The 72,089-nt window shown below is 40.3% G+C and overlaps 1 protein-coding gene and 1 non-coding gene across 3 annotated transcripts; both read right to left on the bottom strand.

Moving 5' to 3' along the window:
- Positions 1–2,700: 2,700 nt before the first annotated feature.
- LOC119926419 lies at positions 2,701–2,811 on the bottom strand. Its single transcript, XR_005450296.1, has one exon. It is a non-coding gene; the product is annotated as a U6 spliceosomal RNA (small nuclear RNA).
- Positions 2,812–13,902: 11,091 nt separating this feature from the next.
- SYT4 (synaptotagmin 4) lies at positions 13,903–25,431 on the bottom strand. 2 transcript variants are annotated; one of them, XM_038744158.1, is made up of 4 exons: positions 25,171–25,431; positions 21,490–22,304; positions 19,351–19,468; positions 13,903–16,639 (listed from the first exon to the last, which is right to left on the bottom strand). In XM_038744158.1, exons 1-4 carry the CDS (start codon positions 25,202–25,204, stop codon positions 16,332–16,334), a joined length of 1,275 nt encoding a protein of 424 aa, XP_038600086.1. In that variant the 5' UTR covers positions 25,205–25,431; the 3' UTR covers positions 13,903–16,331. The 2 variants fall into 2 exon arrangements, with proteins under 2 accessions (XP_038600086.1, XP_038600085.1); XM_038744157.1 differs by having other exon boundaries at positions 19,351–19,471.
- Between the last annotated feature and the right edge of the window lie 46,658 nt (positions 25,432–72,089).

Consider the following 72,089-nt stretch of genomic DNA (forward strand, 5'->3'; position numbering starts at 1 on the left):
GGGTCAGATGAATGCTCCATCCTTTCTGGAATTCTGTCTTCAACAGGGGCAACAAAGGCTGTTAAGAGAATCAAACAATTAATGAATCAAAGGGAACAGTGGGATGGTTACCTCTCTTTTATCCATCTACATGTTCTTATTTTCTTTTATGGTATTTGTTAAGCACTTACTATGTGTCAGGTACTGTACTAAGTGCTGGGGTAGATAGAAGATCATCAGGCTGGACACAGTCCATGTCCCTGATGGAGCTCAAAGCTTTAATCCCCACTTTGCAGATGAGGTTACTGAGGTACGGAGAAGTGATTTGTCCAAAGGAAATACAGCAGACAAATCTTATGACTCCCAGATCCATAGTTTATCCACTAGGCCACACTGCTTCTCCAGGGTAGTTCTGGGTTATTCCTCTTGCTTAACTTTCCCTTTAGTAAACTCCTTGTAGTCAGGTATCATATCTACGGACTCTTCCAACTGTTTAGTGCTGTGCTTTGCATACAGTAAACACTCAGTGAATACCAATTAATCAGTCAATTAATGGTATTTATTGAGCACTTACTATGTGCAGAGAACAAAGCACTAAGCATTTGGGAGAGTACAAAAGAGGATTAGCAGCACATTTCCTGCCTGTAATTAATTGGTTGATCAATAATCTAGCATATATCCAAAATCCACATATCACCTTTGATCATCCTTAACCTTCCCTTGAATAAAATCCATAAAGTTATACCTACTACTTGAGATTCCTTTGTATTTTCTGCTTGCCTCACTGCCTCTAGTCACAAAATCTATTTATTTATGATAGGTCATGTGAACAAAGTTTTCGTATCTGTTTCTTTTGAATCTAGCTACTTTCAAGCTTCAATCAACTCTACTTAATCCTAGTGTTGTGTTGGTTACAAGAATTTGGTTTTTCCTGACAGCTTCTTCATGATTCTGTATATTATGATCATCTCCTTCCTCAACTCTTCTCTGTACAGATTATCTCACCCATAGTGGTTTACATCTATCCTCATATGGAAGTTACTCCAGCCCTCTGATCACTGGATAAACTAAACAATTTTGTAAGTAAGTCCTCCAAATTCATGTGAAATTAGTGAAAGACTCATAATAATGAGGCTCAGTTTTATTAATGCTGCGCCTAAAAATGTAAAGTGTTGAGTAACTATCAAAATGGTCCATCACTTTTTATAGTTAATCTGGATTTTTCTATTATAAAAAATCATTGCTGTTTCTTTTCATCAGTACAAATGTTTTATCCGGAATATCATGAGGAGCAGCATGGCCTAATGAAAGAGCCCAAGCCTGGGAGTCAGAGGACCTGGGTTCTAATCCTTGCTCAGCTACTTTATTATGGTATTTGTCAAGTGCTTTCTTTGTGCCACTGTATTAAGTACTAGAGTAGATATGTGATAATCGGGTTCAACACCCGATAGTTGCACACATAGTTCCTGTCCTACATAGGGCTCATAGCCTAAATTGGAGGAAGGAGGATTTAATCCCCATTTTACTATTAAGAAACCTGAGGGACAGAGAAGTTAGTGACTTATCCAAAGACACAGAGCAGAAAGTGGCAGAGCCAGGATTAGAACCTAGGTCTTTTGACTCCCAGGCCAGTGCTCCTGTTGTTTGACCTTGAACAGTTCATTTAGCTTCTCTGTGCTTCAATTTCTTCAATTGTTAAATGGAGAGTCAATGCTTAATAATGATAATAATAATTGTGGTATTTGTTAAGTGCTTACTATAATAATAATAATCATGGTATTTTTTTCAGTGCTTACTCTGTGCCAAGCACTGTTCTAAGCGCTGGGGTAGAAACAAGATTTTCAGGTTGTCCCACTTGGGGCTCACAGTCTTAATCCCCATTTTACAGACGAGGTAACTGAGGCACAAAGAAGTTAAATGGCTTGCCCAAGGTCACACAGCAGACAAGTAGTGGAGCTGGGATTTGAACCCACATCTTCTGACTCCCAAGCCCGTAATCTCTCCACTAAGCCATGCTGCTATGTTCCAGGCACTGTACTAAGTCACGGGTTGGATACAGCAAAGCGGGTTTAACACAATCCCTGTCCCCATTTTACAGATGTGGTAACTGAGGCCCAGAGAAGTGACCTGCCCAAGGTCACACAGCAGATAAATGGTGAAAGCTGGCACTAGAACTCAGGTCCTTCTGACCCCTAGGAGTGTGTTCTATCCACTAGGCCAAGCCGCTTCTGTCCTCCCTCTCCTTACACCGTGAGCCTCTTGAGGTTTAGGGACTGTATCCAACTTGTATCTACCCCAGTCTCTAGTACAGAGCTTGTCACATAGTAAGCACTTACCTAATACTCTAATGGCTTTCACTTCATTTCACTTGGCAAGCCTAATGATTATCTTCTAAACAACAAGGAGCCTTGAGATTAGGTTAGAATTAGAGAAAAATTCCTAATTTAAACCAAAATGCTGTGCTGCAACTTATTGCTTTCCCCATATAATATACTGGGCTCTACCAGCTGACTTTAATCACTGCCTAAATTCATATTGGCTAGCCAAAGCTGAGAAATGCAGGTTCATTTATTTGTTCATTTAATCGTATTTATTGAGTGCTTTACAGAGCACTGCACTAAGTGCTTGGAAAGCACAGTTCAGCAACAGAGACAATACCTGCTCACAATGGGTTCACAGTCTAGAAGTGGGGGAGACAAGACATCCAAAGAAGGAAACAGGAAAAATATGAAATGCTTCAAGAATTTGCATGTCATCCTTGCACGGACAGGGGCCATGCTAATCTTCTCTGTATTGTTCTGATTTTGCTATACGTGCTGCCGAAGTGAGCATGTTGATACCTGACTCGGTAGAGGGTACAGTCAGCCTCTATCTCTGACTATATTCAGGATGGCCAATGAGAATCATTTGGATTACCATCATTCCTACTCGTTTATGTAGAATTTCCAGTTTAGTATACCGCATATTTAGCAGTCAAGCTCCTAGAGGACCTGGTAGCATCTCTGTGGTTCAATATGTGATCACTGATAGTTCAGTGGTAGAATTTCTGCCTCCTACATGAGAAATCTGGGTTTGGTTTCTGGCTAATGACTGATTAGAGAAACAGCATGGCCTACTGGAAAGACCATGGGCCTGAGAGTCAGAGGACCTAGGCTCTAATCCAGCTCCATCACTTCCCTGCTTTTTGCTCTTGAGAAAGTCACTTAACATTTCTGTGCCTTAGTTTCCTCATCTGTAAAATGAGGACTCAATATCTGTTCTTCCTCCCCCTTAGATTGTGAGCCCCATCTCTCCTGACTATAGCTACCCCAGAACTTAGTACAGTGCTTAGTGTAGTAAGCACTTAATATGTGAATTATTACTATTAGTCTGAGGGCAGGGAGAGTAGTATCTAATACTGTTGTACATCTCCAAGCTCTTAGGACAGTGCTCTGCACAATGTAGGTACTTATTAAATGCTATTGATTAACTAATAATAATAATAATTGTGGTATTTGTTAAGCACTTACTATGTCCCAGTCACTATACTAAGTACTGGGGTAGGTACAAGATAATCGGGTTGGACACAGGCCCTGTCCCACATGAGACTCACAGTCTTATCCCCATTTTAGAGATGGGGGAACTGAGGCACAGAGAAGTGAAATGACTTGTCCAAGGTCACACAGCAGACTAGTGGTGGAGCAGGGATTGGAACCCAGGTCCTCTGACTCCGAGGCCGAGGCTCTTTCCACTAGGCCATGATGCTTCTCCTAGCTGGCATTCTCTTATACACCACAAGAACACAATTATTGCCAATTTGGGGGCTAGCATACTTGCAATTTGTAGTTCCAGGTGCTTTTTTCACTTCTGCCTCCTGCTATCACAATTTTCTCAAATCATCTGTCCTGAAATAGCTACCTTACAATGGACTTCAAAATGCTACACAGTTCTTTTCAGTCTGGGAGACGTTGATCTTAAGGAAGTCTAGCTTTACTCAGTACCCCTCTAAACCATAAGCTCCCTTGAGACTGTAAAGTCATTGTAGGATGTTGTACTGTACTCTCCCAAGAGCCTAGTACAGTGTTCTGAATGCAGTAAATGCTCAATAAGCACCATTGATGGATTAATTGATTGACTGATCGCTGAATGTAGGGAAAACGTTATTAGATATTCACTTCTGCTTCTGGGCAAATGTAAAATATCAAAATCAGACCTTGAACAAGGTTCTATACATGATGACACTCAAAAATGGCAGTCTCTCATAATGCAGAGTTGTGTTCTAACCTCATCTCACATTAAGAAAACCGCATGTTGTAGAACTCCCAGTGTCTAATGCCATATAAAAGTGCATTAAGCTTCTTCTGACACTGTGGCACCCTGAATGCAAAACAGGCTCACATTGTCAGAAGAATGTTCCCTGATTCTGTCATATTCTAGCTAAAATATATAGTGAAAGCTCATGTTTCTGAAGAATTGAGGGTGTAATTGGATTCATTTGGTCTTTTCCATACAGAGCTATTGATTCATATGTATATAAACAAAGTAAGACCAGGTGGCTGAGTGATATAAATAATAACAGTTAAGTAATAACAGTTAATTAAATATTAGCAGTTCAAAATCATTGCATTTAGCACTAGGGAAAAATACAAGGATCCGGATCAAGACAAGGTCTTTGAGCCACAGATCGCTTACTAATGAAAGCTGGTGGAGAGAAAGTTGTGAGAGGGAAGTACAGACACAGGGGAAGAAAAAGACTGAATTCAGCCAAAAACATAATTTAACAAAATAAGAATAGGAGAACATTACCACTGGGAAGAAATAGTGCTTAGGCTCTTCCCCTCTCTAGGCAAGGTTATCCTTGGCCACAATTTCACAACTTCCTGGCATTTTACTGTGGGCACTACATGACTGGATTATGGTTTGATAAGGCCATTTAACTTGAATTCTCCTTCTGCCCTTTTCAGACATGCTGCATGAGTTCCCACAGTCATTTTACCTCTTCATCTCTCCACTGTTCCAGTATCAATGTGTAATTCACAGTCCTGGTCAACCACTTGGAGTGCCAAAAAGCTACATAATGGAAGAAGATCACTAGGCTGAACCGAAGAGTGCTACAGATTCTGATAAAATAATGTAATCCAAAAGAAGCTTGTTAGCTCTCATAGCTTTGAAGCCCTGGAGTCTAGTAAGTAAGATTTTATCCAAGTTCTATGGAGACCTCCTAGCTCCAGAGGAGGAGCAGAAAAGTATTCAAGATCACACTCAATATTACTACTTTGAAACACTCATACGGGTATTATACTGAATAAGGAGAATGTTACCAATTTTTAGGGTTCCATTTCTTAAGACAGGGCTCTGCAAACAGTAAAAGTTCAATAAACATCCTTGATTAATCTCAGATTGCATTATTGAAATATAATTACTCAATGGAATTTACTGAGTGCTTACTGTGTTCAAACCACTGTTACTAAGCACCTAGAAGAGCTCAATACAATAGAGTTGGCAGACATGATCCTAGCCCATAAGAAGCATAATAATAATAATGGCATTATTAAGTGCTTACTATGTGCAAAGCACTGTTCTAAGCACTGGGGAGGTTACAAGGTGATCAGGTTGTCCCACGTGGAGCTCACAGTCAATCTCCATTTTACAGATGAGGTAACTGAGGCACAGAGAAGTTAAGTGACTTGCCCAAAGTCATACAGCTGACAATTGGCAGAGCTGGGATTTGAACCCATGACCTCTGACTCCAAAGCCCGTGCTCTTTCCACTGAGCCATGCTGGGGGCAATCAATACTTATTGGTATAGTACTTTCCCAGGTGGTTAGTACAGTGTTCTACATATAGTTAGTGCTCAACAAATACCATTGATTCTATCAATATTAGTGAAACCCTTCTTTTTAGTTTCCTTACAACAAAACTCTGTTATGAAAAATATTCAAATATTAATGGTGCTTGTCTCAGAGAGCTCATGATTATGTCGATTATTGTGTCTGAGGAAAATAGTATCTGGATGTCCATTTCAAAAATTCTGTGATGATGAGCATGAAGGAGTACTACAAAAGCTTTGCTGTTAATGTGGTTTTACAGAGGTTTCTTCTCTGTAGTGAATACACAACAGTAGTTTCAGTAGGCATTTCTTGAAATAAATTATTGTTTTTGGCTATCTTTTCTCCCTTCTTCTTGAAGGATATGTGTATATTTATCTTCAGTACTATCACTGGTTAATTGCTTATGCTGTATACTAAGTGTCTTGATGGTAATTTTTTGAATAAAATTATTTTATTATGCTCTAATAACTTCATGCTGCTGCCCAGATTATCTTTGTCCAGAAACGCTCTGGACATATTACTCCCCTCCTCAAAAACCTCCAATGGCTACCGATCAATCTGCGCATCAGGCAGAAACTCCTCACCCTGGGCTTCAAGGCTGTCCATCACCTCGCCCCCTCCTACCTCACCTCCCTTCTCTCCTTCTACTGCCCAGCCCGCACCCTCCGCTCCTCCACCGCTGATCTCCTCACTGTACCTCGCTCTCGCCTGTCCCGCCATCGACCCCCGGCCCACGTCATCCCCCGGGCCTGGAATGCCCTCCCTCTGCCCATCCGCCAAGCTAGCTCTCTTCCTCCCTTCAAGGCCCTGCTGAGAGCTCACCTCCTCCAGGAGGCCTTCCCAGACTGAGCCCCTTCTTTCCTCTCCCCCTCGTCCCCCTCTCCATCCCCCCGTCTTACCTCCTTCCCTTCCCCACAGCACCTGTATATATGTATATATGGTTGTACATATTTATTACTCTATTTATTTATTTTACTTGTACATTTCTATCCTACTTATTTTATTTTGTTGGTATGTTTGGTTCTGTTCTCTGTCTCCCCCTTTTAGACTGTGAGCCCACTGTTGGGTAGGGACTGTCTCTATGTGATGCCAATTTGTACTTCCCAAGCGCTTAGTACAGTGCTCTGCACATAGTAAGCGCTCAATAAATACGATTGATTGATTGATTGATTGATTGATTGATCCTAAATGATTTTCAATTCTAATACACTTTGCAGATTAGATAATTTTTCTCTGCAACATTCTGCCCAAGTGAGATCATTATTTCCAGTTTACAAATAGCAAAAATGAGGAAGAGAGCTCAGAATAATGTCCATGTCTGTTATTGTCATTCATTATAGTAGAACTGGACATTTTGGTATATCGCTGGGGCAGATCAAGATTTTGAAGAAGGATGCTGGCAATTTCAGAAAAAAAACTACAAATATCCCCAAACTGAGATGGTGCTGCTAAAGTGTTCTGTTAAGTGTATCACACCCAACCCCCAGCAGCTTGTTCCATGAAATGCTTGGACATCCATATCTGGGTTAGCTCAAACACAGATGCCTTATTGAAGGCACACCTCCTCCAAGAGACCTTCCCTAACTAATCTCTCATTTTATTTTCTTCCATTCCCATCTGAATTGCCCTTGTCATTGGATTTCCTTTCTTCACCCCTCCCTCGGCCCCACAGCTCCTAGGTACATATCTGTAATTTATTTACCTAAATGTCTGTCTCCTCCTCTAGACTGTAAGCTCGCTGTGTGCAACCAACTCTGTTGAAGAAAAAAACAGCATTGCCTAGTGGATATAGCACAGACTTCGTTGTCAAAAAGACCTGGCTTTGAGTCCCTGTTCTGTCACTTGTCTGCTGTGTGACCTTGGGAAAGTCATTTAACTTCTCTGTGCCTCAGTTACCTTATCTGTAAAATGGGGATTGAAACTGACCCTCATCTGGGAAATGGACTATGTCCAACCATATTAGTTTGTACCCACCCCAGAGTTTAATACGGTGTCTGGCACATAGTTAGCACTTAAATACCACTATTATCATTTTTATTATATTGTACTCTCCCAAGTGCTTAGTATAGTGCTCTACACACAGTAAGCATTCAACAAATACCACTGAGTGATTGATTGGGGTACATGATTGTTTTATGGCCCTTAGTATTCTGGAAATTGTAGTATATATATCCAGGGCATTCTGCAGGGGGACTTTAATACTTATGGCCTAGTGTATAAAACATGGGAGTTAGAGGACCTGGGTTCTAATCCTGCCTTCTCCACTTGTCTTCTGTGCAACCTTGGGCAAGTCAGTTAAATTCTCTGGGCCTCAGTTACCTCATCCGTAAAATGGAGATTAAGACTGCCCCATGTGGGACAGAGACAGTGTCCAACCTGATGAGCTTGTATCTCCCTCCATGCCTAGTACAGTGCTTGGCACATAGTAAGGCCATAACATGTACCATAATTATAATTAGTATTCCCCTCCCTCTACTCTCAGTTACATAGAGAGAAATGGAAGAGAAGCAATCTCTTTAAGTTGTCCAGATGTTCCAATTTCCAGCAAAAACTGGATGGGTTCTTTAAATAACAAGGTCCAGAAAAAAATACTCCAAGTAAACTGTGCATTTACTATTATCAAACAATAAATCAACTCTCAAGCAACAATATTTATGGAGCTCTTACTGTGGACAGAACACTGTACTAAGTGCTTGGGAGAATGCAAAGGAATAAAGCCAATAGACACGATTCCTTCCCTCAGAGAGTTTACAAGGATTATTAATACAGAAATTAAAAATTTATCTTTATTGAAAACATCCACCAAATGGAAATAAACATCTGCACTTATGCCTCAAACTAAATTGCCCCTAGTGCTTGATTACCCCGGAAGGCTGTTAAACAATTTCAAAGTATTAACCACACCCACTTGCCCCTATCAGTTTTCCAGCCCAATTAGCAGGAACCATTGACAAGAAATCTAAAGAAGATCTAGGTAGTGTATCATCCTGACCAAAGAATCCATAGACCCAACCAGAAGTCTATACTGGGCTAGACACTGCTGCATGCTGACAAATGATGCAAAAATAGATAAGGAAGTAGAATCACATTTAGCAATCCAACACATCCTTTGGGACAGAGTAGTGGCTGAGGGCCATTTAGCTCAAGACAAAATTAAAGGCTTACAGAACTACAATGCTGTGCAAGTGGCTGTGAAAGTCATACTCCCCACAGATACCACAAAGGACCTCCTTCAATTATTCCCTCAGTACCCCAGATGAGTTATCTTCTAGATGAAGGTAATGAAGCCTAGAATTACTTCCAAATGTCAGTTTCCTAGCACTGAAACAATGCTCACCTGAACCAATCGCTCTGAGTGCCTCTTGTGAGAACAATGGATGACAGATGGTTTCTCAAACAGCTGCTGGGTTTGAGAAACTAAAAGCAAGGAGAATCAGTGAAACACTTCAAGGATACAGTTGAATAAACTTAGTGCTGCAACTCATCTGGAAACGGGGAGTGAAATGTGTGGGTGGTGCATTGAAATCAAGATAGGAGAGGCTCATTTTGAACAGAAGCTTTTTGAGGATAGTGGGACAAGGAAGCATTACAGTCCTCACTGTAAGCTGGTTGTGGGCAGGGAATGTGTCTGTTTATTGTGTACTGTACTCTCCCAAGTACTTAGCACAGGACTCTGTACACAGTAAGTTCCCAATAAATATGATTGAATGAATTACATTGCCTTTCTTTCAGTCATATCAATATGACACATTAGCATAATTTCTCATACAAACCTGTATCCCACAAACACAAATTCAAACATACCTATTATCGTATGCATATGCCACACTTTCACAGAGTTTCAAACAACAATGCATGTAAAATCTCTCACACCACACAATTAGTCTCTCAAGTCACAAAGGCATATAGTAGAATATAAATATACAGCATCCCACCCCCGTATTGTTCATTCATAGAGTAGTATAAGCAATGCCATGACTGGATTGGTCTAAATGACCCATCTAGCCCATCGTTTTGGCTCCAACAGTGACCACAGGGTGCTTGGAGGAATAATTTGATGGCACCCTCCTAGACATCAATCCTCACAGCTGTGAAAATGCCATCATCTATCATTCCTATCATCTCCCCGTACATCCTAACTTGCCCTTCAATAACACCCATTTGTAGCTTTTCTTCCATGAGTATATCCAAACTTGTTGTAGACCTTTTGGCATTTTTGGTCTACCCAATTTTCTGGAGTACTTAGACATTCACAAACAATCACTCATAAAGTGACGGGCAATCCTATGACATCCTGGTAAGCAGCATGACCTAGTGAAAGAGCTCGGTCCTGGGAGTTAGAGGATTCTGGGTTCTAATCTAGGTCTGCCGTATATCTGATATGTGACCTTGGGCAAGTCACTTAACTTCTCTGTGCCTCAGTTACCCCATTTGCTAAAATGGGGATTAAATCATCCTCTCTCCTACATAGACTGTGATTCCCATGTAGGACAGGGACTGTGTCCAATCTAATTAACTTGTATCTACTCCAGCACTTAGAACAGTGCTTGGCATGTACTAAGTGCTTAACAAATACCATTATAATTGCTAGTACATCCTCACCCAAATTGAGTCGAGTTGGGAGAATTATCTAGAAAATTCAACCCCTAAAATATTACACAGTGATTGACATTCTATCTTTGGTCGTGATGGAAAATGATGCCCTATTTGTTCCTCAAAACCCAAATTTATTATGATGCCATATGCTCCTGATACAAAAGCTTTAGGCATATTTGCAACCAGATTAAACCTGCCCTTCCACAAGGAGACAAATATATATCCTGTTTTAAAAGACTTCTAGAAAAGAATAATAATAATTGTGGTACTTGTTAAGTACTCACTATATTCCAAGCACTCTTTTAAACACTGGGGTTGATACAAGATAATCAGGTCCCACATGGGGCTCACAGAATAAAGTAAGAACAAGAACAGGAATTAAATCCCATTTTACAGATGAGGGAACTGAAGCACAGAAAAGTTAAGTGACTTCTCTGAGGTCACACAGCAGGTAAATGGCAGATCTGGGATTAGGAACCAGGGCCTCAGACTCCAAGGCTGGTGCTCATTCAATCAATCAATCGTATTTATTGAGCGCTTACTATGTGCAGAGCACTGTACTAAGCGCTTTGGAAGTACAAATTGGCAACACATAGAGACAGTCCCTACCCAACAGTGGGCTCACAGTCTAAAAGGGGGAGACAGAGAACAGAACCAAACATACCAACAAAATAAAATAAATAGGATAGAAATGTGCAAGTAAGATAAATAAATAAATAAATAGAGTAATAAATATGTACAACCATATATACATATATACAGGTGCTGTGGGGAAGGGAAGGAGGTAAGATGGGGGGATGGAGAGGGGGACGAGGGGGAGAGGAAGGAAGGGGCTCAGTCTGGGAAGGCCTCCTGGAGGAGGTGAGCTCTCAGCAGGGCCTTGAAGGGAGGGAGAGAGCTAGCTTGGCGGAGGGGCAGAGGGAGGGCATTCCAGGCCCGGGGGATGACGTGGGCCGGGGGTCGACGGCGGGACAGGCGAGAACGAGGTACAGTGAGGAGATTAGCGGTGGAGGAGCGGAGGTTGCGGGCTGGGCAGTAGAAGGAGAGAAGGGAGGTGAGGTAGGAGGGGGCGAGGTGATGGAGAGCCTTGAAGCCCAGGGTGAGGAGTTTCTGCCTGATGCGCAGATTGATTGGTAGCCACTGGAGATTTTTGAGGAGGGGAGTGATATGCCCAGAGCGTTTCTGGACAAAGATAATCCGGGCAGCAGCATTCCACTAGGCTGTGCTGCTTCTTTTTGAAAGAAAATTTCACAAACATTTCTGGCAATCCATATGAATGTTTACCAACTACCATAGGGGAAAAATGTTTAACAAAGCCCACTTACTGCAGGCTAAATATGCCTAGATGCATATTCTAATAGAACTAGATTGAGACAAGATACTTCAATAACTCTCTTTTTTAAGATGATTGTTAATTTGCCTCCTTAGCCTTCTTTTCATCATCAAGCTATCGAAATCCCTTAATTTTTAATCAGAGGTTTTATCTCCCAACCATTTAATCATTTTTTGGTCTCTTTTCAACCCCCTAAGTCCTCTTCCTTCTTGTTTCAAACTATGGAAACAGAGACACCTTCTTAAAAAAGAGATGATGAGAAAGTTGAAAATTAGGGAGGCTCCCATCATCATCACCACTACTAATGGTGCATAATAAGCACTTACTGCATGTGGAGCACTATACTAAGTACCTGGGAGAGTACAAGAGTTGGTAGATGCTTTTCCTGTCCACAATGAGTTTACTGTTTAGAGGGGTAGAGGGATAACAATATAAACATTAACATAAACATAACAGCACAGTCTGTCTTTAAGTCTTGCTTTGCCTAACCAAAGCAGTGTCTTCTCATTTTGAAAGGAAGTCATGGCATTCAGATCAGTGGCATCATTAAGTGGAAGTTCATCACTGAACAATCACAGCACTCATTCATTCATTCAATCGTATTTATTGAGCACTTACTGTGTGCAGAGCACTGTACTAAGCGCTTGGGAAGTACAAGCAGCAGAGACATTGTATCTTTTAATATTTCTGAGATTGGCATTGGAACTAAGAGGATTGTGCTTTAGAGTGCCAACAAAAATAAAAATTAAGAACATATTTAAAACACTGCTACCCTGTGATTGATCAGATAGAGTGTGGGACTTCCCACATGGCTACTGTTAGCAGATGCAGGGAGGAGAGCCCCAGAAAGGCTTGGGCAAATCTGTGGCAATGTATATCATTGCTGAAGTGTGAGAGGAAAGAAAAAGCTGAAGGGAGAGGGCTTGGAGTAGCTTGGAGAAGAGGATCTAGGAGGGCCGGAAATCTAGTTCCATCAACATTCTACACCCTTGTATCTGCAGGACCCTGGTTTCCATGATCTCACTGATCCCCTTAACCCTTCCTTCTAGCAAACCCAGTTGGATTCCCTATCTTCTCACCTCCACTCCCCCTATCTAACCTTCTACAGGCCAGTCTCCACCTCGCTTCTTAGGCAGAATGGATGTTGATCGCAAAACCTGCCCAGGAATTTCTGCTAACTAGATACTACTTCCTTTGCTGTATTAACATAGTTGTTCCCTGCATAGTTATTCTATATATCAACTTCTTATCTCTCTACATGGAATGGAAAGTGAATATGTGGAGAATGATGATTAGCAATTACGATTACTATTTTCTGCAGTGCCACATAAAGATAAGGGACAGGGGTGTCAATGCTGCACAAGAGAGTTCACTTTCTTCAGATAATAACCAAAGGCCTTTTTAGACAGGGAAATCCTCCAGTGGCTTTTGGTTCTAACAGTCATACTGGGGATCTGAGACAATATCTTTGTGTCCAAGTAGAAGCACTGTGTTTGAGCATATTTTCACACATTATAAAACACCACACTTCACTTTGCCTTGGCGAGGCAGCTTATGTGTATCCACTGTTATGATCTTTTAAAGAAGCCACATCAAAGGTGAAAGCCAATTAACTACTTGTCTGCTGTGTGACCTTGGGCAAGTCTCAACTTCTTTCTCTGTGCCTCAGTTACCTCTTCTCTAAAATGGGGATTGAGTGAGTGGGACAGGAACTGTGTCCAACACAATTATCTTGTATCTACCCCCAGTGCTTAGCAAATGCCTGGCTCATAGTGAGCACTTTACAAATACCATTAAAAAAAAGCCCAGAAGTTCACATTACTCTTTGTCCTCCAACCCACCAAAGGGGTGTGGTTCTTGAATGTCTTGTGGAAACAAAGACTTTCATTTCCAGAGCTGCTGGTATATTCCCAACTGAGTTTCATGATACTAAATAAAATTAATAAAAGAGGAAAAGAAGTGAAATAAGAAGAAATATGAGAACAACGAAAGAAAAACTATTCATTATTGGCTTACTAGACAAATCAAAATTTTATCCAATAAAATATATCATAGTTGTTTAGAAGGGTTGACCTTGGGAAATAAATCAAGAGATTCATTTCAAAGGATTTCTCAGAGCACATCATAGCCCCAAAATGAAGACTCAGTATTCAAACACCCTTTACAAGGAAGTTTGCATTGGAATGAGATGAATGAAAGCAGCAGTTTATTCTTGTCTTACATACATGGCACAACATACAGAGCTGGTACAGAAAACTTACAAAAACCTCATACACCGTGTTTCCTTCCAGTTAACTTCTATGTAGTTACAACATCATAACAAATCAGTTATTTAGTTACAACAGTTCTTCAAACATGGATACCTCCCAAATAGGGTGTTCTGGTAAGCTACTGAGACAAACAATTATTTTACAGTGCAGTTTCCTCAACAGAATTCAAGATATACACATTGATTTGAACACTTTATAAAACAGTAAAAGTTATCCTAGGAAGACAGGATCTCATGTATCCCTACCTAGTTGGATTTCTTTTTTTATTCCTTTTCTTTTTTTAGAATGGGCTGTAAGTTATTTTTCACTCAACTTTTCACACTTGACAAAGTCTTAAATTAAAAAAAATCCTCCTATTTACAAATTCCCAGTATAATAAAAAGTAATTATTTTCACCTTTTTTTTAAATTCCAACAACCGTCCATTAGCTAGAGTAATATCAACCTTGAGGTTGGCTGGGATACTTAAAACCATCTTCAATCTTCTTAACACATTATTAAAGACTGACCGAAAAAAAGTAGTCACAGCCCCAAATCCTAAAAAAATAAATGAAAATAAAGAAAAAGCCATTTGACTTTCCAAAAGAAGAAATCATGAATCACATCTCATTTGATGCTGTTTTCAGGGATGCTGTACTGAACATGACACTCTGATATACATTTGTTGTGGAGAGGAGACATTGGAAGGGAAATACAATCAAACAAAATCAGTCTAAAACAAACAAAAAAGTAGATTTCAGTCCTTTTATACATAGAGAAGGGACCACATTTCTTTACACTGAGCACTCATAAAAAGCATGTAGAAGTTGTTTTGAAAATGCATTTTCATAGAATTTTATAAACACCGTGATATCAAACACATTCTCAAAAACTGGTAAAGTACGGACACAAAATCTGAAAGACTCAAAATGCAATTCTTTCAGTGGCATTTATTTCTTACTTGCATATTTCATATTCCAAACGCACAGGAGTTTCACACTTTACTTCTCCCTTTATCAAACCCTAAATACAGTTACTGCAGAGCAAAATTGTGTCCAAGTCCTAAAACATTTTTACAATATCCTGCGCAACCCCTGCCATTTAAAATTGATATAGGCCAGAGCCTTATAACAGTTTTCCAGACAGCTCTGCATCACAGATTGAAGTTGGAAGGCTAGGAAGCTCTCTACGTAGATATGTGTTAGTTTGACAGCCTAAAAAAGTATATTGTATAAGCATTAATACACTTTGTTAGACCTGTTCATTTCTCTTTATGTCACTCCGTTTAACATTTATTAATTGGCTTTAGGTAACACTTTCACTTCTGTCTGGCACTGTAATGGCAATCCCTTTGTCTAGTCATGTTATTCCGCAAACAGAAACTGACATCTGTTTTACCCTCCTTCCATTAGATATCACTGACACTTGTGAAGATGCCATGAATGAAGAACTAGTTAAGTGTGTCATCTATGCATTTAATGTACATTTATGAATATTTCTAAACAGTGTTGCTAACCGAATGTGGGTCTGCGCAATGCTGCATTCTAATCCACTAACTTAGTCAACAATGTAAACAAAAGACTCTCTTAAGCAATACCAAGGGTTAGAAATGGTGCAGTGTCAATAATTCTGTTTGAGAATTCTTTGTGATATCAAATAAACATCTTTGTGATGCTGTAATTTTGGAGGGGGAATAGCATTGGCTTCTTGGTAAAATTGAATTTTTAGTTGTTCATTTGTTTTATGAAATTATTTTTTACTCAGCTGAATTCAATTATCTAGAGTTCATCCCCCCCCACACACACAAAAATAAAAAAATGACTAATGTAACGTTTCACAAAGAGAATGATCCTCTGAGCATGATGCAATGGATAGATCAAGCTGGTAAAACACTTTTTCAAAGTCTTTGGGTTCATCAAAATCTATTTACCCTATCTTGAGAAAAATGATTGAATTTTCATAAGAGAACATTTCTGAAATAACAGTAACCAGTAGCAATATTAACCTCCAGTGTGATCTACCTTGCCACACAGAACATCTCTTAAGGTCATTAGAACCACAGTGAAGCAATGATGAATTTATAAAAAAACCCAGACCATTCTGATTTTAATTTATAGCTCTCTACTGTCTTATGGTTATTCATATTTCAGTAGAATTGATATTTATTATGAAATTGCACCAGAATTCTCTATTTTAAGAGGGAAAATGTTGATTCAAATTTAGAGTTACTTCTGGTCTGATAATTCCATCCAGTCTTAACAAAAGGATGACTTGCTGTTACAAGCCTGTAATTACAAATTGCAAAAAAAGAAAATTGCTCATTGCCTATGGACAAAGCATTAAGTTCCGACTCTCTTCTAGGCCACTAACCATCACAAAGCATATGCCACTTGGCGATTTGTCTCCTAGGATATTCACAAATTTCCTTCCAGTGCTCTCCACCTGTTCCTTCAGCTGAAGCTCCCAAGATTAACCGACCGATGACCTCATTCCTCGACCCCCTATCAGAATCCAAGACCAGAAACTCAACACTGATATCTTCAAGACCCTCACATGGGATATCAAAGACAAACAATTCATTGAACACTGCATTAGGGGTGCATTTCTTCACATGTGTCTTCTTCTTGGAGATTCTCTTTTTGGCATGGTACAGGTTCACTTTGACATAAGGATCTGAAATAACAAGTAAAAATACTTTAAAACTAAGTTCCAATGCCCTCCCATTGGCCAGCTACTAAAGGAGTGTGTTTCAAAGTCAGTGATCTGAAGCATATCGCAAGACCACAGGAATTCAACAATATCCCACTGACGGGACCTTTGTCTGGAAGAGAGTTAGCACCAATTTAGGACTTTGATGGGCTGATTGTCCAGGACATGGTGTACCTAGACATCTTTGGGATCACTTTATTCTGGGTGGATACCCTGATTTAAGTAAGACCAGGGAGAAAATGATACTCAAGGGGTCTTCCTGAGAGCATGGGAGTACCTGTTATTGCTAGGCCCTGGGGAAATGTACCACTGACCCATTTTGCTGTATTGTACTCTCCCAAGAACTTAGTACAGTCCTCTACACACAGTAATCACTCAATAAATAAAATTGACTCACTGTCTACTTAAGGGTATAACAAGTATTCTAGATTCTAAGTCATCAGTGCATTCCAAAGAACCAACAATTATAAAAAAGTACAGCCTATGTCACAAGGAGAGTGAATCAGAAAACAACTATCCATAAACTCATCAGTTCCTTCCCAGTGATTTGAGATCTGGGGTGGCTCTGCCTGAGCATCTTGGGAAGTAGAATGGCTGAGTGTAAAGAGCACAGACCCGGGAATCAGAGGACCTGTCTTCTAAGCCTGGCTCCACCACTTGTCTGCTGAATAACCTTGGGCAAGTCACTTAACTTCTCTGGACCTCAGTTACCTCATTTGTAAAATGGGGGTTCAATACTCATCCTCCCTCCTACTTAGACTATGTGCCTCATGTGGGACAAGGTCTATGTTCAACCTGATTAAGGATTAAAGATGTATTTGGGACGAGGGCAACTCCCTGGTTATATTTAGCACAAATAAACGAGACAAGAAAACACCCTTCCCAAACATTAGTAATTAGTCATAACAAAGGCCCTTACTCTACTGTTGAAAATTGACAATCTCCATTGATTAGTGGATGTTTAAAGTAGCAGGAATATGCTACAAGCATTACCTGTAACATAAGGCTGAATAAAAACTGACAGTGACTTACCTTGAAATTGCATGATTACCTTAATGCAGTGTTCAAGTTGTAGCAATAGACCTTACCCCCGATTGCTCGATTTGAAGCAATGGGCAGCAAGTTCTAGGCCAGTGTATTTGAAACAGGAGCAGATTTGAAAGATCCAGGGAACAGTTTATTGCTGTGGGTGTGGAGTCTTTCTATTTGAGAGTGTTCCATCAGCTCACTTCCTCCACCTTGTAAGGTTCTTTGCCTTTCCTCAATCCCAGGGATGCTTCCTCATTTGAGCTCTCTTGGGGACCTTAGAATTCTAAATACCTACCCCTCAGCCTGGATCATTTATCCACAAAAATGTTTAGTCCATGCCTCCCTACTCTTCAAGAACCTCCAGTAGCTGCCCACCCCCCTGCAACAAAAAAAAAAAAAACCTCTTTACCAATGGCTTTGAAGTATTCAATTACCTTCTGCCATCCTATCTCACTTCACTAATCTCCAACTACAGTCCAGCCTGCACACTCCAATCCTCTAGTAGCAGCTTACTCACTGTGCCCCATCTTATCTATCTTGCCACTGAACCCTTTCCCACATCGTCCCTTAGCCTGGACTCCTTTTCCTTCCATGTATGCCAAAGCATGATTTTCTCCACTTTAAAAACATTACCAAGGTCACATCTTCTCCAAGAGGCCTTCCCCAGTAAAGCCTTCTTTTCCCCAGCTCACTCTCGCATCTGCATCATCTATGCACTTCGATCTGTGACCTTCAGACATTTGATATTCACTCCACTCCTAGCCCCACAGCATTTATGTACACAACTGTACATATCTTTGAATTATATATTATAAATTACTTATTCATATTGATGTCTGCTGTCTCATCCTCTAGACAGTAAGCTCAGTATGGGCAGAGAACATGTCTGCTAATTCTATTGTATTGTACTCTACCAAGCACTTAATGCAATGCTCTGCACATAGTAAGTACTCAGTAAATACCTTTCATTGATCAGGCCCTGTTCCCCTGGGAATTACTCCATTTGATAGCAGTGGGGCTAGGAGACTCCAAATGGGGCAGCTATTTGGAGCAGAACCACAAAGAGGATGAAAAGAGAAGTTCTACCATTTGGTCACTGAGAAAATTGAGGAGCAAGAATCCATGGGCCATTTAGTTAGAAATGACCAAGGATGGAGAATGGTTCCTATGTGGATGGAGTCAATGGGGTCTGGGATTCTGGAGAAGAAAAGGATAAGACTTCATTAGGTAAGTGTTGAAATAAATGTAGGGCTTTTAAGGGAAAGGTCCTGATTGGATAGCCAATATGTTAACAATGTTTAAATGAGAGGAAGAGATATTAAATGAAAGCAGATTAGACATAGGGAATAAATTATTGACTGTAAAGTTGTTAAAAACACTGGAACGAACTACAGAGGGCACTGGAGTCTCCACTCCTGTAGATCTGAAAGCGTAGACTAGATTACCATCAGTACAGGGATGGATTAATTATTCACCTGCCTGGACCTTTGAACACCAAGGAGCCTCTTTCAGTTGCTTTCAACTCTTCTGATTCAATCATTTTATTAGATTTGTGTGTACGTGTTTGTGTGTGTGTGTGTCTGTGTGTGTGTATGTTTTCACCATTTGAATAATAACAACAAACCAGAGTTCAGAAACAAGTTTACCTGATAATCCTGAAACATCAGCTTTAGGCAGGTGACGCGCTTTTAAAACAACCACAGTGAGTGTGTTGGTTGTGGACTGGTAGCAAAGAGAGATGAGCAGTTCTCCACGTCCTGAGGACTTCTAAAAACAATGAAGAGGTGTTACTTATAAAAACGCTATGGGGATTAATTTTTCAATTGTGCAGCTTAAACTTATATCGATCTCAATTTAGTTCATTTATTTTATTTAGCTTTGTGTTGGGTTGTTGATGGTAACTATGCTCATATTCTAATTAGATATTATCAATGACCTAACTTAATATCTTAATTGGAACATCATCTAACAACGATGGTGGTTATCTTCAGGTATTGTGTCGCACTCGCATAAAAAGCATTTCCCAAAATTGATGCCTGCCATCTAGTGGCCACATCTGTTATTGCTGTACTGTCCAAACCCTTAACTGACCACACCCAATACTAGCAGGCAAAAAATGGACATATATGAAACCTAGTGTGCGATTCATTTAAAGCCACTGCGTTAAAAGTCAACTACTCCAACCTCACCATGTATCCCTGAAAGACAATTGAAAATATTATCCTTCCCCAATTTTCAGTGGAACTTTGACCAAGCATGGCGAAGTAACTTTCTCCGTACCCCCTGGGAGTGCATGGATGGAGTCAGAATGAAAGCATAATTTGTCCTGTTCTCCTTCCCAAAGAATACCCTAGGCGGTCGGCATAAGAAGTTTATGGATTCTGTATGGCAGCTAGAAGACAATATGCCTAATAGGCTTGTCAATAGCCTGGAAGAGTTAAAGCACTTCCCTAAAAACCAAATTGTGCTATAGAGAAAGAGATTCAGGCATAGGGGAAAAGCTGGATCACTGTTTCTAGTCCTGCTATACACATTTCAGGAATAAAGGCACATTAAATGATTAACCAAATAAAACTTACATAAACAAATAGAATGAGAAGGCTTGCCCTTTATTACCCACTGTTGGGTAGGGACTGTCTCTATGTGTTGCCAACTTGTACTTCCCAAGCGCTTAGTACAGTGCTCTGCACACAGTAAGTGCTCAATAAATACGATTGATTGATTGATTACACAATGAAAAAGATTGACATACAAACCTCAAATGAAGAGACTATAAAATATTACATTTTGCAGGCCATTCTATTTGACTTATTCATCCTTTCTTAGCCGGGTTCCCTCATCTATGAAATTGTTATAACAACAAATTGGGAGCCCAGGATTCTGCCCGACACTTCTAACAGCAGTCAGAGTATCAAGAACAGAGGCAATACTTTATGGGTGTGGCCTATTAAATCCTAGTCCTTGCACTCACTGTCGTGTACCCTTTCTGTGAAAACAAAGGTACACAATAAGCTATCCTATAAACTCGATTTATTATGGAGCTGCTGCAGCAGCCTGTACTCTCTCAATGGTTATTTGATTGCTGAACTATGGAAGTAAAGTTCATCTTGGCTCAAGGTATACCACTTACACTTTAAATAATGACATAGTAGCCCCAAAATAAAGACTCTGAAGGCAAAGCAACTAACTTCCAGTTCATCCATTATAGATGATAGGTACTTTTGTTGGTTGTGATCCAGCCTGGAACAATAATCGCTAAATAATGACACTGTTGATATGCATATTTGGAAAAGATATTAGTTCAGTAGAATGTGCAGCTTGCTCTTTCAAATGTAATTCTCTTAAAAGTCAATACAAACATCAATGCCTCAGGAGGAAGTGATTGCTGAAATTCAATTAGTTTGTATCAGAACATCTTTTATAAATTTGAATTGTCATAAGTGCCCTTCCTTCATTATTGTTCATTTGCAGTGTTTATCCTAATACTAGAGCTGAACAAAGGAGTCTTTAGACAACTTTGTAAAATATTTCAGACTGTAACTATGTGTAACATTATGCTAAAAAAAGCATCGTGGTAGACTAATATTCATCTAAATATATTTCTACAGTGCTTTAACAAAAAGAAAAGTTACTGGTGCTAATTAAAAAAAATTAAGTACTTTATTACCATACAATCTTAGACAATTTGGAAGTGAAACCTTCAGTTATAGTGAATTAGCTCCTAATAACATAATAATAAATCAAGCCTGATTGCTAGTACTTTCAAAATACTTAAAATCAATTACCCTAACGTTTCTTTTGATGATTTCCCTGTTCATTAGCATTTTTCCATCAGACAATTCAATTCCTGAGAGGGGAATAAGGACTTCTCCAATGACATCATCTCTCGAAAACCTGTCAAAACTCAAGATCATGAAGTGAAGTACTAAGTCTTGGATCTGGCTATAGGGGATTCCATAGAAAGTGAAGGTCTCATCAAAAGCTGGATCCAAGGTTTTTCTCAGAACTCTGGTTTTCACTTTATGTTTCTTCTCAGGCAGGATAGTCATTTTGATATAAGGGTCAGAGGTCATTGATTGTTCATCCATAGCCGGCAGGCCCCGGGCCTCTTTGATGTTCACCACAAATGCCTTCTTCTCAAAGTTGTATTCTAATGATAGGAAGAGAGTCCCTAGTTTCTCTTGTTTCTCCTCCAAAGACAACGAGGTGTTGGATTTTAAGCTATCAAGGGAAATGGAATCTTTCTCTGATTCAGAAAAGTGCTTTGGAGTCAAGTTCTCAAGATCTGAGGGGCTCACAACTTTGGCATTTGTTTTAGGGAAATTACCATTCAGGTCTCTCTTCTCCAAGTCAAGATGCAGTGAGTTCTTTGGCAGTGCTGATTTACTGTTTGCTTCATTTTTGTCATCTGCGCCAAACTTCTTCTTGCTGTTTAGATTTTCTGGATAAATGTCAACTCCCTTTAGTACATGTACAAATTTATAAGGGGGAGTCTTGTTGGATTTGGAAGATTTTCTCTGACAGCAGATCCAAGCAAACAGGGACACTGTGAAGACCAAACCAAATGCACTGAAGATCCCAACCACTGTCGGAATTTCATCTGAAAAATCAAATGATCAATAACGTCCATTAAAACAGTAAAGCTCGCGATGCAAAGTGATTTAAACTGCAGAAGAGAGATAGCAATAGCTGTAGGTTGGGTGATTGAATTACTCTCAGGCTGCTCAGGAGAAGAGTTATGTATTTATTTCATGCCACCTCTCAGTATAAACCGATCTCCTCTGTGACACCCCATAAGAAATACAGAATGATACAAACTCCCTCATTTTAGTAAGTTCCCATAAAAAAAATGACTCAGGGAAACTGGATGGGGAACTAAAAAGCAGACACTTTTAAACATCAAACCAGTCTGTCTTTATTTTCCCAGGTCATATACTGCAAAACCAGCAGCAAAAGATTCCCTCTGCTGCTCTCCTTGTTTTTACATAGAAATAAATGAGTTATTCCTTACAGAGGACTCATAGCCTATTGGAATTCAATATCTATGTTCTGTTCATATTGGGATTCTCCTTGTGATATCATTTCCAAGCGCTTAGTACAGTGCTCTGCACACAGTAAGCACTCAAGAAATACAATTAAATGAATGAATGAATTTTTCTACAAGTCATAAACTATAGGAGCCAAGCAGCGAAACCAAGCAGCGAACATGTAAAGCTCAAACTTGGGCAGCATATGGAATTATTTACAAAATGTAGAACACTACTGACAATTGCTCTACAAATGATGCAAACCTTCTATACAGATTTCTGGATCAAGTCTCAGGGCAATTTATTTAAAAAAAAAAACCCAAAATAGGCAATAATGAATTAATTGGTATCATACAAAAATCGAGATGAATTGGGATCCCACACTAAAATGATCAAATTTAAAGTCAGATTTAAAGTACAAATTGGGAAAATGTGTGACTTGTTACTAATGACAAAGAGCAGAGTGGAGGTAGAGTAAATAACTTTTCTTCAGCCTATGAGAAAAGAGTACTAATTGAGAAGTCAATTTACCATTAGTGATTTCCCCCCTTGTAAACCTCAACACAGCAATATAGTAATCAGGATTAAATTCACATTCTTATAAAGCATACGAAGAGGTTCCTACATTACTGATTTTAGATGACATTGCTTATGCATAAGGGTATTCATGTTCCATATGTAAGCATATTTCTCCAACAATCATTAGCAACAGTCTCCATGAGTGAAGAATCAGCATTAGTTCAACTGCATCCACTGGATAAGTGAATCTATTGCGGTGAGGAACAGCACAGCACAGAAGTACAGCTATTTCTGAATGTGATTTGCAGTTGGTATTTCACCTTTTTTAACATCTATAATAAAGTAGAAAGCTCAGATGGTGAAAGTGTTGATGCCTGTTTACAAATTTCTTGTATGGAGAATCTTTTGTCACTCCTCTATTCTTAACTTCTCCTCATCCATAAGTATTTTCTGGAATTCATCATAATTACCAATCCAAACTCAATGAAAATGAATTGATTTAGAAATGACACGTGTAAATCAAAGTGTCCAACAAGGGAAAACTGTGATGTAAGGGAACACAAAAAAAGCTGAATCATGAAGGGATGGGAAATAGATCTGTGAATTCCCAACCACGAAAATCTATCAGACTCCATGAAAGAGGATGAGGAGCAGGAGCTGAGGATATCCCCCCAAAACTTTGTGTTAGTCTTCAATTGCTCCTTTCTATTCAAATCCCTGTCACATCTCAGCAAGAGACAAACACGTCTGGGTTGACTCTGAGCCAGGTCGATTCTTATAAATTAAAAGGAAAAAATAGGCAATTTTCCAGATAAATCAAGGGAGAAAAACCTATTTCCACCCATTACCTGGTTATTTCAGGGGTAAAAAAGAATTTCTATATTTGACTTGTCACAGAGAAAACCAAATGTGTGTGGTGCCATCATTGATGATCACAGAAATAACATTGACATTGAATGAAGCCTATGAATTATTCAGCATTCTTAAATTAGGAATCAGAGATGAACATGTTACCAGTCAAAGTAGAAGTGTTGAAAAGAGGAAATGAAAAAGAACCTGGTTACAATCAATTTTCAGTTGATACTGTACAAATGACCCAGTGTTAAGATTTCAACACCAAAGGGCATGGCAATTGAAAATCTAGAAAAAGAAAACAGATCTGAGCAACTGAGTGCAAAGACAATTCTTCCAGTGAATAAATCCTACAATCCTGTTTCACTCTTTTTGCCCCACCCTCCCACCCTCACGATCATGTGAACGTCTGAATCTTAGGGTTGCAATACTGTAAAAAAAAAAACATTAAGCGTATTCAGTCATTATCTATATTTCTGATAAAAGAGGAAACTTTTCCTCTTCTTTTTTTTTTTTTTTAACTGCATTTCAATAGCGAATACTGCACATCGACTGCAACAGAGAAGCGTACGCAATAAGGAAAGACTCCGGAGTGTACGTCTTCTGCTTGCCCCTGGAATATCTTTCCGAGCAACGAAAACAAAACCAGCAGGTAGAAATCGAGGTGAAATTTTGCTCTTTTTCTTTTCATTTCTGGAATGAAATACCTTTCCGAAAATCCCCCCGGACTTCAGCAATCTAATCTTTTATGCTGCCCTGCTTGGCACTAGACGTCTCCCAGGGGAAGCAAAAGGCTACCGACTTAGAAACGTCCAGCCCCTCTTTATCCACTCTGCCATTTACATGCTGGGAAACTTCTGGGGGTAAAATCATCCTAGTAAAATGTGGTTCTCCAGGATCACCAGGGGTTAGACCGGATTCTTAGCATCCCCCCCTCCTCTCCTCTCCTAGAGATGCCCCCAGATCACTACTTATCCGTCGGTGGGGGAGGGATCCAATGGCCAAGGACATATTTTAATTGAGTAGGAGAGAGGATAAGTTGCATCCTGACATCCCGAAGTTCCTTACCTAATTCCTCCCGGCTCGCTGTGATCGGAGCCATGTTGGCTTGTGTGCGCTGTCCGAGGTGTTGAAAGGAGAATCTCCCGGCTGCGTGGAGAGGGGCAGGTTGGATCCCTGGCCCCCAAGGAAAGGAGGTTGGCTAGACACCGCGCGATGGGGAATTCCAAAAGTGGGAAGCGATGGGTGGTGGGGAAGGGAGGGACGGGAGAGTTGAGCCCTTCCTGGAACCGTGATGTACCACCCCCTTTCCTGTTTTGGCTCATCTGAGTAGCTCGGCTCTGAGACTGGAGACGTGGTTGAAACCCAAATTGACGCAATCCTGACGCTACAGGGCTGAACTCAGCACTCCCCCCATTCCCCCTCCTCCCCCTCTCCCGGGATCCACTCTCCTCCTCCCTCTCTCCCCCAGCCTCCCACTCCTCTCCTTCCCGAGGATTCAGCGGGCTGTCCTCAGTTATTTGGTGACCCCCTTTCTCCTCTTGTGGGCCCCGCAGGCGGCCACGGGAGACCCTAAACTCAAAGGGGGTACGTCTGTCCTGTGACATCTGACTGTCAGGAGGACAGGCGGGGGCAGACGTCAAAGGGCGAGGTGATGCGACGACTGGAGTGAGGGGAAGAGGGAGAGACGGAAAAACTTAAGGAACACCATGACCCATTTCAAAATGCAGGCACACGTTTCCTGTCTTGAGCTATTCTGGGAGGGCGGAGGACGGGAAAATGTGATACATTATAGTGTCTGGAAATCTCCAGTGCTGACTGACCCACTTAAAATGGAAAGAAAGGAGTGGTGGTGGTGTGCGTTGTTTCTCCTCTGAATCTGACCTTCTCTTTGCCGTTGTGATCGCTCCTGTCTTGTCTCGGATTTCATTCCCTCATGCCTGAAATTCGACCTATTAAAGAGTTTAGAAACAGATGGAATATATTCCCTTTTGTATCTGGACTTCCACCCATTTGGACTCCCATCTGTTGTTGAAACTTCTTTGTATGCCTGCATAAGAACCTCAGCCACTAGTGGATGTAAACAGAATAATGATAAACAAAAAAAAAATCCTAAAATATTGTCATCCATTTGAAAATGAAAACAAATGGAATCAACACAAAAAACCCTAATTTTCTTGTTTGACTGAGATATGGAGGTAAATATGTGGCAACCATTTCTGATGGGAGGCTCATTTGAATAAGTATTTAGAAGAGGTGATGCCTCTCATCATGCAAGGGGACAACAACCAGCTCAAACAATATGCTCAAACAATCAGCATAGCTTTCAGTGCAAGGCCTTCCCTGCTAAGCTTATTGAGGATACTGTCTGGGGACTTTCTTCTCGGAGACCTACTGTACAACGTACGTGAATCTCATTGGCTTGTGGCCCAGTAAAAGAGTAGGCTGTGCCTAGGGAGAACTTGGATTCATTACTTTCCATCATGGATTTTTTTTTTTGTAGATACAAGTAAAGTGCTTGGGTGGATGGGTCTTTAGTGATCTCTTTAACATGATCTATTAGGAAAGACTGTAAAAAAATAGCGAGTGTGTGTGTGTGCGCGCATGCATGCATGCTTTGTTTGCTAATGGAAACAGGAGACCTATCAATGACTAGATCATTCCTAGGAATCTCCTAATAGAATTAATGAAAATGTATCATCTCATATCTAACCCAGCGCTTGTCAAAGGGCTTGGCTCATAGCAAGTGCTTAATAAATACCACAATTAAATTCAGTTAAATTGTCAGTCTTGAAACATAGAACATGTACAATAGCTGCATGAATACAGGTTGTAGGGCTAGCCAGTAGATCGTATCACATCTCTGTTATATGTAGTATATACTTAAAAATGCAAGTTGCATGAATAGGATACATGTTGATGTGAACAGAGACATCCTTGAAGGGTTCTTGCATTAAAGTAATAAAAACAATTGTGTTTTCTAAATAATCCACCAAGGGATAAATGACATTGCCTCTGACTCTTCTAGATTTCTCAGACTCTCTTTCCACAAAGCTACTCACATACACTGAGCTGCCTGACTCCCTAGGGATACAAGATGATATAATTACCTCCCTGTCTGAGCTCATGCTTCTGTCAATGCCATAACAGTTTAACTGCTTGTCTTATAATTAAAATGAGAAAAAACACATTCATAAACATATTCTATTGGTGACTTTTTTTATAAAGACTATCCACCATCCAGTTAGTAACCTGGTGTTTAATCCTCAGACTTTTTTTAAAAAATTGAGACCCAACCTGCACTAGATTTAGCACTAAATAGACTGTTGGAATGGACACAGACAGAAAACAGCAGCTTTCCTAAGAAAACCACCCTCCCACGTCACTGTAATCCACTTTTGCAGTCTGGTAAACAAATGATCAATGAATCCACATGCGCACTGCTCCCTCCCACAGCAGGGGCTGGAAGAGGAAGGTTGCTAGGCGACCAGTTCCTCAACACCCAAAACAAACAGGCCTCAAATTAGTACAGCACACTATACAGGCAGGGAGGATGGGCTGTTTGCAGTATGCCCATCGAAAGTACTTGGTTCACTGTTTTCTTTGTTCTGTTGTTGCTTTGCTTCTGCCAGAACATCCTTTAACCATTGAAACTTCCTCCCTTCAGGCACCTGAATTATCCTAAAAAGAATGATGTATAAGTGACTCAAGTAAGGGTGGTCCTCTACGAAATTGGATTGGTTTTTAGATCTTCCCCTCCATCCAATGTACGTTTTGACTTCAAACATCCTGCAAGACAAGCAGAGCTTAGGACATGTTTCACTTGTTTGCTTGTAGGCTAGGTTTTGCATTACCATGGCCAAAATATGAACTCTGATGCAAATCAATTCTTCTTATTACTGACTCAGTTATTATCATTCATATTACTCACTCAATTATATGTTCTTTGCTCAAGCTTCCTATTTCCATACATACTCTCATTTTCCCACTTTCAGAACTCTTTTTCAGGAGACTCAGATGGGCATATCATGATAAATCAGACATGCTATGGGAGAAAGGTTAGTATTCAACCCATTCGAGGGGTAAATGATAATCAAATCATTATTATTGGAGGGAAAATTGTTCCCTAAGATGCAAGTTACATATCATGATCATTTCTCATTAATTATCTCATTTTAGCTTCAAAGAAAGTTTAAACAGGAAAAGAAACTGCAGCACAGAGATATTACGTGACTTACCCAGTGTCACACAGTATAGGCTAACGCCAACACTGAGGCTAGGAAATGGCTCTCCTATCATCTGGGAGTCAGGGGATGTGGTTTCTAATACCAGCTCCACCACATGTCTACTGTGTGACCTTGGGAAAGTCACTTAACCTCTCTGTGCCTCGATAACCTCCCCTGGGAGCAGGCAAGTAGCAGAGCTGTGGTAGAACTCATGTCCTCTGTCTCCCAGTGCTTAGAACAGTGCTTTGCACATAGTAAGTGCTTAATAAATGCCATTATTATTATTATTATCACATCTGTAAAATGGGGATTGACTGTGAGCCCCACGTGGGACATGAACTGTGTATGACCTGACTAGCCTTATCTACCCCAGTACTAGAGCAGTGCCTGGCACATAGTAAGGGCTTAACAAATGCCACCACAAAAAAAATCTAGATCTGCTTTCTATGAACTAGGGAGGAGTAGTGGATTTAAATGAACTAAGGCGGGATACAGAAATATAGTACCTTCCAAATGTTAAAAAGAGAAGTTGATTTGAGAAAAATAAAAGGTCAGGTCTTTCCCAGGGTATGTTACCTTTCTTTTTTAAAAAATATTATGTTTCTCAACTTTATGTTCTTTGCTAAGTGCTTACTATGTGTCAAGCTCTGCTGTAAGCACTGGGGTAGATACAAGTTAATCAGGCCAAATACAGTCCCTGTGCCCCATGGGGCTCGCAGTATAAGTAGGAGGGAGAACAGGTATGGAATTTCTATTTTGCAGTTGAGGAAACTGAGGCACAGAGAAGCCAAGGGACTTGATGAATGTGACACAGCAGGCAAGTAGCAGAGCTGTGGTAGAACTCACGTCCTCTGTCTCCCAGGCCCATGCTTTTTCCACTAGGCCCTACTGCTTTCTAATGAATAGATGGAAAGAAGTTGATGGGTGCTTGTTTCTTATAATGGGAAAATTACTGCTTCTGTTTCTTCTTTCCATGAGGCTCTTTGTATATCTATCTATCTATCTATATAAAGATATATATACAATACATGTATGATTTGATTTGATTATCATTATATGTATCTATCTATATAGATAGATAGATACAAAGCCTCGTGGAAAGAAGTAGTAGAAGCAGTAATATATATATATATATATATACTGTAATATATATACATATAAAACAGTATTTAGTCCACTGTCTTTCATTGTCTTCCATTGTCTTTCCTACCTAGTTTCAACAGGAAACAATAGTTACAAATCTAAGAAAAATAATCTGGAAAGAAAATTTAAGTGGCTTGGGAAATAGAAAAAATTAATTTTAGCGATGATATGGAAGCAGGCAGAGAGAAGTCGTAAGGCATGAAGATTCACAAAAGATACCCAGAGCTGTTACTCTCAAAGGAGAAGCCACTTGTCTGCTATGTGACTTTGGGCAAGTCACTTAATTTATCTGTGCCTCAGTTACTTCATCTTTAAAGTGGGGATTTAAGACTGTGATCCCTATGTCAGACATGAACTGTGTCCAACCTGATTGGCTTGCATCTACCGCAGGACTTACTGGGATGCCGGGAACATAGTAGACACTTCTGTTCTACGGTGCTCTCCCAAGTACTTTGTACTGTCCTCTGCATATAGTGAATGCTCAAGAAATGCCATTGATCAATTGTCAAATATCATAAAAAGGCTTTTACAAGACTGAATGTCCCTTTCTAGCTGTTCCTTCACCTGGTATTCCACATTGCCTAATGAAATTATATAAAATGTCAAAGAATTCCATTACCAACTTTAACCTGGTAGAACATGAATTAACTCGGGAACAGGTATGATGTCTAAATTTTAAAATGCACTGGAAAAAACATCAATAAAATAAGATTGTTCTATGTTTAGAGAACACTACCAAATTTATAGTAGAAAGGAAAAGCAGGTAGGAGATGAAACACCTGGGTTCTAATCCCAGCTCCACCACTTGCCTGCTGTGTGACCTTAGGCAAATCATTTAGTTTCTCTGTGCCTCAGTTTCCTCAACTGCAAATGGGGATTCAATACCTGATCTCCCTTCTTCTTAGACTGTGAGCCCCATGTGGGACAGGGATTCTGTCTGATCTGATTAACTTATATCTACTACAACCCTTAGAACAGTGCTTGACACAGTAAGTGCTTAACAAATACCATATAAAAGGGAAAATGTTTGAATAAACAATTAGAAAGGAGAAAATAATAAATTTTAGGAATTGTTGGAAAAAAGAAAATGTTCCATGTAGAGAATCAACAGAACTCAATAACGACTCAAATCATTCAGAGGACCATAAATTAATTTTTGGATTCGTTTAGGAGTGCTATGGAAAATACGTAATAAATATGAAGGCTATAAACTGCTGGCTGGAATTCAGTGGTGCTTTGAATGAAATAACTGCATTCTGGTGCTCTGAAGTTGTTCAATATTTTTGCTATTTTCAGCACCTATTTCATCACATTATAATTCAAATTAATTTAACTTCTGGCCATCTCATCACATTCTGCCTGGCCTTCATGTGATCAGGGCTTTCTGGAAACAGTGATTTGTATGCCACCATTTCCATACCATAGTTTGGAAAGGTATATCTGCATTTTGGAAAAATACTAGAGCATCTACATTTTTAGCAGGGAAGTTAGGAGATGGGAAGGGAGAATAAAGCCAAAAAAGGGAGAAAGAGAGAAGGAGAAAAGAGAGAGGTGCTCACTATGTAACTCAGCAAGAAAATAAATTATTTAAAGTGGAATAGCATGCCAACAGTGTCTGACAAGTAAACGTAGAAATCAACCACTTTGTCTTTGCTCTTTTACTTCTTCCTAGGATTACATGCTTCTAAGTAAGGGTTTTTGTTGAAGATTGCCTTTCATCCCCTTAAGAACTATTCCAGGGCACCCACTCTTTGTATTTGGAGGGGCTTATTCCAATTATAGAAAAAGCTTGCAGCCTAAAAGGTCAGGCTGTTCCATTAAATATTGGACAGTGTGTAGATAAAAAGGTTGCACTACTCCCTGGTGGGTTTCAGATGAGGTTAGTAAGGTAGATATTTTGGATTCACAAGCTGGCCCAATCTAAAGACTCTCAACTTCATATGCCCTGTGTATACCATCTACCTATTGTCTAGGTCATTGCCTGAAAGTGGTCTGATTGTTTCATAGGTGGAATCAGATGAATTCAGAGCTGGGTCACATGTGCATAATGAGTGTGGCTCATGTTTTTGATTCTACCTGCTGCAGCTTTGCCTCCTCAAAATAGTCATTCATTCATTCATATTCACTGAGTGCTTACTGTGTACAGAGCACTGTACTAAGCACTTTAGGAGAGTACAATATAACAATAAACATACACATTTCCTGCCCACAGAGAGTTTAAAGTCTAGAGGGAGAGGCAGTCATTAATATAAATAAATAAATTACAGCTATGTGCATAGGTGCTGTGGGGCTGGGGCAGGGGGGATGAATAAAGGGAGCAAGTCAGGGCAATGCAGAAAGGAGTGGGAGGAGAGGAAAGGAAGTCTTAGTTAGGGAAGGCCTCTTGAAGGAGATATGCCTTCAATATGGCTTTGAAGTGGGGAAGAGTAATTGTCTGTCAGATTTGAGGAGGGAGGACATTCCAGGCCAGAGACAGGACAGGGGTGAGGGGTTGGTGGCAAGATAGATGAGATTAAAGTCCATTGAGAAAGTTAGCAATTGAAGAGCCAAGCGTGAGGGCTGAGTTGTAGTAGGAGAGTAGCGAGGCGAGGTAAGAAGGGGCAAGATGATGGAGTGCTTTAAAGCAAATGGTCAGGAGTTTCTGTTTCATGCAGTGGTGGATGGATAACCACTGGAGGTTGTTGAAGAGTGGGGGAACAGGGACTGCATGTTTTGGTAGAAAAACGATCCAGGCAGCAGAGTGAAGAATGAACTGAAGTGGGGAGAGACAGGAGGCTAGGAGGTCGGCAAAGAGGCTATTTCAGTAATCAAGGTAGGATAGGATAAGTGATTGGACTAATGTGGTAACAGTTCGGATGGAGAGGAAAGGGTGGATTTTAGCAATGCTGTGAAGGTGGAATCGAAAGGATTTAGTGACGGATAGAATATGTGGGTTGAATGAGAGATAGGAGTCAAAGATATAACCAAGGTTACAAGCTTGTGAGATAGAAAGCATGGTTGTGCTGTCTACAGTGATGAGAAGGTCATGAAGAGGACAGAATTTGGATGGGAAGATAAGGAATTCTGTTTTGTACATGTTAAACTTGAGGTGATGGGAGGACACCCAAGTAGAGATGTCTTGAAGACAGGAGGAAATGGGAGACTGCAGAGAATGAGAAAGATCAGTATTGGAGATGTAGATTTGGGTAACCTAATTTCCCCATTTAAGTCCCTAAAAATTAAAACTATTTTTCCCTTGGACTTGGGGAAATACTATCCATCATTACTCTTAAGTTTCTTACTCATGCACCTAAAGGTCCAGATGTCTCAGTAAGTTGGAGAATGCATTTGGTCTAGATCTTCAATGGTCTAAAGATTAATGCCACTTTGGCATACGATTCTGACAATCAACCTCTCTCTCTCTCTCTCCTTCTTAATCTATCAGCACATCATGTTACCTTAGTATCAGAATTCAGTGACCAGATTTGACTCTATACCACTAAGGAAAATTGTTAGATTCTAATAAGGATTTTTGGATACAGGTTCTGCCTTCTTCTACCTGTCCACCAAGCAGCACTACCAGAACTCATGTATTTCATAATCTATGTTATACAAATCCACATTTTCTGGGATTTTTTTTCAAATCCATTCCCTTAGCATTTGTGCAGTTATCCTTTTCTTTCCAAAGTGAATTATTTGCCTCCAAATCCTTTTAAAATTTACATCCAACAGATCTCTCATGCTGCAATTTAATTCCATTTCTACTTCTTCTGACTTTGATAGAGATGGAAAGAACTGGTGTCATCATCTTCTGCATTTCAGTTTTCTGAGATTATTAGTAAGTATTTTTGGCCTCCTATTCTAGGTGAAATAATTACAGTTATAAAGCATTTCTTCTTGTGTTTTACCTTCCATCCTTTTAATTAATGTTGTGACTTTATATTAACACTTTCCAAGTTCTCTTCTTTTCTTTTATATTACAAAACCCTATATTGGCACTTTCAAATACATTGAAAAGTGGAATGTATAGGTAAGTGCCTCCCATTTAACCTTGGACAAGTCACTTAACTTTTCTTTGCCTCACTCCCCTCATCTATAAAAGGGGGATACAATATCTGTTCTCCCTTACTAATTAATCAATTACAATCAATTCTATTTATTGAACACTTACTGTGTGAAGAGCACTATACTAGGCACTTGGAAGAATATAATGCAACACAGTTAGTAGACACATTCCAGCATGGTGGAGTAGATACTGTAAAGGCCTGGCAGGCAGAAGGACCTGGGTTCTAATCCTGGAATCTAATCTAATCTAATCCACTTGTCTGTTATGTGATTTTGGGAAAGTCACTCAATTTATTTGTGCCTTGGTTACTTCATCTGCAAAATGGAAATTGAGACTATGAGCCCCATGTGAGACAGGGACTGTACCCAACCTGATTTGCTTGTAACCTCTCCAGCATGTGATATAGTGCCTGGGACATGGTAAGCACTTAGCAAATACCATAATTGTTATTATTCCCTGCACGTGATATGCTTACAGTCTATAAACCTAGCCTGTCAATCCCATGTGGGAGAGCAAACTGTGTGTGTGACTTGATTAATTTACACCTACCCCAATGCTTTGTACAGTGTCCCATAATAACAGTGGTATTTGTTAAATTCTTCCTAATAGCAGTAATTCCCAAACCTTCCCCTTAACTCTGCCTCCAACACTGCTCCTGCCTTTCAACCACTGTTGCTCCTGTTCTCACTGAAGTTCTTGCCCCTGCTACTGTCCTTCCTCTCCCTGTAGCCAAGTGATCTTTCCAAGTTCTGGCCCCATTTTTCTTCGCTTCCCTACCTGCCACAAACAATTAAGGCTTTCAGGCGCTGGCCCTCCTTTATCTTTAGCTCTCTCCTATTTGTTCAACTGTACATCCTCCTCCTTTCCACTCTCTTTTATATTCCCAAGGCAGATTGTGTTTCAATCCATGAACAGGTCAGAAATGTTTCTTGCTTTTCCAAATTGATAATGGTGTTTTAATATTTTCAACAGGGAATCTGCAGTTCTCTGGTCTGATTAAGCAAATGTCACCCAGATGGGAGCCTGCTGGGTAATAAAATGAAGGACCTGCTTGAATGACTTCTTTTGGCATGGGGTTGTTGATATAGGGACATTTCAGAGTTGGACTGTTAAAGGATTGAAGAGAAGTTCTCCAATTCCCCAGAGCAGCATTTCCTCTTGATTTCTTTTTGAATTTCTCTGGTTGTATTATCACAATTATTTTCTGGGACTGTCCTGCTCATCAATTGGCATTTGTGCTCTCATTCACCAGAAATGGCCAAATATTTGTAATTATCCTGCCACACATGGGCTCAGAACATGTTAAAACACCATGAATTTTGAACTAGAAAATTAAATTGAGAACAGTTCTATAGATATTTTAGGCATCTCATAATATTGGTGTGAGCAAGGTTGTAACGAAGCTCACTCATGGTAATATAAAGCAGAACATATAATTGAGACTAAATTATATTTGTTAAGAACTTACCCTATTTCTCTTCTCTTCTGTGTTGCCTATGCACTTGGTCTGTACTCCTTAAACACTTTAATACTCACTTCAACCCCAGCCTCACAACAGTCAGGTACATATCCTTATACTCTATTATTTCTCCTTGAGAATAAGGATGATGTCTACCTACTAATATAATGCCAGTTATATTTATTAATGCTTACTATGTGCCAAGTGCTGTAGTAAGCATTGGATTAGACACAAGATAATTAGGTCAAACACAGTCTCTATTACACATGGGGCCCACAGATTAAGAGGGATGGAGGGCGGGCATTTAATCCCTATTTTACAAATGAGAAAACTAGGCATAGAAAAGTTCAGTGACTTGCTCAAGTTTACAAAGCAGATAAGTGGTGGATTAAAGAGGAAACCCCAGATGTCAGATCTAAGCTCATTCCACTATTCCATGCTGCTATATGATCAGCAGACCCTTGGTTTATAAAAATGCAACCTTGGAAAAGTACAACTGGGAAATAAATTCTCAAAAGGGTCATACTTGGCAAATTTCCCATTGTATCTATTTTTGGTCTTTAGGTACAATTTAAGTTCTTTTAAAGTCATTATTATGGTATTTGTTAAGTGCTTACTATGTGTCAAGCGCTGTACTAAGCACTGGGGTAGATACAAGATGAACAAGTTGGACACAGTCCATGTCCTATGTAGGGTTCCTAGTCTCAATCCTCATTTTACAGATGAGGTAACAGGCATAGAGAAGTTAAGTGACTTGTCCAAGGTCACATGGTAGACAGGTGGTGCAGTCAGGATTAGAATTCAGGTCTCTCTGAATCCCAAGCCAGTGCTCTACCCCTTAGGCCATGTTACTTCTCAAATTCAAGGACTTCAAGTTGGATAAATTTATGTATACCTTCAGGGAAAATTTATGTTTCAAACTAAGAATAAGGAACATACACTAGATATGTATTGAATATATTTAAGATTCTTAATATGATTTTCATTTGTAAATTACTAAAGGAATGATCTCATTATTGATAAAAAATATATATACTAATGCACTAAGAAAAAAAAGCATGAGCATTGCTTCTGTTACTGAATGAATAGCAAGTTGCAAGGAATGGGAAGCTCCATGGCCTAGTGGAAAGACCTCAAGCCCGGGAATCAGAAAATCTGCCTTCTAATCCTGGTTCTGACACTTGTTACTTAATATGTGACTTTATCCTCTCTCTGCCACAGTTTCCTCATCTGCAAAATTGGGATTCAATTCCAATTCTCCCCCTAACTTGGAAAACGTTGGACAGGGGTTTGTATGACCTGCTTATCTGGCATCCTATCCAGGACTCAGTTCAGTGCTTGGCACATGGTATCTAACAAATACCACAATTATTTTTATTATTATTAAGGTGCCCCCTGGGTGAGGTGGACTCTGACTGTTCATGCCCTCCTCCTTGAATGGGAGAAACTGGTTGTGGCAGTAAAAGTTTCTACTTGGACTTTAAGGAGTCCTCTGCAGTCAGTCACAGGAGGAAGGGTTGCTGTTTCTCTTTTTCCAATGATTTTGGGATGCAAGGCTACTCTAAGTCAAAAACTCCTCACTCTCGGCTTCAAGGCTCTCCATCACCTCGCCCCCTCCTACCTCACCTTCCTTCTTTCCTTCTGTAGCCCAGCCTGCACCCTCCGCTCCTCTGCCACTAACCTCCTCATTGTGCCTCGTTCTCACCCGTCTCACTGTCGACTCCCAGCCCACATCCTTGCCCTGCCCTGGAATGTCCTCCCTCCACACATCTGCCAAACTAGCTCTCTTTCTCCTTTCAAAGCCTTACTGAGAGCTCACCTCCTCCAGGAGGCATTCCCAGACCGAGCCCCCTTTTTCCTCGCCTCCTTCCCATCCCCCCCTCTGCCCTATCTCCTTCCCCTCCCCACAGCACTTGTATATATTTGTACAGATTTATTACTCTATTTTGCTTGTACATATTTACTACTCTGTTCTGTTGGTAATGTGCATATAACCATGATTCTATTTATTCTGACTATTTTGACACCTGTCTACATGTTTTGTTTTGTTGTCTATCTCCCCCTTCTGGACTGTGAGCCCATTGTTGGGAAGGGACCATCTCTATGCGTTTCTGACTTGTACTTCCCAAGCGCTTAGTACATTGCTCTGCACACAGTAAGCGCTCAATAAATATGATTGAACGAATGAAACGGTTCTAGGAAACTTTACGGTCTCCATAAGCAAATTAATCATCAATGGTATTTATTAAGCATGTATTTTGTACAGAACACTATAAGTGTTTGAGAGTATGATACAGTAGAGTTAGTAAATATGATCCCTATCCACAAGGAGATTGAAGCAGCATAGCCTAGTGGCAAGAGCACGGGTTTCTGAGTCTTCTGAAGGCCTTCCCAGACTGAGCCGGAGGCCTTCCCAGACTGCGCCCCTTCCTTCCTCTCCCCCTCGTCCCCCTCTCCATCCCCCCCATCTTGCCTCCTTCCCTTCCCCACAGCACCTGTATATATGTATATATGGTTGTACATATATATTACTCTATTTATTTATTTATTTTACTTGTACATATCTATCCTATTTTGTTTTGTTGGTATGTTTGGTTTTGTTCTCTGTCTCCCCCTTTTAGACTGTGAGCCCACTGTTGGGTAGGGACTGTCTCTATTGTTGCCAATTTGTACTTCCCAAGCGCTTAGTACAGTGCTCTGCACATAGTAAGTGCTCAATAAATACGATTGATTGATTGATTGATTGAGTCAGAGGTCATGGGTTCTAAACTCTACTCCGCCACTTGTCTGCCATATGACCTTAGGCAAGTCACTTAACTTCTCTGTGCCTCAGTTCCTTCAATGGTAAAATGGGGATTGAGACTGTGAGCCCCATGTGGAATAGGGACTGTGCTGAACCTGATTGTCTTGTATCTAACCCAGTGCTTAGCACAGAGTAAGTGCTTAACAAATGCCATAATTAGAAAAGCAGTGTGGCCTAGTGGATAGAGCATGGGCCTGGGAGTCAGAGGTCAAGACTTCTAATCCAGGCTTCCACCACTTGTGTCATGTGACCTTGGGCAAAGTACTTAATTTCTCTGTACCTCAGTTCCCTCATCTGTAAAATGGGGATTAAGACTGTAAACCCAATGTAGGACAGGGACAGTGTCCCACCCAAATATCCAGCGCTTAGAACGGTGCCTGGCACATAGTAAGTGTCTAACAAATAGCATGATTATTATTACTAGAGTTAGGGACAGACATTAAAAGTAAATTACAGATAGGGAGAGTATGGGAGGGAGAAGTGGGAGAGTATAAGCACTTGTACCTAAATTCTATGGGTCGGGGGTGGGATGAATATTAAAGTGCTTATGGGGTAGTCACCTGCAAAGACAGCCTCCCCCACTAGAATGTATGCTCCTTGTGGGTGGATAACATATCTACTAATTCTGTTGTATTCTGCTGTCCCAAGTGTTTAGAACAGTTATCTGCATACAGTAAGCACCCAATGAATATGATTGATTGATTAATTAATAGTAACATCCGCCTCTGGTCATTCTCTACTAGCACCAAACAAGTAACTTCACAAGATCTTGAATACAGATTTTTCTTTTACTTACCCCATAGTTGGTGATTTTTAATAGTCCACCGTGACCTACTTTTATAGCACTATTACATATCTAATATAGTTCTGTTTTTCTCATGGCTGGTACTATGCTCCATTTCATCTTCTCCAGTCTCTGTAGATTTAACTCCAATCATCCAACTTTTTCATTGTTTTTATTACTTCTCTTTGAAATTTTCTTTAGTTAGTTTGTGTCAATATCCAGTTGGGGATTGTTCCTGAGGTATGTAGGGTTGAAAGAGATAACTAGCTTTGAAGGAAACCCAGGAAACCAGTGTATGGAGAAAACACTGTGTCTTATTTTTCTAAATCAATAAACTTTGTGTGAATAGAAATTGCATTCTTTCCTTGGCCTCTCCTCCAGCAGTCTACCACCTTTGTCCTTCTTCTTTTTGTCCTTGTTCCTCTTTTTTATAATGGATTCTATTAACTGTGGTCTTGGAATACTTTTCCTCTCCCCTATGAAATACCCTTTCACCCAGTGGCAATATATGAAAATTCTGTGGAAATGTCTTGGCCTTCATTATTCCAGGTTTTCAGACTGAAAGTAGTGCATGACCTTTCAGACCCACTCATCTCTTAAAATGCAACTATGAGATTTAGATCAAGCTAAGATAAAACAACAAATGCACTAGTTGTGATTGTAAATATACATATATATGCATTTATATATATATATTAATGGAAGTATCGTAAAACTGCAAAATATTGCTATTGTTATTACTAATGGGCAGGAAGCATTTTTATATACTGTGAATCCAATGAATCTTGTCCTTAGAGTAGAAAATGAGTTGGGAGAGAATGTACTTCAAAACAGACAATAAACCACATCATTTATCTTACTTCTTCCCAACTCACCATCCCTGATTTCTACAATTTGAAAGACTTCACCATGAATATTAAAGGCAATATTTTTCACTCTTCTTGTATTTCTCATCCATAAATCTCAACACATTTCACAAACTTGAAACGATTGGAGCCTCAGGAAACGAAGTCCCACAGAGGTCAATTTTCCTTCCTTGATCTGCACATCAAGCAAATGGCAGGACTGGGAATAAAACAGGCCTGAGAGGACTGACTACTTAGATGTCTTTTTTCCTCTGACTCACTGAGCTTTGATTTTCTAATCCCTAAAATGGGTCTAACCATTCTTTTCCCTCAAATTTTAATGAACATGATCAATTCCCCTTCCTCAATGTGGGGAGAGTGATGCTTATGCTGCTGATGGTATTTGTTAAGTGCTTAGTGTGTGCTGAGTGCTGTCCTAGGCATTGAGGTAGACCCAAGATATTTAGGTTGGACACCCCCCTTCTAGACTGTAAGCCCATTGTTGGGTAGGGATTGTCTCTATTCGTTGCCAAATTGTACTTTCCAAGTGCTTAGTACACTGCTCCGGACACAGTAAATGCTCAATAAATACAGTTGAATGACTGAATGAACAGTCCCTGTTCTATATGATGCTCACAGTTTAAGTGGATGGGAGAATTGGTATTGCCTCCCTATTTCACAGATGAGGAAACTTTGGCAGAGAGAAGTCCAGTAGCTTGCCCAAGGACACCCAGTGACTTAGTGATGGATGCAGGATTATAACCCATGTCCTCTGACTCCCAGGCTTGCTGGTGACCCTCCTTGATTTCAGCTAGGATGGTGATAGATATTTCCCCATCCTTCAGCTATGGACCCTGTGCCACTTTGCTGGAATGGACTCCTCTCAAGAAGCAGCGTGGCTCAGTGGAAAGAGCCCGGGCTTTGGAGTCAGGGGTCATGGGTTCAAATCCCGACTCCGCCAATTGTGAGCTGTGTGACTTTGGGCAAGTCACTTCACTTCCCTGGGCCTCAGTTACCTCAACTGTAAAATGGGGATGAAGACTGTGAGCCCCCCGTGGGACAATCTGATCACCTTGTATCCTCCCCAGCACTTAGAACAGTGCTTTGCACATAGTAAGTGCTTACCAAATGCCATTATTATTATTATTCACTTCAAGCTGCAGGGTACAGAAAAGAGATATCACTGATAACAGGGATGGACTTGGAGAGCTTGAAGAGTGGGAACCCTGTAGAACCCATTCTCTTGCCAACCTGGGCCAGTTAGGGGCTTATCCCATTCTTACAAAATGCTGGTCAACTTTGCCAGCCACAGTCCCTAGATGGAACACTGCTTCATGCAGCTTTTGGCTAATTCTCTAGCTTCCACCATGTGTACACCCAGCTGCTCTAGAGAAATTGGGAGGGAGAGGGTGGCAGGAGATTCATATTCCCTCTTCTAAGTGTTGCTCACATCCACCCAGATATAGAAGGAAGAATCAAGTCCATTCCAAGGAGACATCTAAAAATAGAAAGGTGTTTTTTTAGTTCTGTGAAGACAGGTGTTATAAACAAAATGTGATTATGATGATGATCATGTTATTCATATGTTATGACTCCCTGCTGATTTCTAACCATCAGACTAACATGGAACAACAATATATTTTAAGGCACATAGAAACAGTATTAAGAAACACTGATTCATCTATATTTTGAAAAAGAAAAGATCTTGTGCCCTTCTGTCTGATATAAAAGCTTTTCATTATTTATAGTCTCCTCAAATGTAATAAATGGCATGACTCATAACTAAAAAGGTGTGGCACAATACCTCATACTTATTGCATCAGCAGATGTTTTTGATAGAGGATGATGCAGAAGGTGTTTAATGTCTGCATCAGTCAATGAATCCTAAAACAAAATGATTTGGAAATCAGTGAGTCATCGACAGTAGCTTCAGCATCTGTGAACAGTATCTGTTCCCACTCAAATTCACCCTACTCCTCTTAAACTCTTTATATTAAAATATCTGAACATTTTTTTAAAAAACTATTGATTTAGAATTTAACAAACGAACCTGCCTCTGTTTGAGAAAATGTGATGTGATATAAGCATCTTCTTTCCAGACTGAAGAATCTTAAAGAACCGACTGCCAAATTGTATTGTTCCACTGTCTCCAAGCTCATCTGAACTCAAATCTGGTGCTGAACAGTCTGCTTTACAAATTCAGACTCCCCCAGCTATTGTTGATGTTTGAGGTTAAACACGTACTGTAGAATGAAATTATTTCTGATTTGCTGAAAGTCAACAGGGAGAGACTAGGTCTTCGGCTAACCTGGCAGTAAAATGCATTCAGTTCATCATATAAAATTAAAATGCCCCTTCTAGTTACAAGGATTCGTTTTATTACTTCTGTGCTTGCATTGATATTTATGGAATCAATATGTAATTTAGTATCAGTATGTTTAATCATAATCAGCTAGAGTGCAGTGTTTAGCTGAATCTATAAAATGTATTATAATGATTCTAAAATGTTTAATTTAAGAATCACTGCCTCCGTGCATATGAATCAGAGACCTGTGTTTAATTATTGATAGCAATTAGTGCACAGAAGCAGACAAACACCATCTGGTGGTAGAAACTGTTCTTCAATCCACCCCTTACTCGGTCTCCTCTGGATCTAAAGCAATGCATGAATGTTTGGTTCCCGAGAATGGGGAGAATTTGTATTCTCTCTCCATCCTAAGCTTTGAGATTCCAGTTCTACTAAACCCACCTCCCATGTAATAATAGGATATAGGCCTCTATGCTGTGCAGAATCACTCAACAAAATGGGTTGTTTAGAAAGGCTCTTTTGGAATCAGACATAAAAGAATATTTTTCATTCTTGGTTTTTGTTTTCCTGTACCTTTCCATCTTATGAATAGTAATTCCGGCAGTATTACAATATTCAAACCCCAAAGTCAGAATATGAGAACAAGACATATCTCAGAATGTGCCTTGAAATGTTTAAGGAGCTAACCTCCCTACTACACACACTTCTCTTCTTTGTTCTTACCACCAAACAACCTCTTAGAGCCCTTTACCTCTGCCCTCTGTGCCAAACATCACTGAGGAGTCAAATACCCTCCCAACGCGTTGCCATCCATCAGATTCAGACTTAAAGGTTGACAATGTCCCCAATTTTTTTTGTGTGTGTGGAAATAAAATAATACACAGGAATGAATACTCCCTTGGTCTAAAATGATTATCAGTTTTACCCCTGAGCCCCTATTCAGTGTAGATTAAAATGAAGTGACTTTTTTTGTATAAGGGGACCCTGCTCCACTATTCTTTACACCTAAAGGAGATTGAAGTAAAATAATAAATTGGTCTAAATTGCAGCATGTGAGAGTTCAGCTCGACTCAAGGAGAGATTTCTAGAATACTCAGGTATAGAACAGACTACTGAAGAAGCTGTGGATTTTCCATCCCTGGACAGCTGTAAAAGTAGCAAAAATATCCATCTGCCCTGGGTGGCAAGCAACATGTCTGCTAAGTCTGTTGTGTTGTATGCTCTCAAGCACTTATTACAATGCTCTGAGCACAGAAAATGCTCTATTGACACCACTGAATGGTTGATTGATTGGTTTAGCTCTTCCCCAGGATTCATTCAATCATATTTATTGAGAGCTTACTGTCTGCAGAGCACTGTACTATGAATGCAAGAAACTGGACACAAAGACCTGTTGTGATTTTTTCTAGGTCTAAGATTTATGATAAAATTTTCAACATCCAAGAGACACCAGCAGTAAAATAAGAACTTAACTCAATATATCTAATCAGTGGTTAAACCACTGAAACCAAGGATTTAAAAACAGAGGAGCACAAACTGGTTTTTGTTTTCTTCTTATAAATGAGAATTGATTTCACTTATTGGGATTCAATAGACAACCTACTCATTTGATCAGATTTCATAGTCAGAAAAAATTAGAGAGGAAATGTAGGTTTTTGCCTTCAATGCAAAATAGTGTAACTACAGTAGTTCATGAAATATTCATTTAGTCATACATGCTTTAAAGAAACCATGCAAACACATGACAGTTTTAAATTGGGAGAAATTGCTGTGAAGGTCAATCATATACCTCTACCACTTTCATAAAGAATATTCTTGAAGAAGGCAAGAATAGTAGGGGATTTTTACCTCTTCCACAATAATTGCACAGTGCACTTCCTCTGTTCATTTGCTCGTGCTGCCGAATACTGTTGGCAGATATCCAGACATCAGGCTAACATCATCCACCGTGAATTCATACTCAACAGCTATAACTCTCCCTTCCCTTCTGCCCAGCAACACTATCCTCCACCTTATTGACTCCCATGCCCACTGCCTTCACCTATTCCTGATTTTCAACTCCCTCCTTAACTCCCCAGTGCCCCTGTCTCCCTTTTCTCAGGTGCCTAATGACCTCATGATCTATTTCATTGACAAAATTGAAACCATCATATGGGGACTATTTCAAATCTTCTCATCATCTCCTGAGCCCCAGCCCCCTCAAGCCCCCTCATTCTCTCCTCTCTCATCTTTTCCAGCCATTTTTTGAGATGATCTCTCTCCTCTTTTCACAATATATTCCTATGTCTATCTCCTATCCCATCCCCTCACATTTTATTAAAATACTTGCATCCACCTTTCTTCATTTCCTGAATGCCATCTACAACTGTTCGTTCTTCAGTGGTTCTTGTCTCACCACTTTTAGGTATACACACATATTTTCTATCCTAAAAGAGCTCTTTCTGGACCCCATTGAACCCTCCAGCTTTAGCCTCATCTCCCTCCTGCCATTCCTATTTGAACTCCTTAAACAAGTTATTTACATCTAATTCCACTTCCTCTCCTCCAAGTCCTTCATCTACAGACTGCAATCCAGTTTTCACCCCTTCCACACCACTGTAACCTCTCTCTTCAAGCTCACCAATGACCTCTTTCTTGAAAAATTTGATGGACTCTACTTCCTCATATTTATTTTGACTTCTAAGGAGTCTTTGATAACAGAGCACCTTGTCTCCTGGAAACAGTAATTAACTTTGGTTTTTCTGACACTGTCCTTTCTGGGTGCCCCCCTACCTCTCTGGGCAATCACTCATAGTCTCTTTCTTAAGCTCCTCTTCCTCTGTTTCCCATTTTCTAACCATGAGATCCCTGAAGACTCAGTGCTGGATCCTCCCTGAGTCTCTCTAAGCCCCTGCTGGGACAGGAAATATTTCTGATCTCAGAACCTTGTATCTACCTCAGTGGATACCATTGTTATTGTTATTACTATTACCATTATGAATGTGAGACATTCTCAGGGGATGACAAGTGGATAAGCCAATTAATAAAATTATATTGAAAAGGTGTAGTATGAGAGGCAGGAGAACTATGAGAGTGTGAGTTCATCAAAGTTAATCTCAGAGAGCACTTGCAGGAGAAGGGAATGGTCAATGGAAATGAAGGCAGTAGAGTGATCAGTGAGAATTCGGATAGAGTAGGGTCCATGGGATACGACTATGAAGAGGGCAAGGAAATGAAAGGGGAGAGAATGAGACTGTAGCCAATCAATTTATTGAGTACTTACTATGTTTAGATCATTGTTCTAAGCACTTGGGAGAGTACAATATATCAGAATTAGCAGAGATATTCCCTGCCCATAATGAGTTTATAGACTAGGGTTGGAGACAGACATTAATATAAATAAATAATTTATAATATATAATTTAAAGATATATGCATAAATGTTGTGAAGCTGGGGGTGGGATGAATATCAAATGCCCAGTGGTCAAGAAGAGAATTGGTGGAGAGGGAGTATAGGCAGCAGGTATGTGCAGTCCATTCAAGGAATGGAAGATAGAATGATAGCTGGAGGGTAAAATGGGATCCAGAGAAGATTTTTTTTTTGTATGGGAGAAATGAGAATGTTTGAAGACAGAATAGACACAGCCATCAGAGGTTAAGAGGTTTAGGATGGTAATAAGAGAAGGAAGTTATGAGGATACCATGGATGGACTTAGAAAGCATCAGGCATGAACGTCCCAATTTTACTCAAGTAGATCAGTGAGCTTTAAATGGTACTCCCAGGATACTGGGGTTAGAAAGCAAATATGAGGTAGTTCCACTGTTTTTTGCAATCCTTTGGAAAATTAGGTTACTCGTATCATATAATGAGGGAAAAGCCTGATCCAATTACACAGATCAGACTGAAACAATGGGAGGATACTTCTTAATTATGGGAATAAATACACATCTGAATTTTATGGTTTTACTCAAATCAATACCTATTTTGAAGTAAAACCTGCTTTAAAAAACAAACAAACAAAAAACAGGTCCCGGTTTGAAGGATCAGGGTCAATCCAATACCTGACTAAAGGTCAGTCTCATACAGTATTTGTAATTCCTGACCACATTAGTGGGAAGGACACATTAAGGGTCACAATGGGAGTGCGCTTTGAATAAGAAAGGAAAACAATTGTCTTCACAAAAAGCGGCAGGATTATTCATAAAGAGGAAGGGAAAGATTCTAAAAAAGACAGTTAGAGCTAGAGGTTGGCTGAATAGGAAGAAGTAAAGGCACATTAACCAATGGTTTTACTTATTAAAGGCTGAGAAATGGTTAACAGTGAATAATTGTCTTCTGCATACAGTGGGTCCACTGTGGAGGAAGGTCCCTTTAATTTGAAGGTTTCTGATAGTTCAAGAATATCAAAAGCAATGAGAAAATGCTAGGATTTCACTAGAGGTCTTCTTAGTTCATAAATACCTCACAACAAAATCATACTGGCTGACATCAGTGGTCAATTTAGCCTAATAGTCTGTCTCCTTCAGTACAACAAATGACGCTTGCAGGAAGTGTGTATTAGTTGTCCTCCATGACATCCAGTGGAATCATTAAATTATATCCTCTAACATCCCTACCTTTTTTTCTGATAGTTTATGGCCCTAACATCCATTAATTTATCCAATACTTTCCTGAGTCTTTTGATATTTTCTGCCAACACAACTTCCTTTCATTGGTAAAAAAAAAAAATGCTACAGCTTTCTCATTTATTCAATCGTATTTTCATTCAATTGTATTTATTGAGTGCTTGCTGTATGCAGAGCACTGTACTGCATTTACTATTTGCAGAGCACCGTACTAAGTGCTTCTTACCTGTTGTGTGAAAAGTTTTCTACCTTCTTTTAACCTATTACCTACCACCATCAAACTTAAGTAGGTGCCCCTAATTCTGTTGATTTGGACTTTGGTGAAAATAAATTCCAATTTTTTCTGCCCATGTTTTTCAGCATTTTATGAACTTCAATTATCACAATTTTCAATCTCCATCTTTAAAGACTGAGGAATCCTAAGATATCTTTGCCTCTCCTTCTAATAATGTTGGGAGCTTCCAAGGTAATAATGATGAGCTGGTGTGATTGGACTCGATTTTTTAGCATTTTGTTAGATAAGGATGTTTCATGACAACTTATCTCCCTTCCATCATTATGGCAAGTTAAGGTGGTCAGAAGGTCACATAGGAAAATATTACAGGCTGCAAACTGATGCATCAGTCTTGGCTATAATAGATTTTACTCTTAAAAACAAAAAACAAAAATGCTTCAGAGTCAGTTGCTGAACACTAATTAGTATAGATAGATTCTCCCAATACTCCCACAAGACATCATCAGCAAATGATCTGATATTGCTTTGGATTGTCTTCTATTTCAAATCACAGTTTGAACAAATTCCCTTATGCATGTTTCTTCAAGTAAAATCTTGTGTTTTTTTTTAAAAAAAATCAATCATAATTTAATCTATAACCCTATTGTAACCAAAATCTGATAAATTTCATATTTTGTAGTAGACATATTGTGCTGATTACAACAAAGTACTTTAATTTTTAATGTGCATTTAGGATTATCCCTTTGTGGTACTGTACCTAATACTCTAAGAATAGCATGTATCAGGCTTTAGAAATCAATTTACCTAATTTTATAATTTCCTTGTTTAGAAATAATTTCCTGTGGTGTGAGAGAAATGTTGGGCATGGTACTGGTTAAGTGCTTACTGTGTACCAAGCAATGTTCTGCGGGCTGGGGCCTTTCCTAACTAAACAGTCCTTTCCTCTTCTTCCACTCCCTTCTGCATCGCCTTGTCTTGCTCCTTTTATTCATCCCCCCTCTCAGCACCATAGCACTTATATACATATTCATAATTCATTTATTTGTATTAATGACTGTCTCCCCCTCTAGACTGTAAGCTTGTTGTGGACAGGGAATGTGGCTGCTGTATTGTTATATTGTACTCTTCCAAGCACTTAGTACAGTGCTCTGCACACAGTAATTGCTCAATAAGTGGGATTCATTGACTGACTAACAAGTCACTTAAGCATTCCGGAGCATCAGTGTCCTCCTATGTGAAATATCTGCCTTTCCCTACTGTACAGTGTTTGATTAATTAATCAGACAATTGTACTTATGAAATGCTTATTTAATTAGTGAAAAGTATTTATTGCCTGCCTATTCTCTTTAGAGCTCAGTACTAAACACTTGAGTAAGTACAACACAGTAGAGGTGGTAGACATGAACCCTGCCCTCAAGGAGCTTCCAGTCCAGCAAGGGAGACAGATGATTTACAGACAAAAGGAAGAAGTAGAAAAGGGTTATGAGCCAAGATGACACAATGATATCATTGATATGGAATGTGCTTTGGAAAGTTAAAGGATCAATCAATTACTATTGGAATTGCAGTAATTGCCATCATGACTCAATTTAAGTTGTCATCTAATCTGCACTTTCATTTTGTCAAATACCTTTCACATCATTAATCTGAATCAATCAATCCAACAATGAGTAGCAGTGTGGCCTAGTGGATGCAGTATAGGACTGGGAGTCAGAAGGACCTGGGTTCTAATCCTGGGCTCTGCCACTTTTCTGCAGTGTGAACTTTGGCAAGTCACTTACATTCTCTGTGTCTGTTACTTCCTCTATAAAATGGGGAATAAAACTGGGAGCCCCAAGTGGGACATGGACTGTGTCCCACCTGATTAGCTTGTGTATACTTCAGTGATTAGAATAGTGCCTGGCACATAGTAAGCACAAATACCATAAGAAAATGATTTTTATGAGCACTTGCTGTGTGTAGATCACTGTACTAACTCTCTGGAGATCACAATAGACCAGAGTTGATAGACATGATCTCTGGCCACAATGAGTTTACAGTCTACAGAGAGAGGTAGTCATTAAAATAAATTTCTGATAGAAGTGACAGAGTATAAGGATATGCACATAAGTGCCGTGAAGCTAGGGAAAGGGTATCAAAGTGCTTAAGGGGTGCAGACCCAAGGTCATAGGTGACCCAGAAGGGAGGGTGAATGGGGTGGGGAAATAAAACCTTTGTCAGGGCAGGCCTCTTAGAAGAGATATGAGTTCAGCAGGGTTTTAAAGATGGGGAGAGTGGTGGTCTGTCAGACATGAAAGGGAGGGAGTTCCAGGCCAGAGAGCAGATGTGGGCAAGGCTTGAATAATGGCATAAGTTTCAACCAAAACATTTATCAGTCATATTTATTGAACACTTACTGCATGCAAAGCACTGTACTAAGCACCTGGGACAGTAAAACACAAGAACATGACAGACATATTCCCTGACCACAACGTGTTTACAGTCGGGAGGATGAGCTTACATTTTAGAGTGAAAATTACTTTTGGAATTGTTTTAATTATTTGGGATGCCAAAAAGTAGAGAATACATATTAATGATACATGGCTCATAATAACAATGCTCATCTTAAATGTAAAAAAAATCAGTGCACACTTTTGAGCACCCTTACACACAAACACACAATATTAACAAGCGATGAGAACAATGGAGGAGGAAAATAAGTGAAGGAATAACGCCACATGATGAACTATGGTAAACTGTAACTGAGCTCTGTTACACTTAGATAAGTAGCTAGGTATACCAAGATTATAATTGGAGATGATTTTAGGCAAATTACTACTATAGAATATCTAAAATAAAATTTCCCCCACCAGCCAAATGTAACTTGGCATTTTGCAATGAATAAACCTTATTCACTATTTAACTCTAATGTTCTTTAACTTCATGTTGATTCCTTAACATAGGTCTATGCTTTTGGATGAGCTCCAATAAGGATGTATCTTTTCGTGGGACCAAATATATCTCAGTGTGCTTTTGGCAACATGAGACTTCCACACCGAAGAGAGAGTGTCCCAGTGATCTGGGCCCCAGCTAAAATCCTTGGGCAAAAGTCCAACTTATTGCTTTAGAGTATTAGTCACCCAATAAAAGTGATTTTCTTTTCAGTGTCTCTGGCTGCATTTACTGTGGATGTTCCTTTATCTGGTTTCCGGCTAATTAAATAGAGTACAGAGAAGCACTGAGTGTACCCACAAGAAAACCTCAAACAGATCTGACTTCACCACCCCTGCACTCAGCTGCAAGTAAGTACTCCTGAGAAACAGCTGTGAGGTGGAAATCTGTGTGACTGTTTCTGCCTTATGGCATGCAAATGAGAACACAGCACTCCATTTCTCTCTGGAATTTTTCAAGCCATGATTGCCATAAAAAAGTTGCTTTTCAGCTGCAAATTCAGAAATATTTAAAATACCCTTTCCGAGGTAATTTGTACAGGGGAAAAAAAGGGCAATCAGGGTGGTTATTGAAATGGGGTGCCTGCCACTCACGACCAAGAATGCTTTGGATGTCACAGCTTCCCTATTGTAGTGTTGGAAAAAAATTCTGAAAGATACTTGTGATTTTTCACCACACCAAGTCTCTTCACCCCATTACTGTCCTCCTCCAATAGCCCCAAATGGTCTGCTTGGTAGAAGTAGTACTGGTACTCTCTCCTGTTCCCGACTATGAGCCCATTATTGGGTAGGGATTGTCTCTACCTGTTGCCAAATTGTACTTTCTAAGCACTTGGTACAGGTGCTCTGCACACAGTAAGCGCTTAAATATGATTGACTGAATGAATGAATTCTGAATATTTTTTTGTTTCATGATGCTTGTTAATTGCTTACTATGTGCCAGGCACTGTACTAAACTCTGGGGTAGTTACGAGCTAATCAGACTGGACACAGTCCTTGTTCCACATAGGGCTCACAGTCTTAATCCCCATTTTACAGATCATCATCATCAATCGTATTTATTGAGCGCTTACTGTGTGCAGAGCACTGTACTAAGCGCTTGGGAAGTACAAGTTTGCAACAGTCCCTACCCAACAGTGGGCTACAGATGGGATAACAGGCCCAGGGAAGTTAAATGACTTGCCCAAGGTCACACAGCAGACAGGTAGCAGAGCTGTAATTAGAACCCACATCCTTCTGACACACATCCTTCTGACACCCAGACCCATGTTCTGTCTGCTAGGCCACACTATTTCTCAATTGTTACTTGAAAACACACCCATGTCACACAACACACACACATCTTTAGAGCTTCCATCGGTTGCCTGATACCACGGAGCAGCTGAAGAGGTCTGTTTGTGGTTATACTGGGCTCTCCCAAGTGCTTAATGCAGTGCTCTGCCCTCAGTAAGCTTTTGATAAATACTACTGAATGAATGAATGTGCTACCAAGTGCTTAATCCTGCGCCCTGTACTCCGTAAGCACTTGATAAATACAATCAAATGAGTGCTCTCCCAAGTGCTTAGTACAGTGCTCTGCACACAGAGAAGCAGTGTGGCTTAGTAGAAAGAGCTCAGGTTTGGGAGTCAGAGGTCATGGGTTCTAATCCCAGCTCTGCTACTGATCAGCTGTGTGACAGGGCAAGTAATTTCACTTCTCTATGTCTCAGTTACCTCATCTGTAAAATGGGGATTAAGACTGTGAGCCCCATAAGGGACAACTTAATTACCTTGTATCTACCCCCATTGCTTAGAACAGTCCTCAGCACATAGTAAGCACTTGACAAATGCCATCATGACACACACACTCACTCTCAAAAGACAGGCACAAATGGCAAATCCAAGAAGAAACCTTGAGTTGGATTCTCAGCATGAATCAGCATGAGAATCAGGAGAAGCAGCGTGTCTTAGTGGCAAGAGCCCAGGCTTGGGAGTCAGAGGTCATGAGTTCTAATCCTACCTCCGCCACTTGTCAGCTGTGTGACTTTGGGCAAGTCACTTCACTTCTTGGTATCTCAGTTCCCTCATCCATAAAATGGGCATTAAGACTGTGAGCCCTACGTGGGACAACCTGATGACCTTGTATCTACCCCAGCTCTTAGAACAGCGCTTGGCACAGAGTAAGCGCTTAACAAATACAATCATCATCATCCTCCCTATGAATTATATATTTTTAGGAGTTACTTTTAGAAATTCCTTTAACTCATACAGATCTGGACTCTAGTTTGTTCACTGGGCCCATCTCTCCAGTACAGTGGCCAGCACAGTTTTCAGTGGGGCAAATCTCCTCTCTAGTCTCTGAGACCAATGTGAGAGAGGGATTGTCCCTGATCTGATTGTACCAATCCAAGCATTTTGAATAGGGCTTGGCTTATAGTAAGCACTTAAGTATTATTGTACTTATTATTGTTATTACTATCCTCCCCTGTGAAACGTCATCCAGTGCCTTTTTAAAATCAGCATGATTTGCCTCTATGAGAAGTTCCAATCGAAATGTTCAATTGATAGCTCAAACAAAGCTCAAGTCTGAGAAGAAAAGCAGTGAGAATAAAGGTGTTGTCTAATAGATAGCAAATGGTCATGGGTTTCAAAAGGAACTGGGTTCTAATCCCAGGTCTGCCACTTGTCTATTGTGTGACCTTGGGCATGTCACTTAACTTCTCAGTTACCTCATCTGTAAAATGGGGATTAAGACTGTGAGCCTTATATAGGACAGGAAATGAGTCCATCCTGATGATTAGCTTGTCTCTATACCAGAGTTTAGAACAAAGCACATAGCAAGGGCTTAACAAATACCATTAAGAAAAAAAAGTTTTTTTAGGTCTTCAAGATTGGCTGGCTGAGAGGCAGAATTTTACATAAAGTTATAAAGATGAACATCTCTGATCATTACACAAGATCATTACTTCTTCACATATGGCATTAAAGAAACTATAGCCATTAAAGTTAAGCCAAGATGTTAATTATAATAATAATAATAATAATAAATAATAATGGTATTTGTTTTGTTAACTTAGTGTCACACACTACATTAAGCAGTGGAATCGATACAAGATAATCAAGGCAGACACTGTCCCTGTCCCTCTTGAGGCTCACAGTCAGAGAGGAAGAACAAACATTTTATAGATGTAAGACTGAGGCACAGAAGAGTTCATTAACCTGCCAAAGGGCACACAGCAGGCAAAGTGACAAAGCCGGGATTAGAAAACAGATCCTGTAACTCCTAGACCTGTGCTCTTTCCACTAGGCCTCTTTGCTTCTCCATAGAGGTAAGACAAGATGTGAAAGGTAAATCTACTACATTACCACCTCTACCCAGGGCCACCTTCAGACAGCATCTAAGGAAGCAGCTTCCTTTGGCCATAATTTCAGAGGGGCTGGCAGTCTGGTACACTAATGATGGCAGCCTGAGCTCAGAGGGGCGGGGGCAGTGACTCAGGTACAGTTTTAAACATGGAAAGGCTTCTGTAATAATCATGATGATAATATTAATAATTGTGATTTTTGTTAAACCCTTATTCTATGCCAAACACTGGGGCAGATACAAGATAATCAGGTCCCACATGGGGGTAACAGCCTAAGTAGGAGGGCGAACAGGTATTGAATCTCTAACGCATGAATGAGCGAACTGAGGCCCAGAGAAGTGAAGAGGAACAAGGTCACACGGCAAGTAAGTGGGGGAGATGGGATTAGAACCCAGGTCCTCTGACTCTCAGGCCCATGCTCTTTCTCCTAGACCATGCTGCTTCCCCATGAGAGCATTAAAGAACAAGAGAAAGAGACTAATGTTCCCATCTTGGACAGTCAAATGTGAGAAGCTGGTTGCCACAGCCAGTGAAAAATATCAGACTCACATTTGTCTGATCTAAAATGCCCTTTAACTTTCTTCTGTCTTTCTTTACTCCAAATTAAGGGAAAATAATTGGGTGAAACAACCCGAGACTGTTGGAAATGCTTGTCTCATGTAGGCATAGCCTGAATGTTCTCTGGGTAATAAATAATTAAGAAACTATTTGCAGTTAAGTATGCTCTTTTTTTATAGTATGCATCTGTATGAATCCACATCTACAGGAGAACTATCTTCTCCTAACAGAGTATATTACACTTCATTAGATGCCAACAATCTAGTTACAGTGTTTATCTATCACTATAATAAGAAACCTGCAACAGCTTTTTCTCTAATTACAATTATGGGTTTTTTATTCAAGAACCAACAATACATTTTTGCTTTTAAAATGTCCTTTTTTAATGCTTAAATTTAAGGATAAATTGAAATTCAATTTAATGTGCCAAGATCCAGGGCAACAATGTAATCAGAATTTATATAATAAATGAACAAAAAGTGCATAATCATTACTGTAGTTAGTAGAAAACATTACGCTAAAGGCCCTGGTCTCATCACATTTATGCAATATAGTGTAACTTTGCAGTTAAGAGATTTAAATGAGAGATGAATGAGAATTGCTTTGCCAGATAATTAACGGGGGAATCAGTTATCTGTTGTCCGGGAAATAAATAGCCTTTAGATCAGGGACAAATGCAATTAAACAAAGAATGGCTGATGAAGAGTTGTCTTTCTCCTTTGCACATATCTGCTCCTATTTAGAAAGATCATATTACTCTTAGCACCCCACAAACTGCTCAGTATATTCAAAATTAACAAAAAGAACAAGAACAGTTCCTTCTATTTTCTGAACTTTAGGTTAATCAAGAAACGGGTTAGTGTCTGTTACCAGAAAAGCCGAGAACATCAGCAGCACCGTGGTGAAAATTTACCCACTGTATCTCACTCTTGTCACAATCACCATCAACACTTTACTCAAGCCCACTCCACTGCATCTAAATCCTTTCTCCTTCAAATCTGACAATCTACCCAGAAGCAGCGTGGCTCACTGGAAAGAGCCCAGGCTTGGGAGTCAGAGGTTGTGGGTTCTAATCCCAGCTCTGCCACTTGTCAGCTGTGTGACTTTGGGCAAGTCATTTAACCTCTCTGTGCCTCAGTTACCTCATCTGTAAAATGAAGATTAAGACTGTGAGCCCCATGTGGGACAATCTGATTATATTGTATCCCCCCAGCACTTAGGACACTGCTTTGCACATAATAAGTGCTTAACAAATGCCATCATTATTATTATTACCCTCTCCTCATCTTCAAAGCCCTACTACAACCACACCTCCTTTAGGAAGCCTTCCCTGACTAGTCTCTCATCTCTCCACCATTTCTTCTTCTCCTCACCCATGCTCTTGGGCCTGTACCCACTCAGCTGATCTTCCCACAGCATCTATGGACATACTTTGATGCCTGTCTGTCTGTTTTGTTGTCTGTCTCCCCCGTCTAGACTGTGAGTCCATTGTCTGGTGGTGATAGTCTCTATCTGTTGCCGAATTGTGCTTTCCAAGCGCTTAGTACAGTGCTCTGCACACAGTAAGCACTCGATAAATACAATTGAAAGAATGAATGAACTTTTATATTCACTTGCTTTTCCTATCTACAATTGATTTCAACATGGACTTACCATGCTAGACTGTAAAATTCTTGAGGACAGGGATCATATGTATTCATTCAATCGTATTTATTGAGCACTTACTGTGTGCAGAGCACTTGTACTAAACGCTTGGAAAGTACAATTCAGCAACAAATAGAAACAATCCCTACAAAACAATGGGCTCCCAGTCTAGAAATGGGGGAGACAGACAACAAAAGAAGTAGATATATGCACATCATTAATAAAGTAAATAGTATAATACGTACATATATACACAAGTTCTGTGGGGTCGGGAGTGGGGTAGAGCAGAGGGGGGGAGTCAAGGCAATGGAGAGGGGAGGAGGAGCAGAAGAAAAGGGGGGCTTAGTCTGGGAAAGCCTCCTGAAGGAGATGAGCTTTCAGTAGGGCTTTGAAGGGGGGCATTTAGTCTATTGACCTCTCCCAAGTGCTTAGAGCAGTGCTCTGCATGCACAGTAACTAATCAATCAATACAATTAATTAAACTTATTACACTGTACTAAGCACTTGGGAGGGTACAACAGAATAAGCAGACAAGTTCCTTCCCCTTAATAAGCTAGCAAATACCACTGATTGATTAAGCGATTGATTATAGGGGGAGGGAAGGGTTTGAAACCTCAAGGAATACTGATTGGAGTACGAGTGGATATTAACTCACAAGGGGTGTTGATTGAATGAAAAGGCAAGAGAACCACTAGAGATCCTAGAGATCCAAGGAAAAGAGGCAAACCACAAACAACGTAGATTCCCCTCAAGACCTCAAAGTGCTTATCACTCTGCAAATTTGGGGTAAATCTGAGCAATTACAGATGGCACCAAATTGGCTTGGGGAGGAAAAGGGACCAGATAACATAAGGAGAGGAAATCATGTTATTTCAGGGGGGCAGTTAGAAGGAGATTGCTTAGTTGGGCCGAATATTTGTAGGTATAAGGGCAATGTCCTCATGGCAACAGGATTCTGCCAATCAGATTATGCCATGATGATGAACTCTAGCAAGGAATAACAGTGGGATGCTAGAATAAAGAGAGCCTGTTGTGAACTGGGATTGTGATGTGTGGTCTCTTTGATAGAGTTATTGAAACTCTTTTACCAGAGGAGAACAGTGATAATAGTGCCCAAGTGAGCCCTGTGCATCCTGATTTGCTGCTCTTCCTCCTTATCTACTGACAAAGCTATTCAATTCAGGAAAGCTCTATTATCCTTTAAAATTCCCTTAAGAAAACCTTAATCCAGACATTGTAGCCAGTTCATTCCCTCCCTCTCAACAGAGATGAACCATGTTGCTCCTCAATGCCCCAAGTAATATTAGCTACTGAATGAAGCAAGGGATAGTTGGCTTTGATATAAGAGTTTCCTGTCCATCAGAAAAATTAAGCACTAGAAAAGGCCATTGGGAGAGGTGGTGAAATCTCTATTCCTGGAGTCTCTCAGTCTAGTCACGGTTTGGCTTTCACCAGCCTGTAGGCAAGAAACTGGACCGAATGGCCTCACAAGTTCTCTTCTAGCTCTAGAAAGTTTATTAATTTGTATTAATCTTTTACGGGGAGAGGGGAAACCTGGAAAATTTTCTCATCTCCTGCTAAATCAGTCTTGAAAACAAATGATTCTTTCTGAGACTAGGGTTGAGGTTCTTTGTGTTGAGCCCAGGCTCCTAGCAGATAACTTTGGGAGGAGTCTGGCTTAACTCCTCCCATTTGGAGAACTGGGTGGGTCCTAAGGGGTCCCCTGTTGATCCACCCAAGAGTCTTAAGTGGCACCCTGGAGAATCAGCCACTTAGATAGTTGGGGGAATCTTTCTAGTTCACCTCTGTCCAAAAAAAGGGTTGCAGGGAAGAAAATGTTTGTTTGGGCATAGAAAGCACTCAATAAATGCCACTGATGGACTAAGCTGCTTTACAGATACAATACTGAGGGAGCGGGAGGCAAAAAGAGAACTCCACTCAGCCTTCTCCAGGTGTGACAATTTTTTAGCAGAGGAGAGAGCACCAGGCAACTTCACACAACTATTCCAGTGCATGGACAATGTAGCCCAACCCCACTGCTGTTGGTTCCCCAGTCAAGCACTGCCTATAAGAGAGATAGACGGGTGGTTAGATAGTCAGCCAGAAAGGCCAAAATCTTTAGCTGCCTGGAGCTTATTTCTTATGTACCTTTGGCATGAATGTATCGATAGACAGACTTATAGACTTGCATGTAATTATGTAAAAAAAAAACCTAATTTATAATTTACTTCTCACAACATCATCCCTTCTGATTTTAAATCTATCGACCCTCCAATGAGAGGGATCCCTTGTGACTAAGATTCTTCTCTGTGGGGTCACCACCATCCTTGTTTTGCTGAGTATAGGTAGAAAGCAGCGGCTTTGGGGATCCAAACAATCAGTGTAATATGAACCCATCTTAGGGAGAGAAACCACATTACTGCACTCATCACAGCTCATTTAAACCGAAGAAGATATCTTACTCACAAATGAGGTTTTAAGGCTATCCCCATTTTGTGTTCAAGTCCCAAAGCAATATTAAGATGATGGCAATAGATGTGTCCAGGGCATCCGCCTGTTCTCAGATTTCCCATCACAGCTTAAAGGGTAATTTTCCAGCACTGTCCCCCTGCCCCCTCCTAGCTTGTGATCCTTGTTTTGTTCATCTTATTATCATCGCTATTGCTACTAATATGAATAATGGTAATCATACTCATTGCAATAAGGAATTTTAATTTTTTTGAGATTGTATTTGCTTTGGCTTGATCTAGAGATTCCTATGGATGTTCATATTTTCCCTATTTGCTTTTAGTTTCCAAATCTACACCTCACAAAACATTGTATTTTACTATAATCTAACCTAATGCCAGAATTGAGCATAATTTTGCAACAACTGTTGAATTATTTGGAATCAGAATAATAAACAAAGCCAGATTACTCTCACTGCCTGGAGAATGTGTCAGTTTTCTTCCCCTTTGAGGTGTAAAAATATATTTTAATTTATACCTTGGGCAGGGGAAAAGAATAGTTCCAGGCATTATCATAAATTAGAACTGGGCTTTGCTTGAGGAAATATTTCTCATGAAAAGATACTTGCACATCTATTTTCCAGATTGAAAGCAGGAAAATTAGTTATTTCAGAGGTCCCAGAAAGGATTGTCATCATTGGCTTTAAAAGTAAACTCATTGTGGACAGGGAGCATGTCTGCCAACTCTGTTATATTGTACTCCCACAAGCCCTGAGTGCTCTGCATCCAGTAAGCACTCAAATACAACTGATTGATTGATTGATTTTAAGCCATGACTCACTTATCAGGCAAAGTCCTTCAAGGTGGCCAGAGTAAATTATTTTCTTACCTCACTATCTCATCCACTAAGTGGTTTAAACTACAGAGTTGCTGGCTTAGCAACAAGGGGGTGGAGCCAGAGAAGAGGGAGAGTGGAATATTCTATGATCTCCACTTCTCCTCCACAGGGGTGATAGCAGTATTGTCACCATACCCTGGACACCCTGTGAGATTCTTTCCTGTCTTCTAGAGGGGTAGTGACAACATTGGTGACACAAAAATGCTGGAGCCTTTCTTGAACCTACTTTCATTTCTCCACAGGGATGGTGGCAGACATAACACCACCCTAAGGAGCTCAGATTCAGTGTTGAGAGACTTGTGAGGGAGTGTAATATGACTGTGGGAGGCTTGCAGAAACAATCAATCCATGAAACGTATTTAGAGTGCTTACTGTGTACAGAACAATGTCATAAGTGCTTGGGAGAGGACAATAGAAAGAAGTCGGGAGACACAATCCCTGCTCACAAGACAACTGCTATCACTCCCCAAGGAGACTCTTGGGGATGTTCTGTAGCAAATAAAAATCGCTGGCCTGAAATTTCCTCCTGCCAACTGACAAATTGCAATGAGAGAAAGCAATAGGAAAAATGTCTGTGAGAGGAAGTGAAATGCTAGGGAACTTAAGTCAGGATCTTGGAGCTGCCCAGCCCAGTGAGCTTGGTCAAGAGGTGGCTATGTGGGAGGTGCAGCCTTGAGGGAAGTGGGGCATGTGGTACCCAAGGAAGCACTGGTGGCAGGGCAGTAGCAGCAGCATGGTGTAGTGGATAGTGCATGGGCTCAGGAGTCAGAAGATCATGGGTTCTAATCCCAGCTCTGCTGCTTGCCTGCACTGTGATCTTGGGCAAGTTGCTTCACTTCTCTGGGCCTCAGTACACTCATCTGTAAAATGGGGATTAGACTATGAGCCCCATGTGGAAAAGGGACTGTCCAACCTGACTGGCTTCTATTCATCCCAGCGCTTAGTACAGTGCCTGGCACATAGTTAAGCACTTAACAAATACCATCATTAATTACAGTGCCTGACACATTGTAAGCGCTTAACAAATACCATCATTAATTACAGTGCCTGACACATTGTAAGCGCTTAACAAATACCATAATTAATTAATTACAGTGCCTGACACATTGTAAGAACTTAACAAATACCATAATTATTAATATTAGTAGTAGTAATAGTACAGTGGGGGTGAAGAAATGCTCTCCTGACAACTTGTTCTTCCCAAGCACTTAGTACAGTGCTCTGCACACAGTAAGTGCTCAATAAATACAATTGATGATGATGATGATAAGTATTGTGCATGCTATAATAATTTTATGTGCTTGCACAGCATCACAGCATAACATAATGACATTATGCAGAATGGGGAGGTGGCAAGGGGTGGGGCAAACATCTGAAGTTGGCCCTGGATAAGGTGGCAATAATAATAATAATTGTGGTATTTGTTAAGTGCTTACTATGTGCCAGACACTGTTCTAAGTGCTCAAGTGGATACAAGCAAATCATGTTGGACAGTTCCTGTCCCACATGGGGCTCACAGTCTTAATCCCCATTTGACAGATGAGGTAACCGAGGCCCTGAGAAATGAAGCGACTTGCCCAAGGTCACATAGCAAGCAAGTGGAGCCCAGGTCCTTCTGACTCCCAGGCCCAAGCTCTATTCACTAGGCCATGCTGCTCCTCTAAGCAGCATTTTAAAACTAAGTTTCAACCAATCTAGTGGCTCCAAGGAGGACATCTAGACATTGTCACAGCCTTCTTTATGTGTGTTCATGCATATATGTGCCGTGTGTGTGGGAAGTTTCCTTTTTTCTCAAGGAGATCACTAATTCACTATGATACCATGAAGGGGTAGAGGTTATAGAAGGAAAGAACAGAGTAGCAAACTTTATAATAATGGGTTCTATATGCGATCTTACAGTCACAGTTTTTTAGCATTTACATGAAAAACATTTATTAATGAATAGGATGCTATTTGCTCTGCAAAATGGAACCTCTTTACATTGCTGAATTACTACAGTGGAATGCTAATTTATGTCTTATAGGGTTTGCTGCATTTCTGGGCCCAATGACTTGTGATAATTGAAATATTGGAAATTTTAATACACTATGCAATTTCTTTACATGAATTTCTTGCTTATCATGAAGATGAATACATTTTATTTACATGCTATGGACATTTCCTTGACAACAATTTCCATTCCTAATGAGGAGGTTCTTTGAAAGGTTTATTTTAATAGTTTACGCTGCTAGTATGCTTATTGCTTGGTTTTTATACTTGTCAAAAAGAAATGGAAATTCCTTGATCTTTACATATTGGCTAAATGTACTGAAATCTGATAGCATTACAAAAACGAGTTTCTTTTTGTTAGCCTATAAGTAAATATACTTAGCATTATAATTCTATTTACATAAATTGCCACTTAATCATGGAGTCTAACGTTTTGTTGGGGTAAGTAAAATAAAATCCTCTTTTAATTCATTTAATTTAATAATTGTCTGTCACAGGAAGGAGGGAAGCTATTATAAGCAGGTTCATTTGGTTCTGATTTGCAAACGTTGTTTTGTGTGAAGAGGCAAAATCAAGTATGCTATTTATAGCATTATTTCCTATGATAAACTTCCTGCTTTCAGCAGATCTTTAGATGTAATATTATAATGATGTTATAATGAACAAACTATGGAAATAGATTCACTTATGTCCCTGAGTCTCAGCATTGTGAACTACATGATAATGATGAAGCACTTAGTACAGTGCTCTGCACACAGTAAGCACCCAATAAATATGATTGAATGAATGACGATGGTGGTATTTGTTAAGCGCTTACTATGAGCCAAGCACTGTTCTAAGCACTGGGGTGGATACAAGGAAATCAGGTTGCCCCATGTGGGGTTCACACACTTAATCCCCATTTTACAGATGACATAACTGAGGCACAGAGAAGTTAAGTGACTTACCCAAAGTCACAGAGCTGATAAGTGGTGGAGCTGGGGTTAGAACCCATGACCTGTGACTCCCAAGCCCGTGCTCAGATAGGCACAGAGAAGCAGTGTGGTTTAGTTAAAACAGCATGGGCTTGGGAGTCAGAGGTTGTGGGTTCTAATCCCACCTCCACCATTCGTCTGTTGTGTGACTTTGGACAAACCACTTAACTTCTCTGTGCCTGTTACCTCATCTGTAAAATGGGGATTAAAACTGAAGCCCCATGGGACAATCTGATTACCTTGTATCTACCCCAATGCTTAGAACAGGGCTCAGTACAAAGTAAGCGCTTAACAAATACAATACATATTATATAACAATGCTAAACTGAATTCTACAGACTGTATTGGACTCTCCCAAGTGGTTAGTCTAGTGCTCTGCACACAGTAAACACAGAATAGACATGATGGATTGACTGATTGAATCTGACCAATGATCCAACTGGCCCCATGTTGTCTCTCTAATAGTGTAATCAAAGGATATTGGGAAAATAAAAGTGGTGGCTGCCTGCCTTGATAACCATTTTTATGGTTACAGATGGACCACCTAACATATTTAATTTTCTCCTCAAAAAGCAACAGATCAAAGAGCAATCATCCATATACCTATTTAGCCTTTCATAAATCGCTTAAAATACCTAACTTTTTCCAGTAAGGTGTCCAGCATCTCTCATTTAACTAGGGTAGTCTTTATCAACGAAATGGCTTTGAGGGCAGGATGATGCATGGAAACAAATGAGTCTGCAAGTTCTGGCCTTTTCAATGTGCAAAAAAAATATTTCCATCATTAAATACCATATCAATAATTATAGTTATGATTCTAAAATTGGGATACAGCTTAGGTCCATGGAGATAAGACAATGAAAAAATTTTTTAAAAAAATCCATCAGACCCAATACCAACCTGTGTGCAGTTTGTAAAGAGAAAAAAAAAATTAAAATGGAAGGGCTAATGCATCAATTAGAGGATAGACATCTGAGTGCGTTACAGAAGGTTTGAGGTTTTATTGCCTATTCCGTCTGACACGTTATTTAACATCAATCTCCATTACTAGAATCATAATGGAATGGGAAAAGATGTGACCCTTCTGTACTCACAGAAATTACTACTGAACGTATTACAGGACAATGCAAATTCAATTTTTCTATATATAGGTGGGATTTTTGTTCAAAGAAAATGATACTGAGGTTGAAATCCTTACCATGAGTTTGAGTGTGGTTTGTATGTGATGATCAAGGTATTGAATCAGTGTGCAAGGCCTTCTATAATTTTATTTATCAATTTATAATTTGCACCATTCGTTCCAACTTTTGAATCTTCTCTCCCTCATCCAATAAGCGTTCCCAATACCCTGAAGTGTATCATCCCTCTAGATAACCCTAGCACTTCTGAGTGCATTTACAGACACATAACAATAATGATAATACCAATAACATGCTAAATACAGTACTAAGCGCTGGCAGAGATACAAGATAATCAACTCAGACGCAACCCCTGAACCACATGGAGATCACAGCCTGACCAGGAATGAGGTCTTATACTGAGTCCCCATTTTGCAGATGAGATAGCCAAGCTCAAACCCATGGAATTGGATGATGAGGCATCCAAGGACTATCCTGTGGCCAAGAACATAAGAACATGCTTCACAAGTTGTCAGCCCAGCCCGCACCCTCCGCTCCTCTGCCGCTAATCTCCTCACCGTGCCTCGTTCTCGCCTGCCCCGCCATCGACCCCCGGCCCACATCATCCCCCGGGCCTGGAATGCCCTCCCTCCCCACATCCGCCAAGCTAGCTCTCTTCCTCCCTTCAAGGCCCTACTGAGAGCTCACCTCCTCCAGGAGGCCTTCCCAGACTGAGCCCCCTCCTTCTTCTCCCCCTCCTCCCCATCTCCCCTGCCTTACCTCCTTCCCTTCCCCACAGCACCTGTATATATGTATATATGTTTGTACGTATTTATTACTCTATTTATTTATTTTACTTGTACATATCTATTCTATTATTTTGTTCTCTGTCTCCCCCTTCTAGACTGTGAGCCCACTGTTGGGTAGGGACCCTCTCTATATGTTGCCAACTTGTACTTCCCAAGCACTTAGTACAGCGCTCTGCACACAGTAAGCGCTCAATAAATACAATTGAATGAATGAATGAATAAAGCACAGAGAAGTTTTAAGGGAATTATCCAAAGTCACAGGCAAGTGGCAGAGTCAGGTTTAGCCTATGCTCTTTCCACTGGACCACAGTGATTCCCCTTAACACACACATATACCTGATCAATTCATTAATTTTGACACTGTTGTAAATATTTTTATGTTTGTCACTCCCTTTAGAGTACGAAGTCCTTGTGGGATGGGAATGTGCTTCTCTGTTATTCTGTACTTCTCAAGTGGCTAATACAGCACATTATACCAAGTGGGACCTCAGTAAATGTTATTACTACCTCGTTTAATACTACTAGGAATCTGGAACTTCCTAATGTCCCTGCTCAAGGACAGCAGCTTTTGTCCTGAAATTAATGAGAAAAAAATTGTTACTGTATCATCTCTGTAATATTCAAAGCTTCATTAACATTCTCATTCTTCCATTATCAAAATGTTGCTAACTCTTCCCTAAATGTAAAATCATTTACATCAATTTTCAATAAACACCCCCAGACAGGCCATGGAAGGAAAAACAGTCATTATAGTAACATTTATTATTAGGATGGGGCTTTATAGCATCAGCAATCTTGTCTCCCTGTTACAGACAGGGATCCCTGAAGGAATCACAATGTGCTTATTATTTTGTTGATAAGAACCTAGTATTCACTTTGGCAAAGTGCAGTGAAAAATATGCTTCTTTAAAACCCAACAGATGCAAAAACCGGTTCAGAACTCAACAGAATCACCATCGGAATACCTAAACAGAGGTTACCACAAAATCTTACATTGACGACACTATTCTTATCTCCTGTTGCTGACTCTTTTGGAGCCCTTTATGTTTAATAATGAATTTAAGACCACCACCCCTCTCTTGACTATATTTGGCTTTCTATCATAAAGGAGCAACAAATGACTGTGAAATTGACATTGTGGGATAAGCATCTCACAAGCACCAATCATAATTCTACTGCGCACCTTCAGAAACTGTTCCAAAGAGTCTGTTATATTGTCAGGTTTGTTTTTCACAACACCTAGCACCCTTCATTTTTGGCTTCTTGTCTCACACTTTATGAAGTTTCTGCTCAAAAAGAGCTCCTCACTTCTTGATTGTAGTTGTGCCATGCTTGTATGACACTGACAATTTACTTCAAGGTTTCAGTTACAGCACTATCTGAGGACATGTATTACTGTATCCTAAACATCTTTCCTCTGCCCACTTTGCTTTCAATTTCAGCTCATCATACATCAGCTGTTTGAGTATCCTAGCATCCGTTTTTCTCACATGTCCCATCCAACATGGCTCTGTGGAAGTGAAAATAGGATTACTTCAATGAAACCAATTTTGCCTGGGACTTGGTTACATGAGGTCCTGCCTTGACACTTCATGTTGCATATAGTCCTTAAGTGATGTTGAAGGCACAGCACATGGAATTGGAGGTTGGGTATGTGGGGAAACAACCATAAAGAAGGTTGTATTGAAAAAAAAAATCTGTATCCCATTAGCTTGGTATGGCACCCAATACCACATTGTTGTCAAACTGTTTTACAGTCTCCCAAAAGATGGGTTAGACTTGAAATATTCTATTTCCTGGCCTATCATTTCATCATTGGTCAGTGTGCTGATCCATAATATAATAGAATTCTGTGACAGCATTTAGCTCTGTATTGTCAATATAGGTGTTTGGTTGTGGGTGTAGCTACTCAGGTATAGATTTGTGCACTGACTTAGTTTTCTTTGGACTTAAGATCATACTGTAACCTCCGACTGATCTGACCAAGTTTTTTGCCATTATTTTCATGCCTTCTTGGCTTTGTGCCTCTAGGGTGCAGTAATCTGCATAGTGGAATCAAATTAAACAATCAGTGGTATTTATTGAGCAATTACTGTGTGTAGAGCACTTCTGTGCACTTGGGAGATTAACAATCAATGGTATTTATTGAGTGCTTACTGTATGCCGCTCACTATATTAGATGTTTGGGAGAGAACAGTACGATAATATTGAGAGATATGATCCTTGATCTCAAAGGGCTTACAGTCTAAGGGGGGAAATAGATGTTAAAATAACTTACAGATGGGAAAATGGCACTATATAAGAATCTGTACATAAATGTTGTGGGGCTAGGGGTTGGGTGAGAATCAAATTGCTTAAGAAACACAGACCCCATGGCATAAACACAGAAGGGAGGGTGAATAGGGTAAGGAATTGAGGGGTTAATAAGGGAAGATTTCTTGGAGGATTTCAATAGGACTTTGACACTCTTTTTCAAGTGTCATAAGGCTTGGTTTCAGCATTCCTAGTGGAAGAGGGGGTGGGACAGGTGTGGGAGGCAAGGTGAGACTACTGAGCAGGCAGTCAGGGACCCGCAGTTTTTTTTGGGGGGTGGGGGAGGAGGGTTTAATGGCATTTGTTAAGTTCTTACTGTGTGTCAAAAACTATTCTAAGCACTGTGATAGATATAACTCAATCAGGTTGGGCAGTTCGCTTGCAGCCAGGAAGGAGGGAACAAGCTGTCAGATGTGCTTCTCTCTGGAGAAGCCTCCACAGGAGCCTTCGGAGCAGTGGGAAGCACCCCCCTGGGTTCTGGACTCCCCCGCCCACCCACATAGGGCTGGAGACAGAGTTGGGCTCTATTCTGGGCTGGGAGGGTACGAGGATACCCCATGGGAGACTGAAGGAAAGTGCACAGAGTGCACAGTGAGGACAAGCAGCATCAAGCATGACTCAGCTCAGACATATTCCTTATCACATCTAAGCACATTTTACTTTCCCCATTATGCCCCCTATTCACTTGAGCCTGTTTTCCCAAAGCATTTAGGTACTCACTTTCGCACTCCATAGCACTTATGTACATATCCTCATGCTCATCTGCTTCCCCCACCTTTAATTCACTTTAATGACTGTCTTTCCCAGTAGATGTTCAGCTCCTTAAGGCTAGAATTGTGTCTACTTGCTCTATTGACTCTACCAAGCACTTAGTACAGTGTTCAGCACACCGTAAATGCTCAAGAAACACAATGGTTAATTGGTGGATACTTCATACTGCAGACCATTACATGTCTTTAGAATGCTTTGCAGGAAAATGCACCTCCCATGCAGCTTAATTTTGGATCCTGGAAGAATTTAAGGCACTGGGAGGATATGACAGTAAAGGATTTTAGAATTCATTGCAATTTAAGGTGATGCAGGCTTAATGGTAAAATCGTGGGCAAACATTCTCCTCCCATCTCTCTGTCCAGTCATTCTCAATCTCCTTCACAGGCTCCTCCTCTATCTCTCATCCCTTAACTCAGAGTCCCTCAAGGTTCAGTTCTGGATCCCCTTCTATTCTCCATCTATACCCACTCCCTTGGAGAACTCATTCACTCACATGGCTTCACCTACCACCTCTATGCAGATGATTCACAAATCTACATCTTCAACCCTGATCTCTCCCTCTCTGCAGTCTCACATTTCCTCCTGCCCTCAAGATATCTGTACTTGGATGTCCTACCATCACCTCAAACATAACATGTCCAAATCAGAAGTCCTCATCATCTCACCCAAACCCTATCCTCCCCCTAACTTTCTCATCATTTCAGACTGCACTACTAGTTTCACCAGTCTACCAGATCTGTCACACAAGCCCATAACCTTGAATTATCCTTGACTCCTCTGTCATTCAACTAAATCTTGTCAGTTCAACCTTGACAACATTGTTAAAATCTTCCCTTTCCTCTCCAAACTGCTACCATGTTAATTCAAGCACTTATCCTATATTGCCTTGATCCCTGTATTAGCCTCCTTGCTAGCCTCCCAAACTCCCCTCACCAGACCATACTTCAGTCTGCTGCCTGGATCATTTTTCTACAAAAACTTTCAAATCCATGTTTCCTCACTCTTCAAGAATCTCCAGTGGTTACCCATCCACCTCTGCATCAAACAGAAACTCCTTGCCATTGGCTATAAAACATTCAATCATCTTGCCTTCTCCTATCTCACCTCACCACTCTCCTACTACAACCCAACCTGCACACTTTGCTTCTCTAATGCCAATTTAATCACTGTACCTTGATCTCATCTATCTCACCACTGACCTCTCACCCACATCCTGCCTCTGTCCTGGAATGCCCTCCCTTTTGAAATCCAACAGATAATTACTATGCCCACATTCAAAGCTTTATTGAAGGCACATCTCTTCCAAGAGGCCTTCCCTGCTTAAGCACTCATTTCCTATTTTCCCACTCCCTTCAGTGTCACTCAGCCCCACAGCACTTATGTTTCATTTATTTATATTAATGTCCATTTCTCCCTCTAGAATGTAAGCTTGTTATGGGCCAGGTTACATTGTTAGGTTGTACTTTCCCAAATATTTCATACAGTACCTTGCATACATTAAGCACTTAATGTGATTGATTGGTTGATTAATTGAAATGTAATAAATTAGCAAGAGTAATAGCAATTCTTATGAAACAACAAAATAATCACAGTGACTAGTAATAAATTGGATTTATTAACCTTCATTTAGAAGGAGTTATTACTACCAGCCATTTTAACTGGTCACAATATTCCATTTATTTAAGGACTGAGGAAAGAGTCTATGTTGAGATGAAGATGCCATTGAGGGGAATAGCAGAGTATCAAGATTCATCCCATGAAAATCTCCCAACCACTGCTGTGAGGCCATATCCCTGTTACCATGGATAATCTGCATGTGATTGCTATTGGAATAAGGGATTGCACTGACAGCTGGTAGCGCAGAAGGTGGCAAGTAAAAACGCTGCATTCTGCTCTCATACTAAATATCCCAGCAGAATAGGCACACTAACTGACCAATCTGACAAAACTGTTGCTATAATTGTGTTTCAGTTCATTTTTTCCCTCAAATAAATCCTGGATACACTGAATCTAGGCTTTGCACATGATAGTAGTAGCAATGAACTAGTGTAAAATAAAGAACAAGGGCATCAACAACTTGTTTACTTAACCAGGAATTGGAATATGATTCTACATGCAAAAAGAATCCAGATTCCTGCTCTCAGGGAGGTTCAGTGGAGGAAAAAACAAAACCATCACTGATCTCTCCTACGAAGTTCAGTAGCACCCACCAAGATCTGTCCTTCTAGTTCTTTGGCATAGGCTGTCACGCTTCACAGGCAGTCAGGATTCAGTGAAAGGATGGCACCAATTCCTTAATATGTAGTCATCAGAGTCCAGACAATTATGTTTATGAAACCCACCATTTTTATGCCTTCGTTGTTTCTTCTGGGGAATAAGTGGCTCATAATAAGGAAACTTAGGATCTTTAAAAATATATTTTATTCAGTTATTCTGATTGCTACTTTTATGTTGTCTTATATCAGAATTTAAAGACATCTGGTAAATTTAAACCCTGCAAACCCATGGGGGTGGGGAGTGTCAGTCAAGCAGAGTCTGAGATAACAACTAATGATGGAATTACAGTAGTCCTGGATACATATAATTATGTCAATTCCTTATTTATCTGCCCTCTCTCTCTTATTAGAGTGTTTGAGCATAGAGATTAAGTCTCTTTGAAAATGTGGCCCAAATGCATACTTGGGAATATACCCTTCGGCCACAATTGAATTTTTATACGTAAAATTATTTCACCTGCTTCACAATATTCTCCATCCAATCCTATCGCCTGGCTTGTTGTAACTTTTGTCCCAGTGGCAATATGATTGACACTGATGAGAGGGTATGAATGGTGTTGCACAGGTTTTGGATCCCAAAGTCTTTGTAACCAGGCCAAGACTTTTCCATTTATTCATGATGAAGGACTCCATCCATCCTCTTGATCACTTGTAAACTCATTAAAGCCAAAGTGAGGAATAAGAAAGCTGGTGCAAGAATTGGGGTCGCAGGAAGTAAGAGCCCAGGAGAAAAGCTGCACTGCCCTCGCCCCCTCACACTTCTCAACAGGCCCTGCTCCTGCTTAGGAAGAGTGAGAAACTATCAGTAGTACTGAGGGCTTCTGAACATTTAGAATAGCGGGTTGGCTATGGTGATGATTGTTATGTTAAACTATGAGCCACAGGTATTGCGAATATCTGCCCCACTTGCCACAGAATCCTATTGCTCTGATTCTATTAATCTTTCTATTTGTCTTTTAAAATTGGTTTTGGTTTTATGGTTTCATTTTTCCCTATGCATTCTTCCCACCATCATTCTTAGATTGTGAAGCTGTTGGAGGCCTGGGTTTATGTCTATTTGCTTTTTTTTTGTGGTATTTGTTAAGTGCTTACAATGTGCCAGGACTAAACTAAACACTGGGTAGAGACAAGCTATTTAGGTTGGACACAGTCCATGTCCCACATGGGACTCACAGCCTTATTCTCCATTTTACAGATGAGGTACCTGAGCACAGAGAAGTTAAGTGACTTGCCTGGGGTCTCACAGCAGACAAGTGGCAGAGCCCAGGTTCTCTCACTCCCAGTCTTGTGCTTTATCCACTTTGAACACTGTTTCCTAATTCATTCATTCAATTAATTCAATCATTTATTGAGTGCTTACAGTATGCAGAACACTGCATTAAGTGCTAGGGAGAGTACAATATAACAATAAACAGCCATCCCCTGCCCACAAGGAGCTTATGGTCTAAGTCACTTGTATATTTTTTCCAGTGCTTACTTCAGTACTTTACACATAGTAGGCAATTAAGTCATATTGCTGCTGCTGCTACTACTACTACTACTACAACTACTATGATGATTAGGGCTAGGATTAGATTTGTGGGTAAAATTGGAGTTTCGGCTAAATTTAGATTAGCAATTAAGGTTAGATTTTTAAGGTAATTGTTAAAGGCCAGGATAAAAGATAGAGGATAGGGATAAATTTCAGTGTTTGCTAATTTAGATGATTGGATTATGCAATGAATTGATATGCCAATGACAGACTGTGTTTGAGTATTAATGATCCCTTATATTGCCTTTGTATAGAATTATGCACCAGTGGATAGTTTGTTGCCAGAAGTTTCATAACAAGGCAGAATCACATTTGCCAACATTCTTCATTTGCAGATTCATGAAGGAACTAAGTCCCTCTGGCCTTGCCCTTTCTTAAGCCTCCAGGGGACAACTATCATTTGATGTAGCATGGCCTAGTGGAAAAAGCCTGGGCCCAAGACCCAAAAGGAGCTGGGTTCTAATTCTGACTCTTCCACTCTTCTGAGCAACTAAGTCACTTAACTTCTCCGTGCCACAGTTACCTCATCCATCAAATGGGGACTAAGACTGTGAACCCCATGAGGAGCAGGGACTCTATCCAACCTGATTTGCCCAGAACATAGTACATAGTGCTTGGTACATAGTATCTACAGAGCACTCTTGGGGGCCTCTGTTAGGCACTGGGATGTTAGGATAGGTGATAGGACTGGAGGATGGACTAAGTCCAGACTCTAAACTCCTCGTGGGCAAGAACTGTGTCTACCTACTCTTCTGTGGTGTATTTTCCCTAAGTACCTAGTAGAGAGCTCTGTACTCAGTAAGAACTCAATAAATGCCACTGATTCTCATCCACACCGCCCCATTCCTTTATCACAAGAATTTTCATGAGTGCACTGCATTGCTAATGAGGATGCATATGCTAGGTAAGATTGTACCAAATAAGTTGTGGACTGCCCCCTATTGTATAAACTTAGCCCTCAGTCTGATGGCATAATGGGCCTGGCTTTCAAACACACCCACTGACTTGCTTACCAACCACTGGAGGAAGAGTAGGTGTCAACGGCTGTAACTGGGGATCCAATGAGACAAAGCCTCCAGGAAATGGGCAAACCCAGGGAAATCAAGGGCCAGGTCTGCCCATGACCTGATGAATGACCGTGGGTGAGTCACTTACTCTTTTTAGGCTTCAGTTTCATCATCTGTAAAATGGGGATAAGATTAGGATCCCAGGACCTGCGTGGGTACCCAGCCACAGCACCATCTGGACTCTACCTTCCCTGCAGCCTAGAGATACTGTCCCTTAGAGAAGAATGCCCAGAATATGTAGACCCAATGATGCCCAGAAAAAAGTTCCAATAGCCTGAACATAGCCCCACCCGGAGGGTAGTCTTTATATCTGGGACGTGATCCAGTATTGTCCCAAGGAAAGTGCCTGTTTTATGTAAAAGTCATCTAAGGATGCTGAAGATGGTTATCTGTGGTGGTTTTGCTAGGAGGACTAGGGTGGCATCTGATGGTATTATGTTAAGACTCAGTGAATGGTCCTTATCTTAATTTTTTGAGTGAGTGTGTCCATTGAGGATTCTGAACAGCTATCAGTGTTCCTGACTTTTGGAAGCAGGGAGGGCTAGAGTAGCCAACCTGGCACTTCCTCTTGAAGAGGGGCTGGCACAGGGTTTAGCACACTAAGTGCTAAGGCATTCAGCTCCAAACATTTCCTCCTGGAGTCAACGTTGACCTTCTAATGCCAGGAGTTCTCCTCCAACAGTAAGCAGGAGAAGCCACCCTAAAGGATGAGCTGTGATGGGTAATATCACCAACCCCACACCTGGAGACACAAAGTCACTCTCCTTTGCTCTGCCCATTCCCAAAGGGGAAACCTCAAACACAATGTCCATTATCTGTAAATTCATAGTGCTTAAAAATAACTACCAATGGGTCGTCTCTCTAA

This window comes from Tachyglossus aculeatus, chromosome 3, assembly GCF_015852505.1.
Source record: "Tachyglossus aculeatus isolate mTacAcu1 chromosome 3, mTacAcu1.pri, whole genome shotgun sequence".
Classification (NCBI taxonomy): Eukaryota; Metazoa; Chordata; class Mammalia; order Monotremata; family Tachyglossidae; genus Tachyglossus; species Tachyglossus aculeatus.

Excerpts from the sequence above, each read along its gene's own strand:
- SYT4 (XM_038744157.1), bottom strand. The coding sequence starts at position 25,204 with ATGGCTCCGATCACAGCGAGCCGGGAGGAATTAG. Across the intron at positions 22,305-25,170 it reads AGCGAGCCGGGAGGAATTAG|ATGAAATTCCGACAGTGGTT; the intron begins GTAAGGAACTTC and ends TTGATTTTTCAG. Across the intron at positions 16,640-19,350 it reads TGATGTTTCAGGATTATCAG|ATCCTTATGTCAAAGTGAAC; the intron begins GTAAACTTGTTT and ends TTGTTATTTCAG.